The sequence below is a fragment of the Apodemus sylvaticus genome, chromosome 4 (assembly GCF_947179515.1).
Source record: "Apodemus sylvaticus chromosome 4, mApoSyl1.1, whole genome shotgun sequence".
Classification (NCBI taxonomy): Eukaryota; Metazoa; Chordata; class Mammalia; order Rodentia; family Muridae; genus Apodemus; species Apodemus sylvaticus.
Genome location: NC_067475.1, coordinates 65607333 through 65679016, shown reverse-complemented (window position 1 = coordinate 65679016; position 71684 = coordinate 65607333). Strand labels below are relative to the sequence as shown.

General features: G+C 45.1%; 2 protein-coding genes across 3 annotated transcripts in view; both read left to right on the top strand.

Annotated features, from left to right (window-relative positions):
• The window catches only part of Reg4 (regenerating family member 4), an 11022-nt gene extending 6749 nt beyond the window's left edge, over positions 1-4273 (top strand). Inside the window, exons 4-5 of the mRNA XM_052178573.1 lie at positions 643-748; positions 4055-4273. Coding sequence (XP_052034533.1) covers positions 643-748; positions 4055-4122 — 174 coding nt within the window. The 3' untranslated portion in view covers positions 4123-4273. The remainder of the gene's footprint in view (positions 1-642; positions 749-4054) is intronic.
• Positions 4274-43636: 39363 nt separating this feature from the next.
• On the top strand, positions 43637-71460 carry Hmgcs2 (3-hydroxy-3-methylglutaryl-CoA synthase 2). Of its 2 annotated transcripts, none has more exons than XM_052179655.1 (10): positions 43637-43805; positions 54311-54765; positions 59725-59850; positions 60596-60760; positions 61010-61175; positions 62636-62806; positions 65984-66090; positions 66969-67094; positions 67850-67961; positions 69623-71460. In XM_052179655.1, the coding sequence occupies exons 1-9, from the start codon at positions 43702-43704 to the stop codon at positions 67954-67956; spliced, it is 1527 nt and encodes a 508-aa protein (XP_052035615.1). In that variant the 5' UTR covers positions 43637-43701; the 3' UTR covers positions 67957-67961; positions 69623-71460. The 2 variants fall into 2 exon arrangements, with proteins under 2 accessions (XP_052035615.1, XP_052035616.1); XM_052179656.1 differs by having other exon boundaries at positions 67850-67965.
• The last annotated feature ends 224 nt before the right edge of the window (positions 71461-71684 follow it).

Below are 71684 nucleotides of genomic sequence, written 5' to 3'. Positions count from 1 at the left end.
AGACATGAAAACTAAAATAATGTAATTGGATTTAGGTTATCAACATTTTTATTTGTATAGTGAATAATATCTTGAAGTTATAGAGAAATTGTCTTTGTGCCAGTCAGTGAGGATGCAAGTTTGTACAAGTGGACAGTGTTTGGTATTACTTTGTCAGAGGGTATTGATAACCTCAGGACAGTGACATCCTTTGACCCATTCATTCTGCTTGGAATATATTATAAGGAAATCATTTTGAGAACACAGAGTGATTATCAATAAAATTAGTCCTAGCAGTGTTTTTCGTAGTAATTAGAAATGAGAAAGAATACTCTGTAGTCAACAGGAGATTGTTAAGGGAGGCTATGGTACATCCTTATGTTAAGGGAGGGCTTAGAAAACAACATGAAGACTATATATTTTAAAGAGTACAATATTTTTAGTACACTGATAACCATATTTCCATTAGAAATAAATGTGCTAGAACAACAATGCTGTTTTCCTCCATCTGAATGGAGACGTGGCTTCCCTGATGTCGGCTCTTCATGCATCTCTATACTTTGCCCCCATGACACCCCATTTCACTGGGCTGAGGGAGTGGCATGGCCGTGGGTACGGTGAGCTGGCTGAGCTGCACAGTCCCTCTGCTTCCTGTTGTTGCAGAAGCAGTTGTGGCGGTGGATTGATGGGTCTACAAACCTGTACAGACCCTGGAATCCCAGGACAAAGAGTGAAGACAGGCACTGCGCTGAGATGAACCCCAAGGATCGTAAGTTCGCTGCACACCTTCCTTCTCTGCAAGCTGCAGCTCCATCCCTTAACCTATTAGGAGCAAATGGGGTGTCCTTGTCCTGGTTCCCAACCCCCTTTCACCCAACAACACTGCCCTACAGGACAGTGGCCTTGACACAGTCAACCCTCTTTCCTCTGTACCCACTCCGAAGTCTTTGCTGAGTCAATATACCAGTGAAGGAACTTTTCAACAGCAATGGAAGGAGGCATGAGGGGACACACTATGACAAATGTCATCGGGGCAAAAAGCTGAAGAAAGAAATCTCTTAGGCCAGCAAATCCCACACTGCCTATATGAAAGGCAAGTTAGCCAGACAAGGCAAACCCACAGTTACTCAAACAAGGTTGCCCACCCAAGTTAAAGGGAAACTGTGAGTAGTTAGCACTATCCAAACACACAATGAACTACCTACCCTAGGAAGCCATGAGAAGTCTACCACCAGAGCCAAGCAAAGAAAATGTGGGCACTTGGTTTCCAATGTAATAGAAACGTGCTTAGAAGAATGATTCAAAGCCACAAAATCAACTGAAGAATATTCCAAAAGAACACATTCCAGGGACTCTCAGACCTATGATGTGAGACACTCCATACCCGCCTTTTAGCCCAACCAGCTTTGGGAAAGAGGTTGACCAGATGTTTCCCTAGGTCCCTCTTATCTTCATGGTTCAGGGTTTCACAGTGGACGAAGTGCTCCAGCCCTTTCCTGCCAGCAGAATGAAGCAGCACTGAAGGAGCCTGTAGCCAGTCTGTGAGAACTGGGGGCCTGCATCTTTTTAGTTCTTCCTTCCATCTTGTTTCATTTTGGCTCACAACAGTCAGAACACAGGTTTCAGACACAATGCAACCCAAAGACAGGGGAGAATGCACATGGTAACATGCTTGATATGCATGCATGAAGAACTGAGGTTGAATCCCAGAACCCACATAAAGCTGGACAAGGTGGTGTACGTTTGTAATCCCAGGACCTCGACAGGAAGACGGGAGGTGGAGATGCTGGAAAGTCAGCCACACACATGGACTTGGGGCAGGGGGAGATCATAAAATTAGGTAACTGAGTAAAAACCCCAGAGAAAGGAGCAAGGCTAGTGACAGCTAGTGGCAGGTAGGATTAAAGGGAAAACCTTCACAAGCCCACCAGTGCCATTTTGCAGCTGTAGATGGATCTTACCTGTGTATAGCCACGATGTACGCAGCCACTGCTCTCTGTTGCAGGCCCATTCCTGTTCCCTTTCTTTTTAGGAAGAACGTCCCAGTATTTTGCTCCTTGTGTCCTTTTGTTATGCTTTTGAACGCTCCACCATAATCTAGCTGTTTTGGGATCCACTATTTCACTTTGGGCTTTTAAATTCACATAGGTCTGTAACCACAGTGCTTAGAAGGGAGAGGCAGGAGGTGCATTAAGTTCAAGGCTAGCCTGGTTCAGAGTGAGTTCCAGGCTAGTCTAGGCAATGTAATGAGACCCTGTTTTTATAATAAAAGGTAAGACAAGAGCTGGGATTATAGCTCAGCAGTAGAGCATTTGGCTCGCACATGTGAGAGCCTCGGTCCAACCTTCAGTGCTGCAAGAAAATAAAAGGATGAAAGAAAGAAGAAAAGTTATAGTCAGGTTGGCTTGGATAGACTTCAGGAGTTCTGTCCTGAATGACCTTGTAGAAATACAGCATCTTCATTTTACTGAGCTTTCTGGCCTGGTGAAGACTTTTTCCGTCTTTGTGCCTCGGGGAGAGAGCAGAATCTCTGCCATCTTAATATTCTCCCAGTGCCTCCATGTGTAGGCTGTGCTCACTGCCCAGGTTTGGGGTACCCTCAGCCTCCATTCCCAGTGCATCCCCCTCTGGTGTCCCTAGAGGAAGGGGAGCAGTAAGAGATTAGGATGGATATCCACCCACGGGCCATCCACCCACAGGGAAGCCGCTCTTGGCCCCCTGAAGCTGTTCTTCCAGATCTTTTTTGGGTTCAGTGGATGCACCAAAGGACCCTACACGGCAACATGTCAAGTCAGATCAGCCTGAGTTCCAGACCAATCTTATGGAGACATTTTCTCAATTGAGGCCCCCTCCTCTCTGATGACTCTAGTACAGTGGTTCTCAACCTTCAAAAGCTGCAACCTTTCAGCTCATGTTCCTCATGTTGTGGTGACCCTCCGAGTATAACATTATCTTGTGGCCACTTTATAACTAATTTTGCTACTGTTATAAATCGTAATGTGAATATCTGTGTTTTCTGATGGTCTTAGATGACTCTTGTTAAAGGGTCATTCGAGTCTCACAGGTTGAAAAGTGCTGTCACTTGTCTAGTTGACATAAAACTAGTCCATACAGCAGCTACCCAGCACCCACATCAGGCAATTCACAACCTCCTGTAACTCCAGCTCCAGGCACTTGATGCCCTTTTCTGGCCTATATAGACACCCACACATGTGTGCACATAGACACACACACACACACTGAGGCACCAATACACACATGTGAACGTAGACAGAGACACACACATACACACACACACATTTATACACACACATTCATATACACACATAAACAAAAATAAATCCTTATAAACTAAACACCACACCTTTGCTGTTTCATCCTAAGGGGTAGCAGAGTACAGTTTCTACAGTCTGCAATTACATGAGAAAAGACTTGTTTGTGTTATTCAGGGATCCCCAAAGAACAAGAAATGGGGGATGGAGAGAGATGGGGGGGGGGGGTCACTGGTGATTACTGCAAGCGTTGATGTGGAAAGATTGAGTCCAAAGCAATCAGAGGCAGCGTTTTCTGGCTCAGGAGATCCCTTCTCTTAAGGTCTTGGGCATATTAGACAAGACCCACCCAATCTCTGACAGTGTAGAGTGAGCTCCTTTGCTCAATGTCTGTTGATTTGAATGTCAACAATATCTACAAAATAGCTGCAGAGCAGCATCTAGACAGGTAGGCAGCTAGCAATTACTAGACATCTGGACTAAACAATATCATATCCTACCCATGTTGACACATGAAATAGCCGCCATTGGCTCTTGTCCAGGACTCTAAAACACACACACGCACACACACACACACACACACACACACACAGAGAGAGAGAGAGAGAGAGAGAGAGAGAGAGAGAGAGAGAGGCGGGGAGGGAGGGAGGGAGAGAGAGAGAGAAAGAGAGAAAGAGAGATAGAGATAGAGATAGATAGAGAGAGAGAGAGAGAGAGAGAGAGAGAGAGAGAGAGAGAGAGAGAATTCTGGTAAACTCAGTACTGAACTGGCTTGTTTTAAATGTCTGTTTATTTTCTTACAGAATTTTTAACTTGGAACAAAAATGGATGTGCCAAGCGCCAACACTTCCTGTGCAAGTACAGGCCATAGAGCAAGAATCAAGCCTCTACCAGCCTTGCACAAACTCTTTCACTTCCCTCTTACCTGGTGACTGGTCTAATCATTATCCCAGAGAGTAAACACAGCAGCAAACATTGACGAGGCCCCCAGTTCACTGACTATCAAGCCCTGTTTAGCATGGTGGGACAGTGGCTTCTGGTCTCAGAGTTTAGCATGGTGAGACAGTGGCTTCTGGTCTCAGAGATTATCATGGTGAGGCAGTAGCTTCTGCTCTAAGAGATTAGCATGGTGGGACAGTAGCTTTCCATCTCAGAGTTCAGCATGGTGGGACAATGGATTCTGGTCTCAGAGCTTAGTATGGTAGGCCAGTAGCTTCTGATCTCAGAGTTTAGCATGGTGGAACAGTGACTTCCAGTCTCAGAGTGTAGTCTGGTGGGACAGTGGCTTCTAGTCTCAGAGTTCACCGGGGGGGGGGGGGGGGACAATAGCTTCTGGTCTCAGAGATTAGCATGGTGGGACAGTAGCTTCTGGTCTCAGAGATTAGCATGGTGGGACTGTAACTTTCTGTCTCACAGCTCACCATGGTGGGACAATGGCTTTTGGTCTCAGTGTTCACTCTAACAATCTGTTCTGGTACTCCTCTTCCCTCTCATTGTCTTAAACAATGCTAGAAATGTGCTTTCTTGACTACGGTGTCTCTGTCAAACCAGTAAAGTTTTGGAGCCAAGAAACAGCCACGAGTGAGCTTTTGTCCCCTTTAGCCTCCATGATCTCCCACCTCCCTCTGTTGTCCACACATGTCCCCTTAGTTCTTGGTGTTGCTCTGTTTGCCATGGAATGCTCATAGGTCAGCCCCTGCCTGTCTAAGATGCATCTCTGCCTCCTGTGTCCCTGGCAGCACTTGGTTTGAGCAGAAGAGAGAATGGTGTGTCCACTAGGCTCAGAGCAAGGTTGAGAGAGTGGATGACAATTAATTCTTCTGGACCTATGGCGGGAGCTGACAATCACAAATGGTACAGCAGACTGACCTGGAGATCCTGGGGCTTGCCTCTTCTCTGCCATTAACAAGATCTGTGGCCTCCTGGCTCAGTTCTCTGTGCTCAGAGTTTGGGATTCCTTATAGCATGCTTGCTCCAGTAATAAGGAGGTAATGAAACCATAAAACGTATGCATCCGCACCCCCAGGTCAGGAGTCTGTGTGGCAGTAGGAGAAGTAAATAGGACTTGCCGGCGTTAAGAAGGGTTACTTTGGTGTGGCCATGACGATGTCTATTGGAAGGGAAAGTGCTTAAGAAGAAAGTCTTTGTGGCCTGGCCACGCAGTCAGATTAGGTGAACGGTCACTTGCTTTCATTCTCATGACATGGCCGAGCAGTGAACACAGTTTGCTGCCCTGATCTGAGGATGCTCTTTTATACCCAGAGCCATCTGAGGACTGGCTGAAGGGAAGCTGAAGAAAAATCTTAGTGAGGAAAGGGCAATAGGGAACACCTTCTTTTTGTTCTTAGCAATAATGTATTGCTCTACTGAGGCCTGTCAACCACTACATAAAGTGTAATAGTGAGATTTCAGAGGAGGTGACAGGCAAATGCAGAAGGTCATTTTCACTGAAATGCCAACCACCCACGTGGAAAAGGGATCTGGCAGATCACTGTCCAGGAAGTAAAAGCTTGAGATTCCTAGGTAGAGATGACAGCTAAATTGAGAGCGCCAGCTGGTGGGAGTCACACAGAACCTAAGGAGAAGACTCTGCACAGTTGCAGGGAGAACTAGAATGTAAAGAAGTCACAGACTCTAAGAGAAGAAGGCCTTACTATTTTTGGAAAAGAACCTGGGCCCACTTTCCCTCCTCATTCATTTATTTCCCACACAGTAACTGGTAAAACTATATTCTATAAACATGTGAAAAGATCTTAACATGGGTTTGAATTAGTTCTTCAAAGGGAATCACCACTACTTTGGGACTGTGTTTACTGAATGACTGCAAAGCACCCTCCCTGGAATTGCTGCAATACTAGGAACCAGCATGCCCTTGTGTGCACATGATGGCTGGGCACTTTTCTGCTCTCAGTGGTTAGAAGGGAGGTTGGTCCACAGTTGACTCTAGAGGTGGGCTGACCTGCCCTTATGCATACAGAATTTCAATAATCCTTAGAAATTCACATAGGCATGCCATTCCACAAATCTCTAGGAATACCTGCTGGGACCAAGAAGCAATGCTCGTCTCCAAAACTAGCTGTCATCTTTTCTCAGGGATTTGAGGATTAAGTTTAGATATGTGAAAAGTGAGGAATAGGGTCTGGTCAATTCTATGGAAATCCCGCTGGGCAGTGGTGGCGCACGCCTGTAATCCCAGCACTCTGGGAGGCAGAGGCAGGTGGATTTCTGAGTTCAAGGCCAGCCTGGTCTACAGAGTGAGTTCCAGGACAGCCAGGACTACACAGAAAAACCCTGTCTTGAAAAAAAAATCCAAAAAAAACCCCAAAACAACAACAACAACAACAACAACAAAACAACAGCAAAAAATTCTATGGAAATCCCATGAGCTGTCATAACTGCTCAAATAGTGTGGTAAATTATAATCTAAATGCCCCTAAAGAGTGTGGGGAAACAGAGGCAGGAGAAATCTTGGTCTTCAGAGAGCTCTGTGCATGAGCCTACCTAAGAGATGGTCCAGACACAAGGTGATGAAGAAAATGCTGTGTGCTAACACTCTGTTGATGGGACAAAAAAATACCCAAGAAAACCAAGTTGAAATGCAGAAAGATTTGATTTGGTTCATGGCTTTGGTCTGTGATCACTCGGTCCAGTTGCTGTGGGCCTATTCCAAGGCAGAACATCATTATCAAGATCATGTGGCAAAGCAAAACTACTTAGCTCATGCTGGCTGGGAAGGGCTTGCTGTTCAAGGCAAGGCCTGAGACCCAGATGTTCTGTCCTATGGTTTTGACATGAAATATCTTATCAAAGGCTCATGTGTTAAATGAGCTGGTTTCTCGCTGGTAGACTTAATATCTAGGAGACAATTGGACCATAAAGGGTAAATCCCTTGATATTTGACAGCAATATGGGGAAGTGAGGCTTAGCTGGAAGTAAGTCCCTAGAGGAATGCCTTTGTAAGTCTTGTCCCCATCCTGTGCTTTCGGCCACCATGAAGTGAGCAATCTGCTTCTCTCTCTTTCCACCTTGATGGAGACCCACCACTTACCACAGCTCAGAATCAAAGACCCAGACAACCACACACCGAAACCTGTGTGACAGGGAAGTGACAGAAAGGGATCTTTTAAGACAATTTCTTTCCAATATTTGTCATAGTGATTTGAAAAATAACAACAAAACCCAACTGAATAACATACTGTGAATTCATAAATGGATTGATTAACTTATGAAGTCAGAGTCCTTATGATCCACAGCCCAAGGGCCCCATTTCAGAACACTAGGGCCCAAGGCTGCGACACACGGGTGTTTGTGGATATGGTTTAATCCTAACAGGTGCGTACTGGGCATTTGTTCGGAAGCATCAATATGTACTTAGTCATGGAGTTAACATGTACAAAGGAGTCTAAGAAAAGAGCGTGAGGGCTCTCCCAGAAGCCATGTGTAGCCAGGTGAAGTGTAGATGAGTATCAGGGTGGCCTCAGGTTAGATTTCTTATGATTCAGAAAGCACAATCCATCAAAGAGAAACACTGATTAAGTTGGTTTCTAATTTTGATATCCTTGTGTGTATGTGTGCTGGTATGTGTGTGTGCTCTTATGTAAGTAGGTTCACACACACACACACACACACACACACACATACACACTTAGATGCAGAGGCCAGAAGTCATCTCAGGATGCCATCCTTCAGGAGCTGTCCACCTTGACTGTTGCTATTGTTTTGTTTTGTTTTTTGTTGTGTTTTTTTGAGACAATGTCTCCTTGTGTAGCCTTGTCTGGCCTGGAACTCACTATGCAGAGCAGGCTGGGCTTAACCCTGCATTCGTCTCTCAAGGCCTCATTTTTTTCAAGACGGACTCACTGGGATCTGGTGCTCCCTGGTTAGGCTGACCCGCCACCATGTCCCAGGAATTCATCTGTCTCTGCCTTCTCGCAAGTCTGTACCATCCCCGCCTCAGCCCCCAACATGGATGCACGTGGATGCTGAGGACCAAGTGTACATTCCTACGTTTACATGGCAGGTCTTTTAACAACTGAGCTATTGCCACCAAATGTAATGTTTTTCTTTTAAAGCGTACAGTTGAGCATCTGAAAGCTATGCTGAAGAGTGGGAGCTGGGTGAATCTCAAAGCCATCATGCTTGTGGTCGGTCAGCAGTCCTTGGCTTTAGCGCTACCAGAATTATTTATTTCCCATTTCTACCTTGTCCATTTCCATCTATTTATTTTTTTAATAATTACAAATACTTTTAAAACCAAAACACTAAAGACACTTAACCCTTGCGGTTCTTCAAACCTCCTAAAACTAAAGTGAGAGATCAGCCAGCTAATCATTTTCCCTGTCCTCAACTCATTGTGGTGAACATACATTCCTTGAAAGAAGATCTTCAGATTTAGTTTTATTTAACTATTTACTGATTATCTGTTTCCCATCATGCACCCTTGTCCCACTCATCTCCCAGTCCCTTCATATCCACCCTCTGCCCTTGCAATCTCCCTGCAAAATGAAAACAAAGAACAAAAGTTAAAAACAACAACAAAACAAAACAAAGCATAGAAAACACCTCCTCACGGAAGCTGTGGTGTGTCACAGTGTGTCCCACATGTACCTTTTTATTCACACATCTTTACTTGCAAATGATCACTGTAATGAGACATTGGTCTGGTTCAAGGCCTCTGATTCTGCTTCACCATCAATACTGGATCCTTACTGGGATTTCTCTTGAATATCCTGCTGTTGCCCTGTGCCATGGAGATTCTACAGCTTTGGATCTGCAGGACCGGGCTCTTCACATGCTCCAGCAGTTCCTATATGAGGTAGATTTGGGGGGTAAACTAACTCAAAGGCGTGGATCTGGGCCTGAGTGGCAGCTGAGCCCGTTAGCCCACCAACTTTCCCACACCTGCACAACCAGGGTGCTTTGCAGCACTGTTCGGGTAGCTCACACTGTAGCTAGCAGTAAGCGGGATCAACTCTCCTGTTCTCATGCCTTTGGGGCAGCTCATCTGCACCCACACCAGTAGAGCCAGCTCTACTGTGCTGCCCAGCTGAGGTGCAGGGCCCACTCTCCTGACTGCTGCAGTTGGGGAGAGGCAGGGTCAGCTCCCAGGCTCTCATGACCCCAGGGCCAGCTCTCCCTGCTGCGAGTGGCAAGGGGCAAGGCAGGGGGAGAGCATCGCCCCTGAATCCACACCACCTCACCTCCGAGGAGTGGTAGGGCCAGCTCTCCCACACTCATGACCTTGGGTTGGCTCATCCCTTACCCCCAACACACGCAAACCAGGGCCGGCTCTACTGGGCTGCCCAGGCGAGGTGCAGGGCCTGCTCTCTAGAGTTTGGCAGCCAGGGAGGGGCGGGGCCAGCTCTACACAGCTCTTGGACATATATGTGGTTCCAGTTGGCTGCCTGGAAGTCTGCATGGTCTTCAGTGGTAATGCGAGCTACAGACATCAACGCAGACCTCTGCTGATGCATGGCCATGGACCCTAACATGATCTGCAACAGCAGCAGCAGCAGCAGCAGCACAGGCTGGGACCTTACCATGGTCTCAGGTGGCAGGGCAGGCAACTCACAACAGGCTGTTCCTCCCCACCCCTCAAAACTCCAGCTCCACCTCTCTTCACAGTGCTCAAACTGTTCTGTTTCTCTTTCTCTCCCATCTGTCCACCACACACTTGCACACTGTAGTGGCCTCCATTGAGGGTAGTCCATGGAGCTGGCAGGCCTCTAGGTGTCTTGTATTGGCCTGCACAGTGTGGCATGGCAACAGGCAGGCAGGCAGGCCCCTAGGTCTTTTTTTTTTTTTTTTTAATGATCTGTATATGTATGTGTCTGTGTACATGTAGTTGCAGATGTTTGCAAAATGCAGAAGAGGGTGTCCGATCCTCTGGAGCCAGAGTAAAAGGTAGTTGTAAGCAGCCTGACTTGGGTGTTGTCAAGGCATAGTTGAGCAGTATGCTCTCTCAACTACCAAGCCATCTCCCCAATACCTCCACAGAGCTCTCTCATTTGTTGTTGATGATTTCCGGTGAGGTGACTCCTTCCCCAGGAACCTTTCCTGTGCCACTGGCCTTTTGCTCTTAGCTTCTAGAGCACGTGGCCTCTGCCCAAGTCTCACTGACATTTTAACTATCTGTTAACTCAATGTATGCTTGTCTTCCAGACTTCAGTCTTTACTGATGAGACCCTTGAACTAATGCTTCGAGGTCTAGTTCAATGTGGGTGCATTAAGTGATTCGATGCAGGGCAAGTAGGACTTTAGCATTCGAATTCATTTCTTTCTACTAAGTATGAGACAAAGTAGGTCTGCTGACCTTTGTCCGTGGGGACCAGCTGATCACCCTAGAATGAAGAACTCACTCTTTTGTTCAACTTGTATTTGGATCACGTAGTTCCCTGAGTCACCCCTAATAGGTGTGTAAACAGGCCTCAAAAGTAGAGTTTATGACCAAGATCAATATCCTGTCCTGCAGCCTGAGGGCCCCATGAGGGCAGTTAGAAATGTAGATTTAGGGATAAAGTTCAGAGGAAAAGGCATCTGCATGTGGAAGGCTAAATTTGTGAGTAGATTAGGCTTAGAGCCTCTATAGGTTCTAGAATTATAGAATAGCAAATGTCCCGTTGACTGATTGCTCTGTGTAGGTATGTTTAAATGTTACATTGTATTTATTTGTTTTGTAAGTGTATCCATGTGTGTGCATGTGTAGAGGGCAGAGGTCAATGTCAGAGACCATCTTCAATCACCTTATTTTCCGATGCAGGGTCTCCACTGAGCCTAGAGCCTGCTGATTTGGCTAGAAAGGCTGCTCAATAACCTTTAGCAATTCTTCTGATTCTGCCTCCTCCATCCTGGGACTACTGCACATGGCCATGCCTGGGATCGCAACTCAGGTCCTAATATTTGAGTAGCAAGGACTCTATCAATGCAACTATCTCCCTGCCTGTTAGGTCCCAAACTCCAAACCTCTAGATACCACTGAAGCAGGAGAATTATGGTAGATACAAGTTTATACTCAGCATTCCTCAGGATCCTGTGGAACTGGTTTCTGTCTGCCAAGAAGAGCCACTTCCCTTATCTTCCCCTACCTCTGACAAATGGAGCATCTGGCTCCCTCTTAGCATATACTAAAAACCCCATGCTAGCTCCCAAGCTGTTTTGGCTTGCACATCTTCCTCCCTGTAGGTTCCTGCTCTCTTTATAACTGGCAGGGTTCTCCCCTGCCTTTTTGCTTTCCTCCTTGTCCCTGAGAGGCAGTCATGGCTGCTTTGGACTCCCCCAAATGCCTCTGGCAGAGAGATATGCCTGCAGAGGGTTCATATTTACAATAAACCTTGGAGTGGAGTGGTCTAGTTTGTTGGTTTCACTGTGTGGTCATACACCGTACCCTGAGTTTAGAATTAAACTGTGTCTAATTGGTCTAGAACTGGGTAATCCAGAAAGGTGTAATAGAGACATAGCCTAGATTTTCATTGAGGTATAACATTAGTAATTAAAATGGAATCCTCACACACTTATGAGTAGGTGTTACAACAGCACAAGGTATTAACATATATATGATAGCTGTGTGTAGTGGTGCAAGCTTTCGATCCCAGCACGAAGGAGGCAGAGGCAAGAGGATCTCTATGAATTTGATACCTGTCTGATCTACATCGCAGGTTCCAGGCTAGCCAGAGCAACAGTGTGAGACCCTGTCTCAAAAAGCAAAAGCAAAACAGACCAATGATTAAATAAATAAAAAGCAAGTAAACATCCCAAGAGGAATTTCTTAAGTGAACAAGGAGGGAAAATTAGAAAACTTATTCCTCACTCAGTGAAATGCATGCGGATGCATCCGCCCACTCTGTGCTTCACTACCCTAACAAAGAACGTAAAATTAACTTTTATTCTCCTGTTGTAATTGTTGTCTAGAGGTTCACTGCCTCATTCTGCTAACCTGGGCCTAGTCCTGGAAGCTTCTGGCCTCCGTACAATCTTATCTAGGCCTAGAATGTTTCCAGCCTATGAGACTTGCTGTTGAATAAGCTCACCCCTTCCTAGTTCTTTCTGATCTCTGGCTGGCTGATTCAGCTCAGCAGTTAGGGTTCAAACTCCTCCCCAAGCTGGCTGATTAAATCTGGATTCTCTTTAGCCCTCTCTTGAATTGCTCTGCTTGACTTCAAACTAACTCTGGCAATTTGTTCTAATTTTTTGGCTCCCACTCATTCTCTGGCTCAGTCTGTATTCACCTGTGTCTCTTCAACCTAGCTCTGTAAAACTCTCCCTATAAAACTGCCTCCTCCCTCCCTTCCTCCCTTTTTTCCTTCCTTCCTTCCTTCCTTCCTTCCTTCCTTCCTTCCTTCCTTCCTTCCTCCTTTCCTTTTTTCCTCCTCTCCTTCCTTGTCCCTGTCTCTGTCCCTCCTCTGTCTGTCCCCGACTCTCTGTCTCTGTCTCTCTCTGTCTCTGTCTCTCTGTCTCTCTGTCTCTGTCTCTCTGTCTCTGTCTCTCTGTCTCTCTCTGTCTCTCTGTTTCTCTGTCTCTGTCTCTCTGTCTCTCTCTCTCTCTTATAGCCTCTCTTTCCTCTCCCATGAGAGTTGGGTATATACTATTACATCAAATCTTTCTCTGATTTGTTGCTTTGTCTACCCCTCAATTAGACATTACTTTCAAACATGGGTGACTTCTTCTACAATCTAACTTTACTTTCATTTGTTTGGGACTGAAGTGTGTACTAAGGGCATGCCTGTATTCCAACCAGAGGGAGTAAAGGTGTATGCTAAGACTAAACCACACCTCAACTAGAAACAGCTTTTTATCAGTAAATAACACAATCTCGACGTTCACAGTGTGATCAAATATCCAGCCACAGAAGAAATATAAGGAGAATGAACAGAATTCTACAGAGAAAAAGAAAGTATTTTATTTTGGATCTTGAACGTCTGCTAAGGTCTATGTGTTGGAGGCTAGACCCTCAAAGTAGTACTATAAAGAGGAAGGCCTAGGAGAGGTTTTCTGTTCACTGCCAGAATTCTAAGATCTTTGGATTTTTTTTATTATTAAAAAATATTTGTTTTTTTTACTTTGTATGTTTTACCTGCATGTATGTATACGAATCACATCACATGTGTGCAGTAACTACAGAGGCCAGACAAAGACATTTGATCTCCCAGATTGTTGTGGACTGCCATATGGGCGCCGGGAATCATACCTGGGTCCTTTGCAAGAACAAGAGTACGACTCTTAACTGCTGAGCCATCAGACTTTAGTCTCTCTCTCTCTCTCTCTCTCTCTCTCTCTCTCTCTCTCTCTCTCCCTCTCCTTCTCCCTCTCCCTCTCCCCCTCTCTCTCTCCTCTCTCTCTTTCTCTCTCTCTCTTTCTCCTGAACCACAAAAAGAGGGGCTTTGTGCTCCACTCACTCACACCCACTCACACCCCAAAGTGCCAAGGCTCAAAGCAACCTCACAAAATAAGGCCTCAGACTGTGAATTGGAATACATCTCCTTTCCTTTATAAGTTTTTTCATTTTAGAAGTTTGTTATAGTGATAGAAAACTGATTAGCCAAGAATTTCGACCTGGGGCTGGGATGCATTTTAGTGGTAGAGTTTCCTTGAATGTGTGGGGGTTCTAGGGCTGAGCATACAATAAACAAAGTCGTACAAAGATCATAGCTAGAATGGAAGTGACTGAAGCAGGGCTGGAGAGACAGCTCAGCAACCGGATAGCTACTTCTTGCTGAGGATCTGGGCTCAAACTCTAGTTCTAAGGGGCCTGACATCCTCTTCTGACTTCCACAGGCACCACAGGTAGCCATGCAGACAAAAATTAAAAATAAATCTAAAGAAACAACAAAAACAGAGAGATAATTGAAGAAACTTATTTCTTCTTAAAATGATTTTATTTTTAACTCTGTCTGTATGTGTGCTTTTCTATGTGTATGTGTGTGTGTGTTTTTCTGTATGTGTGTACATGTGGGTGCAGGTACCTGTGGAGGCCAGATGGAGGTGCTGTGTCTCCTGGAGCTGAAGTTACAGGTGGCTGTGAATCACCACAGTCAGGTTTGCTGGAAGAGTAAAACGTACATGCTCCTAACTCGAGAGCCATCTCTCCCAGTCCTGAGAAAAATATTTCTAAGGGAACAGAAGATGGCCTTGTTTCCAAAGAGAGACAAAGAAGAAAGGAAATGGGGTGGTATGATGAGCTAGCTTGAGAAAACCACACAGAGAAAAGATGCTAACCTGCACACACACACACACACACACACACACACAGGTGTGGAATCTATGTTCCCGTAGAAGAGGATAGAAGAAATAGAAAAAGGAACGAGAGAAGTAAAGTGTAAGAGAATATGACCTCAGCTTGAATCTGCTCACTGAAAAGGCACAGGTGAGAATCCTGGCTTACACAGGCCGACATGAAATCACAGAGGAGTTAAATATCTAGATCCCATGAGCCATTCCTGAGAGAGAGAAGAAACAGTCCCCATGATGAAACCCAAGTGATTTAAGCAGGAGTTAAAGCAGAGAGCTCAGAGGAGACAGTATGACTAAAAACATTAAAATTAAAGCCCCCGTGGCCATTGGCTGCAAAGCCAGAGCAGTATTCCTGAGCATCAGGATAACAAAATGATATGAGACTCTTTCGAACCTCAACAGCATTAAAAATCCTAACGGTGTAAGAAGTGCAAAGGGAGAGGAAGTGGAACCAAACAGAGTGTGTTCCTCATGATGTAGTAAGGAAGTAATAGGACGTCACACGACTGAAACATGTCATCTGCATAGTACATGTGATTGGGGTTCTTTTTTGAAAGATTTATTACTTACTTATTTATGAGTGTCTGTGTGTCTGTCTGTGCATGTGCTCACAGGTGTCCTCAGAGGCCAGAAGAAGGTGTTAGATCCTCGGGAGCTGGAGTTACAGCTGACTGTAACCCAACAAGTGCAGGAGGAACTGAACTCTGGTCCTCTGGAAGAACAGGGACCACTGCACCATCTCGCTAGCTGCTGGCTATTGTTCTCAAGACTAGCTTTGTTTCTTTTTTTAAACTTTAAACTTAAGTTTATTTCTGTAGAAGTGTAATCTCACAACAAATGTGTGGAGGCCAGAGGACAAAGTGGAGTCAGTTTTCTGTTTGCATCATACGGAGTTCCAGAGATTAAATTTAGGTCTCAGAGAATGAGGCTTGGCTCCAAGCACCTCTACTTAATGAGTTGTCTTGCTGGCCCAAGATAGTTTGTAAATACTCTTTCAGATATGAGTACTTTTATTACAGAGGACACTTACTTAAAGATGGGATTCCTGTAGTTTTGCTACACAGGATTTATTTTTGCAGTGATAGGACTGATATAACTGTTCAAAAGTTACTTTCTTTATATATTAAAAAAAATATACTTTTAAATTTTATTTTATTTGAGACAGTGTATCACTCAGCACTCTCTTCTGTCCTTGAGCTCACTGTGTGATTCAAGATGGCCTTGAGCTCACTGTAATCCCCCAGCTTCAGTTCCTAAGCACAAGATTACTGATCTGTACCACCATACCTGGTTTATAAATAAATGTTTTAAAAATGTATTTCTTGCTTCTACAAAACAATGGAACTGACATTTTAGTTTTAAATTGTTACATTTAAACTGCTTTTTCAGATTTATGTATTTATTTTATATAACTGTAGCTGTCTTCAGACACACCAGGAGAGGGCATCAGTTCTCATTACAGATGGTTGTGAGCCACCAAGTGGATGCTGGGAATTGAACTCAGGGCCTCTGGAAGAGCAGTCAGTGCTCTTAACCCCTGAGCCATCTCTCCAGACCCTCAAACTGTTTTTTTAATCCGTGGGAAATTATTGTGGCCTCCCATTTGTGTAAGATATCATCTCATGTAAAAATGTATGGAAATCCTGAGAGGGCTGGGCTGACAGGTTTCAAATGGGCAGTTAAGGAGACTAGGCCTAAATCTCTGTCTCCAAGAACTGGGACATTCCAGGCAAGCCCAGGTCTCAGAAGCTGTCCTACCACCTGACCTGAGGCAGGGACAATGGGTCAACAGCAGTTTCAAGACTTCCTCAGCTACTGCCTCAGCCAACAGTTTCCAGACCTCCCCAGAAAGTTTCTGGCTCCTAATGGAATGTCTGAAAGAGATGGTCCCAACCGATTAACATGGAGGTCACCTACTCCAGAATTCCCTAATGTCCTTTAAATGAGACCTGCAAGCTCACCTGAGTATCTCTCTATTCTGGTAAAGGGAGGCCCTGACATGCTGGACTTCTGTAGAATAAAACACTCTTTGAGTTTACATACTATTTGAGTCCGAGGTATCATTCTTCAGCAAATCATGGACCCTTACAATACCAAATCAGGACTATATCCTTTATGTGTACACCAAGAAAAATGTTGTAATAAATAGAAATAAAGTCATTTCTAAAAAAACCATCAGACTCACATAATTTTGACTTAACAGGGATCGTGGGTTTGCTGAGGATAAAGCGAGCTGTAAAGGGGCTGGGATGTCCGGCAGGGTCCAGATTATTTGGAAGTTCAACAGGGACTCTGGCTCAAGTACCAGTTAACTACTGTGTCTTTGTTTTGGTTTGTTTTTTTTTTTGTTTTGTTTTGTTTTGTTTTTTGAGACAGGGTTTCTCTGTGTAGCCCTGGCTGTCCTGGAACTCACTTTGTAGACCAGGCTGGCCTCGAACTCAGAAATCCACCTTCCTCTGCCTCCCAAGCGCTGGGATTACAGGCGTGTGCCACCACCGCCCAGCCGACTACTTTGTCATACCCACCATGGGGCCTTCATCCTCTGAGAGCCTTGTAGCCACACTCGGCTCTATTTGGGACCCGGGCGTCTATGAATCCGGCCTACGCTGGCTCCTCTTCCTCATAATCGGTATATACCACTGAAGTAAACACACCACTGAGCTCTGTCACAAAGTCAGCCGAAGCTTGAAAAATCTCAAGGCATTACAGGGATGGATGGGTGTTTCTCAACTTGATTGGATAGTGATGTCCCGAAGGTTTAGTGGAGCACACCTCTGGATAAGTCCGAAGGTGAGTCCAGAGAGGTGTCAGGGGAAGACCTACCTTCACGGGCTGGGGACCCTAATGGAAATACAGAGGAAGAAGGAGGGAGCTGGTCAGCACAGGCCCTGTTGAACTAATTCCTGGCTGTTCTTCTCTGCCACACCCTTCCTGCCTTGACTGACAGAAATCTCTGAAAACAGGAGCAGAATCACCACCCTTTCTGCGTCCAGCTGTCCTGCTCAGGGCACTATCACAAAAGTCCAGCAGAGCAGGACTTTCCCTATCAAAGGTAGCTAGCCAGGCAAGGGCCAACATTGCATAAATCTCCCTCACCTGGTTAAGACTTTTGTTTACACAAAAGTCCAGATGCAGAACGTGAGAGTCTGGAGCCTGCCCCTTCCCCAAATCTTTCATTTCCTTTGCACCAATTCTTTTAAAACTAGTCAGTCTGCAAAGACCTTGAAGGCAGAGCCAGGGCAGAAGGACAAAGACTGTCACCACCTGCCTTAAAATCAGAACTAAGAGATCCCCCTGGCCAGTGTGTTTGCTAGCTTCCCTTGCGGCAACTTTTTTTGTAAAAAGAAATCGCCTTGGCCAGCTACTTTCTCTTTGCTAATAGTGGCGTGGGGTTGACAGCTTGCCCAATCTTTCTGAGGCTGTTTTCCTATTTGCAAAATACAAACAAACAAACAAACAAAAGATTGTCTTAAAAGATCATTGAATAAATTTAATGAAATTATGGACAGGTATTTAAACTGGGAGCACAGCAACATGTGTCCCTACATAACACTAGCCAGGCCTACTCAACGAAGAAAGGATTTCACTGGCTGCTGTAATTATATTGTCACTGGGTATTATCCCGGGTTTAACAGAAAGCTTTGTGGCTTGATTAAAATTCCTGAGGGTCTCAGTTACCAAAGCCCTCACAGAACACAGGCAGGTTAGTCATATCTGAAGCTACAGAGCAGTGACATTGGTTACCCACTAGAAAACATCAGGTGAGCAAAATACAAATAGACAAACATATAGGGAAAAATAGGACTGTGTTAAAACATCTTTGAATACATTTGATGAAATTGTGGGCAGGTATTAAATCAATTTGTGGAAAGCCCAAGGGAGCGTGCCAGCGGCCTGGCTGTGCTTCCGGGAAATTTTGGGAGTGGCCTGTGGGAGTGCGGAGGGTGGGGCAGCCTTGACCTGACATTCCTTGGAGCTGGACATAGGCATCTGAAGCAAGCCTGCCCACACTCTGAAGGCTGAACCACTCACTGTGAGCTGAGAGCCGCCGCGCAGGAGGCTCAGAGCAGCCCCTGAGCTGAGCAATAGCTGTGCTCAGCGACCGACGAAGCTGAAAAGGATTGTTCTGGAAGACCAGTCCTAAGACGGGCAGGGGGGTCTGCAAGATTATTCAGCGCAGGGCAATGGAACTTTATCAGGAGTTTTCAGACTTTCAATGTGCCAAAGGAGCAGGAAAGTATTGAGGGAGCAGGAAAGTATTGAGGGAGGACTTAGGAAGCAGCCCTAGCTAAGGAGCTGCAGGAGTTACGGCTGCTGGGAAAGGAGTTGGTTTTCTTCTGCTGCTAAGGTGTCTGCCCTGCAGACACCTCACAGCTGGGCTCACACAAGCAATCCTAACTAAACTCAGTGCGTCATGAAAGTAGGACTTGTGAGAGGTGGATAAAAGAGAGAAAGGGGTTACGTGTATGGGAAAATAATATATATTATATATGAAATTGTCAAAGAATTCGTTTATTTATTAAAACATATTTTATTAAAAAAAGTGTACATAAAAAAAATCAAACACTAAAATTAACTAGACCCAAAGTCTCAATTAACCTCTATACAGTTAAAAAGCCATTCTGAAACTGGAGCTTGACATTGGATTTTATATTTTCACTACCAAATATTTTTTTGTACTCATTCAACAGACAAATACACACACACACACACACACACACACACACAGCTTTCGCAGCCTTGAGCAGGCTGAACAGACCTTGACCGCTTGCCACTGTGGACCTTAGGATCTTATCGGCCTGGCTGGGCCATCTGCTTTGGCTGTAAGTGCTGGTTCCTATGGGAACTTGGAAGATAGGGCTGCCGTGCTGACCTTGCTTTGCAACATACTCCTGCTGAAACAAAGGATGGAGTCTGTGGGCTCTTCCTATATAAACACAGTGCTGAATGTTAAACTTGGAGCCTTGATCAGAACCTTGTTTTGGTTTCATTCTTCTCTCGCCCTTTTCATTTCCAGGCCCATCTTTCAGGTAAACACAGTTTGTCTGTGGCTGCTGGGTGGCTACACAGACACAGACACAGACACAGACACAGACAGACACAGACAGACACAGACACAGACACAGACACAGACATAGATACATACAGACACAGACACAGAAACAGACAGACACAGACACAGACACAGACACAGACATAGATACATACAGACACAGACACAGACACAGACATAGACACATACAGACAGACACAGACACACAGACAAACCCATAACAAAGCTAAAACTAGGGGAAAAAAACATCTTTGTATCTTTTTTTCAAGATTCCAATGTCCATCGCCTGCATTCAGTCCTTCCTCATCACCAAATATTAAATAATAAAGTCTATATCTTGTTTTTCTGTTTGTTTGTTTGTTTTTTGGCCAGGCCATGATGGTGTCTAACACTTTGTTCCTAGCACTTGGAAGGCAAAAGTAAGTGGATCTCACAGCTTTTGAGGCCAGCCTGGTCTGAATAGCGCATTCCAGGCAGGTCAAGGTTTACACACTGACACCTTGTCTCAAAGAAGAGGAAGAGGAGGGGGAAGAGGAAGGGGAGGAAGAAGAGGAAGAGGAGGAGGAGGAGGACAAGGAGGAGGAAGAAGAAGAGAAAGACAATACAGGGAGTTATTATGATCCCAACTTCATCTGAATCTCTTCAAAGACAAATCCTCATTGTGGGACCTGAGTACCAGCCTGGGTTGCTAAAGTGTGTTTGTGGATCACACTGGGAACAATGAAGAGTTGACAGCCGGGTATCAGCTAAGGTGCTACCAAAGAACTGTCGCCACCATTCCTCCAAGGAATCAACCCTTGAATTCTGACTGTCAAATGAAGGAAGTACCAGAACACCAGCTGGTGGGCTTCCCTTCCAGACTGTCTGCAGCTGCAGGAAGCCCAGGAAATAAGCCCAGAAAAGTGCTGAGTGCTGCAGCTGTATTCTCACAGTGCTGGGGGTGGGGGTGGGGATGGAGGTGGGGTGGGGGTGGGGTGGCTTCCACTCACAGCACCTGGAAGGACTGCCTGAATCCCTAAGTGATGTATTTGAGAAGAAGAAACGTTACATGCCAAGTTACAGCCCAACAGACTTTTGAAGTGAGCCCAGAACAACATGCTGAGGACCTTGACCTAGCTAGTCCTGACACTGGAGAAGCCAGGTTCTACCAGACCGAGCTTCCTAGAACCCTTTTGTAGAGAGAGCACGTCGATGGACACGCCTGTGCTCACCGGACACCTGGGAGCCTCTCCGAATTGTCCTCTTCTGACTCCCACAGGCACTGAGTGTGCATGGTGATACATTCAGGTGATAGACACACACGTATAAAATAATAAATCTAAAAAAAAAAATTAACTAACAAAACCAACCCCCCGAGCCAGCCCACAGAGGAGCTGTGTTAGTAAAGTGCCTGTCCAGGACTCGAAGCTGATTCTCAGAATCCATGTTTAAAAGCTGGGTGCAGTGGCCTGTTTGCAATTCCCAGCTTTGGGCAAATGGGGACAGGAAGTTCCCTGGGCCTTCTGAACCTCGAGTTTGGCCTGCCTCGGCATGGTTCTATGAGTGGGTGGTGGCTTGGTGTTTTAAAGGGGTGGCGAGGGAATCACCTGAAGAATGACACCTGAGATTGTCCTCTGGCCTCCATGCCATCACACGTGGGAACACACACACATGCACCCCACACAAAAAGGCTCCACAAAGGGTGGAGTTGTTTTCTGTTGCTACACACACACACACACACACACACACACACACACACACACACACAGAGCCCAAACCTGCTTGCTACAAGCAGCACAGGTTTATTATCTCAAAGTTTCTGTGTGTCAAGAGGCACACAGCTGAGCTGGGGGCCCAGAGGCTACAAATGCAGTGTCAGTAGGCCTGGGTTCTTAGCATCAAGTTGTTGCCAGAATTCATTTCCTTATGGTTGCAGGACTGAGGTCCCTGGCTGTTTCTAGAGACCTACCCTGGTTCCTAGAGGCCACCTGCTGTGTGACTTTCACAGGCACCTCAAGTGGGGCAATCTGCCTCTTCCCAAACAACAGGAGAAACTCCCTGTAGTCTGCAGGCACAAAGCAGGACCACAGGACTGACCACTCACTACTTCAGCTGCACCTCCCGGCTAGAACCAAGCCCCAAGTTCCATCCACACTGGGACTGACTGAAGGTCACTGTCAACAGGGAGGCAGAACACAGTCCGTGATAGGGGTCACAAGCCTGTGTTTCCTGGGTGTGGGACAGGTGCTGTGGTTACCAATCTCCTGTGCACCCAGCAATCACTGGGTACCGCTGGGAGTTGGGATTGTGGGGGCAGTCCACGAATTGGCACTTCCCCTCAGGGTCTTTGCATGCCAGGCAGGAAGCGGAAGACAGGCAGAATCTGGTTTGGTTTGGATTGCGATGGTAAGAAGGAGCTGGAAGAGATTTAGGTGCGGCTCTTAAGGACAAAGGCCGCGTCCCTTGGCTGTCTGCAGTACTTGGTGAAGGAGATGGTCCTTGCTTGGTCAAACTGCTTTGTCTGATGGCAGATGTAAATGTATACACCTTACTCAAGGTGAAACACCGACTAAAATACCTTTTACATGAAGCATGCTCAGGAAGGGAAGCTCATTGGCTAAACACTCAGGGCCTATCTAGAAACCTCAGTAGCATGGGGAACTCAGATTTTTATGCTACGTGACTGATTGTCTTGGCCCTTTCGCTGGGGTGTCGTGGTTACTTGTTCTAGAGCAGACAGTTTGGCAGGGAGCTGGCTCCATGCCTGCTGTTCTCAATTCTGATGTTCCCCGGAGTTTGGGCCTGCTCAGCCCTATCAGGCCTTCCGTCCAGTGACACGGCTACTTGTCCCACATGGCAACTAGGAGGAAGTTAGGAATGAACAGGAAGTTGGTGACCGAGTGGAAGGAGGAAGCCAAGGTGAGCATCATAGCTTGCATTGGGCTATTTTAACTGACCATAGGTAGGCGGGAGTATACCAGAGCAGCTGGCCCAGGGTGCGAACGCCTTGGCTTTGTGTCTGTTTCTGGTCATTCTTACTAGCGTGACTTCTTACAGAAACATTTTACAGGATTGCACCACAGTATTTTCTGTTGCTTATTTCAGTGAAACCTTCCTTGGCTTTCCTGGTCATCAGAGGTTGATTTGGTTTGAAGTAGCCATGCTGGTTTTGCAGAACACCTTCCTGTTTCCTCAGTGTTCAGAAACTGGCTGGCTGGCGTTCTCTGTAATTCCCTGGCTCTGTGCTGTTCCCCAAGAAAGGAAGATATTTTGGCCTTCTCTTCCCGTGGTCTGCTTTGTCCTTATTCAGCCCCGTTTAGGTTTTTCTCTCAGCACTTGGTACTCAGTGTTCAGCCAGGCCTGGAAAGGGGCCATTGCTCTTCCCGCCGCCAGCTCCCACATGTAAGAGTCATACACAGCTCTTCCCAGTTTTATGCTCATGTTGATACCTGCAGCTGCCTCTGATGAGGGTACTTATACCGTGAAACTAGTGAGTGCTACCAATCAGGTTGTTAAAGTATAAACAGTCCCTGGGCGATTGTGCTGTTCTGGCCCAGGGCGTGGAGCGACCCTAGCTAGCACTGGTGGTCAACACAGCTTTCAGGTTCAGCCATTTCTCCTCTGTCTCCTCAGCCAGCTCTCCCAAGGTTCTGGCAGATGGCTTAGGGGTTTTTCTATGCTCGGAGCCTCCTCCAAACCCTCCTGTCCTCCTCCAAACCCTCCTTACTCTCAGAGGCCAACACGAATGGTCTATCTGCGGCATGATCTTGCCCTCTCGCATTTGGGAGATCAAAAGCAAAAGTCACGACTTCATTTTATTGCTAGTACTCATGAGCTTTTGACGTTCCTTTATCCATTTTTATTTGGGGATCAGGGATTCAAAAGCTGTCACTACTGCTCCTCAAGAAGCTGCTGATTGGGGATGTGTAAGGTTCTACCTGGTTCCTCCTGCTGTGTGTGCAAACCATAGCAAACAGTTTTGTGGAGCAGCCAATAGAGCCAGAGATGTCTTTGGCCAGGGCTGAGGTCTGTCAGAGGAAGGTCTTCTGCTAACTTCTATGGAGAGTGTTTCACTTACCAGCTAGCTACTGGGCTCCCACAGGTTTCTCAGGCTTCTTCTTACAACCTATTGAACCTTTGCCTGCGTTCTGTAACTACAATGTTCCCCTACCTTTCTGGTCACTGTTTAACTTATTGGATAGGAAAGCAATAATAATAAAAACGTAAAAACCAGTGTAAAACCTTGACCTTAAAGGAGGGAAAAGGCTACTTTTCTATAGTTGCCTTTTGAAGTAAAGAAGGCTCCAGAACTCATGGCTTCAGAATACTTCTCAAATTTCATGTCAGTTCCTTGTTTTGCTAGCAAAACAATTTTTCACTGGACTGGATTAAACAAAAAGAGTAACAGTATCTTATTTTGGAGACTATCATTTTTGAAAAGGAATACAAACTACAATTATATTTTAAATAACTGTATTAGTCAGGGATTTCTAGAAAAACAAATAGTTGGACACGCATGTAGGCTTGTGTGTGCATGTATGTGATTTCTCATAAGGTATTAGTTTACATGACTAAAGACACTGATAAGCACCCAGGTCTGTGGACGGGAAGCTGAAGATTCAAGGGAGCCAGGGTAAAGCTCTAGTTCAAACTCCTGAGAACCAGGAGACTAGTGACGTGACTCCAGTCCAAAGGCTGGCAGGTTGCACACCTAGGAATTGCTGACTATTCAGTATGAGGCCAGAATGGAGGCTAGTTCCCCAGACAGAAGACATCCCATCTCTTTTACTTATGGAAGACTCATTGTTTCTGTTTATTTGGGCTTTTAACTGATTAGATGAGGTCCACCTTCTTTAGCATTATTTAGTCTATTGATTTAAGTGTAAAACTTAGCTGGAAATACGCTCTCAGAAATATCCAGAATGTCTTACCAAATATCTGGGTTTTTAGTAGCTCCACCAAGCTTATTCCTAAAATTAATCATTGTAACTATTAGCATTGATTGGATCCTTCTCAAGTATTTATTACTTTTAAATGATCTCATCTAAGTCAGTTGTGCTAGCAGCCATTGGTGTAGATGGTTCTACCTACAGTGATTACTTACAGAAGAGTCAAGGGAGAGATAAATGGGGGCAGGGGGGCTGATGAATTTTCTGAAAGTGTCCAGAATGGTGTCTCACACCCATTAATCTCAGCACTTGGAAAGATGAGACTGGTGGACTATGAGTTTGGGACCAGCAGAGACTACATGCTTTGTCCTCAAACAAGCAAACAGAAGTATATCTCATTTAACCTTCTAATTTTTTGGATTAGGGAGGTGAAGGAAATTGGCTGAGACGACATATAAAGAGTAAATAGGACAAATCCAAATCCTTCCCTCTGTCTATCTCTTCCTCTCTTCCTTTTTTTATTTCTTCTTTTCCATCCTCTGTCTGGTTTTTCTTTCTCCCATCTAGGGAGAAACTGGCGGGTGGTTTTGGCAGGAAGTAGCTCTTTGTGCCAACATCTGTACAACAGGCATTGGGATTGAATCTGTTGACCATGGGGGGTGTGGGAGGAGGTAGGAGTGTCTCTAACAAGCCTCACCCTAGCTCTACAGCAGGATGGGTGGTGGGTGGAGCTGGCACTGTTTGAAAAGCCACTGTATAAGTGTGGGAAAACATGGAAATGGACTAGGGGCCAGTGGGGAAGGTGATTCTGCCTTGAGTTGATCTGTTCTAGATATCCAGAAAGTGGGGGCTGGGATGAATATTCTGGAAGGGTGAGGAGAGCTGTGGGGCACGGTTGGCCTTGCATAGATAAGGGAAAGCACACACAGTGAGTAACTAACTTGGTGGTAAGCAAACAAGTGAGGAAAACACGGCTTTTAGATAGGATAGGAAAACCCCTCCCCAGGAGAAATGGATGCCGGAGAAGTCACTCATTTTCTACCTGCTCTAGGTGCCTTGAGCTTCAGGCTTTGCTGGTCTGTCCTTTTAGCACTGGAAGTCTATGAAGGAACTCCCTACTCAGTACACAGGAAGGTGATCAGGAAGGTGACTGCAGTAGTCCTGATGTCTTCTGTTTACTTATTTGCACTTTCTTGTTTAATTTGTATCCTTTTTGTCTGTCTCTCTCTCTTCCTCTTTCTCTCCCTCTCTTTCTCCCTCCCCCCACTCTCTCTCTTTCTGTGTGTGTTTGTGTGTTTGCATAAAAGCACATATTTAGTGGTCAGAGGACAACTTCTTCCACCAAGTGGGTCATGGCCTGGAACTCAGATTTCAAAGCTTGGTGGCGGGCACCTTTACTGACTAAGCCCTGTCTCATAGACCCTTTATTTCTATTTTTCTGAGATGAGTTTCACCCTTAAGAGATGAACAATTAAGGAAAACTTTCTTTGGGAACAAATTTACATTTGCTGGCCTGAGTCTTTATTAAGCCAGTTATTTACTAATAGGTTTCAGATACTAGAATTTTCACAGGAGTGGGAGTCCAAAGTCCTGGACCAGCTCTGACCAGAATGTGCATGTGAACAAGGCCTGCGTATTCTGTCCAAAGGCTTACATGTTGACTTTTCCTCTAGATCTGTGTCACTGTAACCAAACACAGCCTGATTTCAAAGAGAGGCAAAAAACTACATTCAGGTTTACAAATGTTTTCTACACAAGTCTTATGTTGTCTCGATTCAACTAACTGCCAGTTATTATTTTCTTGCTGTTATTTAAATTTTCTCGTGGGCTAATGCTTTTGTGGAGAGATGCTGTTGAGTTTTAGAAATTGAACTGTCTCTGGAAACTTCACTGAATCAACAAAACATTTTCTAAAGTATTTGATCACCTGTGTGTTTCCCGTGCCTCACACCGAGTACTCTTGGTTGCTTTTAGTTTCTTCCCAAATCTGTTTTCTTTACAGATCCTTGAGAACCTGAGTGTCCTTGTTGTTCACTGCTTGTGTTTGTGTGTTTGGGGAGTGTTCTGGAGCTGAGCTGGGGACCCTGTGTGTATTGAGCAAGCATTCAACCAAGGAGCTATTTTCTCAGCCTTGCCTCTTCTCTCTGAGAGGGGTTCTCAGTGAGTTGCCCAGGCTGGCCTTGAACTTTCACAGAAAGGCTTGGAACTTCCCACTCTCCTGCCTCAGCCTTATTCTTCAATGTTTGGTTGATCCCAATGTTGCCATGACATGATACAGTTTCCCTGAATTTTGTGCCTGATTTTTTCACAATAATGCATCACATTAAAGCTATTTTTAAAAAAAATTGTTTAGTTTGTTTAGTGGTGTGTGTGTGTGTGTGTGTGTGTGTGTGTGTGTGTGTGTGTGTGTACACTTGAAATCCATAGCTCTAAGGTGAAAGTCAGAGGACAACTTGAGGGAGAACGGTGTCCCTTTCCAGCAACTGAACTCACAGGCTTGTCCTTAACCCCTTTCACCCCCTGAGCCACTTGCCAACTCCTAGATGAATCATTTTTAGCAAACACTGTAGTTTTGGTTGCTCTGTATTTCCTATCCCAGCCCCCTGTTCCCCACCATTGTAAGAGTCTAGTGTTATTAAAGGGCTGATAACCTGAAATCTGTCTCCGTGTATCTCTCTACCAAACCTGGAAAGAACCTTTCTTATATAAAATACTTGGTGTAAACTTGGGGTGTAAACTGACTTGATTGTATCTTTTCTTTGGTGAAGTTACTTTTGTCTTAGTTACTGTTCTATTGCAGTGAAGAGACACCATGGCCAAGGCAGTTTATAGAAGAAAGCATTTCCTGGGGCTGGGGGGAGGGCTTGCTTATAGTTTCAGAGGGATGGCCCATGGTGGGGAGTGAGATCTCAGGCAGACAGGCATAGCACTGGAACAGGAGTTGAGGGTGTATGTCTTACTGGCAAGATGAAGGCAGAGAATTGGGCTTGACCTAGAGTGACCTTTTGAAACCTCAAAGCCCATCCCCACTGACACACCTCTTCCAATAAGTTTCATATTCTTCCTAAATTCAAATTACCAACTTAGAAACAAACATCCAAATATATGCACCCATGGGGGGGGTATTCTCATCTAGATCACCCCGGGGGCGCTATCTGGCCATTTTGTACACTCCACCTCCTGACTTGGCCTTTGTCCTACTGCCAGGTTCCCGGTGGTCCTTGGGCTGTGCTCTATTACTGGGTTTTGGTGATCCCTCAGGCTTGTCTTGGTGGGCTCTGGTTGCCCTGAAGAGTGTTGCCTTATTGTCTAGCTTCTGTAACTCCTCTCTTTCACTGGATTCTTCATACTGCTCCTGGAGTTTTGTCTCCTCCTTCCCAGGCTCCTACCCCATCAGCAGCTTGGAAAACCAAGGGTCTGGAAGCCAAAGAAGGGAAATCCAGGTGCTGTCTTTTGAACTAAAAGAGAGTTAAATGAGAGATACAGGTGTCACATCATTTACAGTTCCTGATTTTACCTGGATTTCCTTTACTTTTATCCTGGTCCATCCACCCATGACTCAGTTTATTTAAAAGTCCTAAACCCTAAACTCCTTCAACCTCTGTGGTAAGGACTCCACCTAGACCTCTTTATCACCTCCACTTCCACTAACTTATTGTGTCTCCATTCATTTTTCTAGGCTAAACACATCTATGGGACTGCAAGCAAACACCCACCCTTAAACCAGAGATTAGTTCAACTCTTGGTTCAATTTCAGAGGGCAGCTCTTGGTGCATTGCCCTTTAGCTGATTCTACTTACAGGTAGAAGCTCAAATTTCTATTTAAAGACAACCCTTTTCTAGTTGAACTGTAACTTGAACTTCTAGACTGGTCCAGCACATCACCGGACTAACATGAATAACATCCTCTGGTACATGAATACAGACAGATACCAGCCCCTGACTCAAGGATCACCAACTGACCAGTTGGCACAGGATAAAGAGGGAGAGGGGCTTCACATTAACCCCCAGGATGCAGCAGAGTGGAAGCTGATACCCATACAAGCCTTGGGCCCTAACCTCTCTAACCTATGTTCTGTGAAGTAACTCATAGAGGCTCCCCCAATAGAGGGGATAAGCCATACCCTATAGCTTATCTAGGTCCTTCAATAAACTGCTAATGCCCAAAGACCCCTAATCTCTAGTGTCTATAAATATAAGGGCTTTCCCAGTTTCTTTGGGTTGATATTGAATCCCTCTCCCAGCTTCCCTTGGAAGCTGGGTAGCTGGAATTATTATTAAAGGACTGATCTCAAAAATAAAACTTCATTAGTTCTTTCAGCATTCCTCTTATGGGGCTGCCCACTATTCAGATATTATTGACATTTATGCATTTATTTTTCTAGCATCTTGGAAATGTATTTTCGACATTATAGAAAAGTATAATCCCCTTTTTACCTATGCCTACTGGCGTTTGGGGCTGGGAAGGATGAGGTTACAGCAGGGTGTGGCCGATGCTGCCCTTGACTCGTGATCCTCTGTCTCCACCTCCCTTGTGCTGGGATTACAGGCTTGGGCCAACATACCCTATCAGCCTTTCTTTCAAAGTTCCCAAATCCAATATTCCTGATAATTATTTTGATTGTGTTCCTGTTGTAATAGTCCTCACATAGTGTATTTACATCAACGCTATGTCTGCGTGCTTAGAATTTCTTTTCAGTGAAAGCCCTTTTTGTCTTACGTGAACATCTTGTGACCATTCTAGATTCTTGCTTGCGCCGTCTGCCTCATACCTGCTGGCATGTTGCTATTTGATAGGTGAGCTGATTTCCCAGGGCTGCTGCCTGCTCTGTCTGCGGCTCTGTGTGGGAGGCCCTGATAACCAGTTGGTCAGTGCCTTTCAAGGCATGTTTAAGGCAAAGAGTCAAGGCTGAGCACCCTGTGGAGAGCCACAGACACTGTACAAGCCTATCTGCCATTCCTGCCTGCTGACTTTAGGAGTCACTTCTGACTGGGGACTCCCACAACACTCCTGGGAAACAGCACTAGGAGAGAATACTGTTAGGCCAGCCTTAAGGAGTAGAAATGGAAGTCTTTGAGAGGGACTGTCAGGCTACAGTTGGTCTATCTGGAATTCTCTCACCAGTCAAAATGTCTAGAATAAATTTAACCAAGGAATTTTAAAACTTGTACAATAAAAAACTTTAAGACAGTGGAGAAAGTAATTAAAGAAGATATCAGAAGAAAAAAAGTCTCACATGCTCATGGATTAGTATGATTAGTATTGTGAAATGGCCATTCTACCAAACCAAACTACAAATTTAAGCAATCCCATTAAAACTCTAATACAGTTCCTCTCAGAAATTGAACAATCTTAATTTCATAGGAAACTATAAAAGACACAAGATATATAAAAACAATTCTCAACTACAGTAAACAAACAAGTAAATAAATAAAGATTTAAAAAATAAGAAAAGAAAGAAAAATAAACACCCAAACTGCTGGAGATAAGACCATTAGTTTTGACAAGACTTCGCCTGTTGCTCCCTAAACTCCAGCCCCATCTCTACTAATGTGCCCAGCTCTCCCCGCACCCTTCAGACCCCTCGAGGATTTCCGTTGGATTTTTCAAATGCACACTGTTAAAATGTTCCCTTTTCTCCAGTGCTCTCCAGGTCGGTGTGAGAGGAAGCACCCAACAGCCTGTGGCAGGTTTCTGAACAGCCATGAGGAAAAGTTTTGACATGATCAAATACAGTGCAAATATAAGTTATCATAATAAACAGGACAAATATTGTGATCATTATCTGTCATTACAATTCCAAGAATGCAAAGAGAGAAGCAAGAACGCAATCAAGGCTAATCATCATGCAGATGAACGTGTTGTGACATTTTGTTAATAACATAAAGTGACTTTGAGAACAGATTTTTTTTTCTTGTCCTTTTCAACCCATTTAAAGGTTTGTAAAGATGGCGACTCCACAATAGATGCCTGAGAAAGGATGGCATAGAGCACCCGCTTTGTTTCATGAGAATCCTGGGCAACTGTGTCACTTCTATTCAGGTCTCTTCCACCACCCCCACCCCTCCCCCTCCACACACAAATATTGAGCCCTTCCCACGTGAGACTCCTCAGCACCTTGCTCCTTCTGTCCTCCAGAGGATGCAGACCACAGGTGAGGGGAGGCACCCAAAAGTGGAAACACACTTCAAAAACACCAAGAGCGGATTGTTTTTCTTCTGTGAGCTTTCTCAGACTCCCTGCCCTTTCCCCTACTTTCCTTGGGAACTCTGACTTACTAAGATAGGAATCTAAACACACTCCCCACAGCCTTCTCTCACTAAGCTCCAGAGGCTTGGGAATCAAAGGTCTGCCTTTCATTCCTGGCAACCACAAAAGACAAGGTCTGGCACACCAGAGATAGGAGGAAACAACAGAATCAGAAACTCTGCCCTCCTCCCACAGCAGGAGCCATGCCAGGGAAACAAAAGCCTCCACAGCCCTTGCCTGTGAGGCGCGGTTTTACCGACTCCCAGCTGCAGCCCTTGCCACACGCCCACAGGCTAGGCCACTTCATCTGTCAGTCTCAATGTCAGCATCTCCTGTGTGGGGCTAAGAATCCAAATCAGCCTCTGAACTGTTTGTAGGTTGGCTGGCATCTGAACTGACAGCGCATGAACATGCATGAGTATAAAGACCCTCCAGGGTCTACCTTCAACCCCTTTTCCTGGTTCCTGTAATTCTGAAAACCTTTGGCCTTTGGTCCTGTGGAAAGTACCACCTGCATGGGAGGACATTTCTTTGATTCACTGGTCCCGGCCTCGCTGAGTGTGTTTCACGGTCTGTGTTGGAAGGATTACGACTACCTCATGAAGAAGACATGCTGGACTTACATGAGCTAAAAGGGCTCATCTAGAAACCCAAGATTCTTATATAACCTTGCTCCTGAACCAACCCTGATGGCAGGATTGCCTAAAACACAAACACTGTTTGTGCAAGACTTCATCTTTGATAATCAATTTCTCTTTTAATGTTTACCTAACACATAATAGATTTCCTTCATGGGTCTTAAATCCTTGCACACTCTGTAGGATTGGAGGATCCAAATCCCATAGAAAAGTGAAAGTGTCTGGTCTTCTTTAAGAAGTAGTAAGAGTCTCTTTAAAAAGACATAAAAGTAGAAGAGAGAGTACAAAGGGAGTGGGGGAGAGGTTTGGGGGCGGGGAGAATAGAGGAGGGTTGAGATTATATGCTTCTGGGAATACCCAGGAAAACCTGGTGCTTCGAATAATTAACATCAGTTAATATTGTTATAAAAATAAGTATGAAATGTGGGCTTAGGACTGAGGAGTTGGCTCTGCAGTAAGAGCTCTTGTTATATAAGCATGAAGATCTGAGTTCAAATCTCCAGCACCCTTGTTAAAAAAAAAAAGTATACCTATAAAGCCATTGCAAAGAGAGCAAGATTGTCAGAGCCTGCTGGCTGCCAGATTCAGTAACAGAGCCTGTCTCCAGGGACTACAGAGGACACTGTTAGATTAGGAGACTGGACATCTTCCTCTGGCTTCCACATGCATGCTCACCGGCACACACACCTGCACACAAGTGCATTCATACCACATGCGTACCACACATGCACATTCCCATATGCTCACACACCAAAAATGTGGGTTCGTTTAAGTATTGGGAAAAAGAGTCCTTTTAGGACATGATTGTGATCTGGTCCCTTTAACAATTTGGGCAATTGGCAAACCAACCATTTACTCAATAGTACCTGAGTACAATTACTTGACTCAACAAGGTTCCTTTCAGTGAAGCAAATTACCACCTGATGGCGGGGTCTTGCTGTGATTCCCAACCCCCTCATTTTTACTTAATATACTTCTGTACATTTTAATAATTTCACAGGACCAATCTAATAGGTGGGATCATATGAAACTGATGGGTAAATCTCAAATAACTTGTTCTGAGGAAGTGTGGTCACCCCAGACAGGAAGGACACTATTGGTAAATGAAATTCCACTCAAGTCTAGCTTGGTGAACTAATAAGTTTATTGACATTGTTTATAGGCACAGGAGTAATTCAGAGGTGACTGTATCACCAAAGGGCCCACTCCAGCATGGGTGACAATAACCAAAGCTGCATCCTAAAGCTTTGGTCAAGAGAACAGACTCTCTGGGCTGGTTGGAGACGAAGCATTCCAGTAGGGTGGGTCAATCCTGGCCAAGGAACCACTTCTCAGGAAAGAGAGACCACCCCTAGGAAAGTGGGCCCACCTCAAACTTTGTCAAAGAAATTGGTAGAATAATTTCTCCTTTAATGAAATGATGCAGTTTTCCTTTCCAGAATTCTTAGCCTGTAGCTCAGTTGCTTACATAGTACAGCCTACGGTTTTATAACGTTACCTTCTTTTCTGAATTGCTCAGAAAAGTGAACCTTCTCCTCCTCATCCTCCTCCTCCCTCTTTTCTAAGCATGCTTTCCCTAATACCCCAGGCTTCACTTTTTCTTTAACACCCACTAGTCACATGTGGGTGACTTCCATGTGCCCTTCCCTCAAGTGCCTGCTCCTCCCCTTTCCTTTCCTCATTCTCCTTCTCTGGGCTGCTGAGATTTACAGCTTGCCTACCCTGGTGTGCTTTTCATTTAAACTCTAATTGACCTTGTGTTAGGATTTTGATTGCTGTGATAAAACAACAGGAGCAAAAGCAACTTGTAGAGGAGAGGGTTTATTTTTTGAAGCGGTTGGTCATTGAGGGAAGTCATGGCAGGAACTCAGGGAGGAGCCTGGAGGCATGAACTGGAGTTGAAACCATGAAGGAATACTGTGTATTCGCTTACCCCTGTGGCTTACTCGGCCTTCTTTCTTATAGCGACTGCCCAGTGGTGGTACTGGCTGCAGGGAGCTGGACCCTTCCAACATCAGTATACTGGGAGCCTTTTCTCAGTTGCGGCTCCCTCATCCAAAATGATTGTAGATCCGGTCAAGTTGACATAAAACTACCCAGCATAACCCACAAGTTTCCATTTGAGTCTGTTCTGGAAGTATTTTTATTGGTAAATCTAAGCAGTCCAAGAGGGTCCTGGATTTCCCTGTTGTATCCATGCACCTGCTCTTTTGGAGAGAAAAAGCATTTTCTCCTCACAGTAGGTTTCTCCACTATTAAAGCCTGGAGACCTTTATGGGTCTTGCAAATTTTTTTAACTTTCTGAGCCTTGTGAGTTTTATCAGCTTCCTGTGTCTTTAAACCTCCCAAACCTCCTTCCAGGAGGAAGTGTTTTGGTGATGAGGAAATAGTTAAATACATGTCTATTATGTAGAAAGCCAGATTCCTGCATTCAGAGCTCACCACAGGAACTATATCTGTACTACCTCCAAAACTTAAACATTATTTTTATTTGTCAGTGCAGAAAAAAACCGAAACAGTCACTTTCACCTTTATTCTAGAGTCAACTATGAGTGAGCAATTAGGGTCCAGAAATGAAGATTTAGGAGGCCTCAAAAACTGTGTTCCAATACACAGTTTATCCAACTGTGATAACAGTTTCTTTCAATTTTCTTTTCTTTTTATTTTGTGTAGAAGTTTTGTGCCTGAATGTATGTGTGTGCACCAGATGAGAGCCTTGTGCCCACAGAAGTCAGAAGAGGATGTCAGATCTGGAACTGGAATTATGGTTGCCTGTAAGTCACCGTGTGGGTGCTTGAAACTAAACTTGGGACCACTGAGCACCTAGAAATGAAGGAGGAAAGGAGGGAAGAAGGGGAGGAGAAGAAGAGGGGGGAGAAAGGGAGGAGAAGGGGAGGAGAAGGGGAGGAGGAGAGGAGAAGAGAGGAAAGAACAAAATTTTTCTATAGAAACAGAATAAATTAAATGAAATATTGAGGTGCTTTTAAAAATACATTGATAGGAACATTAGGCAAGCTGGTTACCACAGAGTGAGGGAGTCTGGTATAGGCCTCAGACGCCATTTGCTGATATTCCTTACTCTCTTTTCACTGTCTCTGTCTGACTCTCTCTGTGTCTGTGTTGTCTGTGTGCACACTTGCACATGCCACAGTGCCCGTGTGGAGGTCACAGAGAACCTCAGGTGCCAGTCGTCACCTTCCACCTTGTTTGAGACAGGGTCTGCCCTGATGCTGAGTGCTGCATACACCAGGCTTGCTTGCTGGCAAGCTTAGGGAGAAGCTCTTGTCTCTTCCTTCCCCCTCTCCCCTCCCCCATCCCCTCAGCGAGGATGTGCTGGGATTACAGACACTCCCACAACAGCATCAGCTTTTATGTAGGTTCTGGGATCTAGACTCAGATTGTCTTAACCCACTGAGTCATCTTCCTAGCCCCATCTTAGCTTTCAGAGTGATGAAAGCTAGTGTGTATGAGAATATATTTCAAAGGTTTTGATAGTCCTGTGGATATTAGACATCAGAACAGATATAAACCTGGGCAATAAATGATTTTCAAAGAAAGATAGCCTGAGATAATTTTTGTTTTGTTTTGTTTTTTGTTTTTTGGACAGAGTTTCTCTGTGCAGCCCTGGCTGTCTTGGAACTCACTCTGTAGACCGGGCTGGTCTTGAACTCAGAGATCAGCCTGGCTCTGCCTCCCAAGTGCTGGGATTAAAGGCTTGCGCCACTACTGCTCAGAAGCCTGAGATAATTTGACCTACATCATTTTAATTCTCTATAACATAACCACAAAGTTTAGTCGTTTGGACATGTGGACTCTTTTTACTTTGGTCTTTTATTTTTTGTTAGTATATTTTAATAATGAAAAGTGGGTCTCACATTTTACACAAACATGATGTATTTTGGTTGTATGTATCCCCTGACCCTGTCCTGTCCCTCTCCTATTACTAGCTAGCCAATCCCTGCCCCCACCACCCTCATGATCCAATGGGTTTCTTCTTTAGGGTTGCTTACTCTCCCACTAAAGAAAACTTATCTCTCGTCCCCACCAATCATTAACTGCATGGAGGGGTAGGGCCCACACACCTTCCCCCTTCCATATAAACTTTGTATAAATAATCACCCCTTGTGTGAGTTCAAGAGTGCAAAGGTCAAGTCATGTCTGGAATCAGGACTTTCTGTTTGTTTGCTTGCTTGTTTTTGTGTTTTTGATCTTACCTGTACCTGCACCTCCTTCGCCATGTTCTCCTAGTAGAGGGAGTAATAGAGATGTCCATGTGGTTGAGGGTCAGCAATCACTTATCCTTAGTCCTTAGGGTAGTTATGGGTCCCTGCAGTTCCTGTCCACTGCAAAAAGAAGCTTCTAGAACAGTCTTGTAAAAAAAAAAAAAAAGACCTTCAGAATCTTGAGTCTTGAGCACAGGTTCAGACAGACAGCTCCCCTCCTGACAGGAGTCAGGCTCCACTGTCCTCAGCCTTTCAGGCTCACTTTGAAAGCACCACCTCCTCTCTGCTGGGATCACCATCTTTCTACTGCTTATCACGCCTCAGCTCTCCCCGCCAGCGCAGATTGCTAGCCCCTGCGTGCCCATAAGCCTCTAACTCTGTATACACACTTCGCTGTTCGTTCACTCAGGCCTGCTGAACTTTTGACTGTAGCTGAACTCAACTTTCAATCCACTTTATTCTGTTTGGTTTCCAGACAGGATTTCCCTGTGTAGACCTCCCTGTCCTGGAACTAGCTTTATAGAGAGTCTAGCTGGCCTCGAACTCAGAGATCCACTTGCCTCTGTCGGCATGAGCCCCCACCACCCAGCTATCCACTTTTATTCTTGAAGCTGGGCCTGGATGTTTGGCTTTAGATTTACAGACATGCATCTCAGGTGTTGAAGGAAAGAGGCAGGGAGCTGGCAGATTACCTGCCACTCAGGCTGAGGTTTAGTAGGGGAGACAGTCACAGGACCAAGGGCATGGTTAAGAGAGATAGAACTTTATATCAGAGAACATGATGGGGCCTTAAGGTGAGTGAGACGCTTTCCTGTAAGAAAACTGGATTAATGTTTAAGCAGAGACGAGGTTGCTTAAAGTCAAAGGGACAGCAGGGTAAAGGAGCCTGAAGGAGAGAGGGATGGAGGGAAGCAGGAAAAGGGAAGAGAGAGGGAGGGGGAGGGGCAGAGCCACAACCCAAACTCAGTTCCAAGTAAGCATGGGAGTTGTTTGTTGGAGGAGCAAAAATAAGGAAGAACATTGGTTTATAAATCTCTGTTTTTGCAGGAGATAGAGCTGAACTGCATAGGCCTCTGTGGCCTGGTGTGTGTGTGTGTGTGTGTGTGTGAGAGAGAGAGAGAGAGAGAGAGAGAGAGAGAGACAGACAGAGAGAGAGAGAGAGAGAGAGAGAGAGAGAGAATCTAAGTTCTCAAATCCTCATTCTCAGCTGAACACTTGGACTCTTGTTTCCCAAGAATTCAATAACTACCCACAAAGGCTGCTCCCCCCTCCCGACTCTGCCTGTGCCCCACCCTCTTGTTACTAGAGAGGAATGGTGCCTGCTTTGGGCTCACAGCCAGGGTAGCTAGAGCAGTGATGGTGTCGCCTCTTTCTGCACAGGGCTGGTCTACAGCAAGGCCCTCTCCCTCATGCCCAGCTTCCCATTTCTACTGTGTTGTCTTAACTTTCTGTTCCTGTACAGCTAACGCCATCTTTGAGAACTCTCTTCACACACTTCTGTTTTACCGAGTTTGCCACCTGTTCTATGTCCTCCTCTGTAGCAAACCATTGCCTGTTACAGCCATTTTAGTCCTTTGTTCCCAGTGCTCCGCTGAAATCTCTGTCAAGGTCACCAGTGACGTCATTATCAACAAATCCAACAGCAGGTCCTGAGCCTTCAGTATGCTAGAGCTGCAGGACAAATAGCAAGACCATTCTCCCTCCTTGTCAAGGCACTACTAAACCAGACAGTTCTCTGTCTATCCTCCTGCTGCTTCTCAGTCTCTGGCCTCTACATTTGGACTAATTCTGGCAGTGCTCACATATGCTTGGTGTTTCTAAGATGGATGGAGCTGAATAAGGAACCTTGGGCTTTTGTACAAACACACAGGATTGCAAACATGTAATGTGTCAATTTGATAAAACTAGACACCATAAACATCCAGTCTAATAGATTGGATTTTTGTGATGTCAAAAGAAACAGCTCCCACATCAAAGGAATAACAGACATGTTTTATTCTGGACAAAATTTGAGTGACCATGACCTAAGAACATATGTTTAGGGCTCCTCAAATACGAGATCCAACATGGAAGCAGTTTCATGGAGTTTTTTGGTAACAGAACTAGGAAAGTTGAAAATGAAGGTATTTTTGAAATACATTGACAGAACATCAGAGAGACAAGCTACAGAAAGCTGGAGAATGCTCTTGGCCCTTTTATAGGTGGAGAACTAGGGTTTCTTGGTTTCTAGGGTTTTATTAAGTTAGTACACTCCAAAAGCTTTTTATCTGTCAGATTTTAGTTCTAACTAGTAGCAGGGTGTTAAGTCTGACACAGAGTGGGCAAGAACTGGCTTATTAGGGTGCTAGGGGCACCCTAGAATAAATTGTTATGAAGATCTACTGAGATCAACAAAAGCTAATTTAAGATGTACGCCTAATACCTCAGGTCTCTGCTAATTGCTCAACACCAAGCTGCTAGAAAATTTAGATAACTAACAATGTATGTTTGATAAATAAGGTATATTTATCTAGATTCTTTGTCTTTAATCAAGATTTTTAAATTCCTAAGGTCTATTCAGGTTCACATATTTGTCCTGAAGAACTGATACAATTAGTCACAGGAACGAGCTGTATTAAGCCCCCTCTATACATTTTCAAAGTAAGTAACTAGAAACAAGCTGTTTGTGTACTCTGGTATATTTTAGATAGTTGGGTGGTCCTCCAACACTTCAGAGATCTGTAGAATGTGACATTTAAAATGCTTTAATATTTTTTTGTGTGCGTGATAGACAGACACATCATCTCTGGAACGGCAACATTCAACTGCATGTTGAGACATGTTCGAACATCACTGAAATTTCAGTCATCCACCAGCCTATGCTCATAGACTGTATCCTGGAGTTCTCATTCCTCTGCATGTAATAAGTTAGGTGCTCTCATAAGTGTTCCTACAATAAAGACAGAATGTTGCCTACAGCACCCTAAAGAGTTCCTTTAATATCTTTTAGGAACCTATCTAGACTTGGCCAACCTTTGGCTTCAATGCAGGAAAGAATTTCAGGGCAAGTAAGTATGAAGTAGAATTGGGGTTTATTAAACGACAAGTGAGGAAGAGGATTGGGGAAACGACTGCGTTTGCAAAGCACAGATTGGAGTTCAGATCCCCTGGTACCCACACAGAAATCTGGGTGTGGTGTTGTGCCGGTCATCCCAGTGTTGGGGCCGAGGATGCAGGGGCATCCCTGAGGCTTGTAGCTAGCCTGCCGAGCTGAATCAGCAAGCCCCAACTCCAGTGAGAGACCTCAACTCAGATAAGATGGGGAGTGACTGGAGAGGGATAGGACCCCGCTCTGACCCCTTGCCTCTCCATCCAATCGCCTAACCACACATACACACACATGTACACAGAAAAGAAAGGCTCATTAAAAATATAGATATTTAGGCTCAAGAGTTATGGGAAAGAAAATGTTTGGGTAGAAAATAAGATGCAATAAAAATCATTTAAATCCCTACCCGGGGTTTCTATTCTGCTTTGGTTATTGAGTTATGAAAAACACAGTCACAGCCTTATAATTACAATTAGCCTTAAGCAGCACACGAACTGGGCAGCTGCCCACCCTCCATGCTTTTAAAAGCTATTTCCCTATCAATAACCCTGAGCTATTACTTATTGTCTCATCTGGGCTGCTCTTAGCATCAGTTGGGCAGACCCCAGAGCCACACTCTCTCCTCTCTTAACCCATGGCCGCTTCTCCTTTCTCCTCTCCTGCCTGTTCTTCCTCATGGGCCTCTCTCACCAAAGCCCTTGAAACCTCAACCCCACCTATTTCTCTTCTGCCCAGCTATTGGCTTTTGGCATCTTTATTTACCAATCACAATTAACTGGGGGCAGGGCTGTTTAGCTAGTGTCTAGTTGGCCTCTCTCATCTCTGGCTCAACCAATCCTAGGACCCCAAGTTAGCATTAGAATACAAGCAGGGTTAGGCCAATCCATTAATTTCTACTACAATAAGACATGGCAGAGACAATGGGTATGCATTTCTCTAACATCATTGCAGCTCATTGTCTTTAAAATATCCATATATTCCATTCCGGTGGAGTTGGTTAGGAAGTGAGGTGAGATCACAGGTCTGAGAGACAGCTGACTTGACTTCAGTTGAACAGGCAACTCTCCAGCACTAATGCCTTAGAAAAGAAATACGGCCCTTCTCTTGACATAAAATGCCTATACAGAGATGGGATAGTGTCCCCTTGTTGGCAGCCTTAAATGCCTCCATTTAGCCACCAAAAAGCCAATGGCGATGTGTTGGACTTTTGAGGCTCATATCTGGGGACAGGCTTTAACCAGACTCAAGGCTGAGGGACTCTTTTCCTTCCCATGTTCCCATGGTTCCCCATGTCTTTCTGTCCTGCCTCAATAAGCACTAAGAATTTCAGCAGGTTAATCTGTGTCATTGCTCTCTTTTTTATCCATATAACAAGCCAACTTTGTTTACCAGCTACTTGTGCTAAGCATTTGTGAGTGTTAATAAGTATCTAAGGTTACTACTGTTGTGTCCATGTTACAGTAGGTGTCTGAGCATCTGAGCAGGGTCTAGATTAGGACTGAGCTGGGAGGCCATGAGAAGGGCAAGAATTTGAACATGATAACCTGTACAGGAAGCCAGGCTGAAGGTTCATGTCTCCAAGAATGCTGATGGAACAGAAGACGGAGAAGAAACCTTGGTCTGTATGTTTAGATACATTTGAGGGGAAGTGGAGTAAGACTTCCACAGTGCTGAAAGAAATGAGAGGGTATTGAGTGACCTGGACTTTTCTCACATAGTCCCAGCTGGCCTCAAACTTACCCCAGGATAACCCCTTCTCCTCCTGCCTTCACCTCTGAGTGCTGGGGAGGCAGAAATGCAGCATCACATTTGACTTGACAACCCGAGGCTCTGAAAGGATGGAGGACGGAGGATGAAATAGTACCTCAGTGCTCAAGGTGTCAGTGAAGAACCGAGAGGACACGCCTTGCTCCAAGTGCTGACGAGCCTTGGGTATGGTTGGCCTGAGGAGTGGGCTGGGGAAGAAAAAGATGGAGACCACCCTTTGAAAGAACCGTAAGAATGCCAGCCAGGGGGAAAGACAGCAATCCAGAATCCTCTTGCTGACAGAACTCTGCAGAAGGTTCAGCGGGAGAGCAGGAGCAATGGGTGGAGACAGAGTTAGAAGAGAGGAGTGCCAATATGAATGTGGGGAGAGGGCTGGAGAAATGTTTGAGCCTGATGATGTGGAGGACGGAAGGAACAGGAGCACATCTAGCTGAGGTGCAGCGGTTATAGGCTGGGAGGCTGGGGGTGTGTCGACACGCACGTCCTTGAGTCCCCTGGTAAGCCGAGTTCTATAAACTTCTTTGTGGAACTGAGAAGAGCCCTTGTCATTCTCCTGGAATCTAGATCCTATGGGAGTCTATTAAGGTCTGGGAGAGGCACAGACAGCCTCTCCGTAGGGGCCTTGCCACAAAGGGGCTGTTGCAGGTAGACATGGCCTAAGCTGCAGTCTCAACAGTATGGATTCAGCAGTATGGAGACAAAGACATAGTGGTGATAGGGGCCCAGGGAGCCTCAGATTTGGGGGATATCTGGAGCTTCTGGCTTCTGGGAAATAAATAAATCAAGAGCTACCCTGGTTCTTGAGACTCTTTCACAGAGCTGCATTAGATGCCGGGGTCAACTGTTTCAACTGCTGGGTGAACACACGATTCCTTGTGAGGCATAGAAGCTGCTACATGAGGAGTGCGAGGCAGAGACTCACTCACCATGAATGTCGGATGGCAGGGACGTTTGTCTTAGGAAGTAGCAGGGGAGCTGGACAGGTGGCTCAGCGGGTAAAGTGAAAACGTGGCACCTGAATTTGGAACCCCACAGCCGTGTGAAAGCACGCACCTGTACCCCAGCTCTGGAGCTGCAGAGGCAGGCAGAGCCCAGTAGTCCTTCAGCCAGTCCAATAGGCAAGCTCTGGATTCAGAGGGAGAGACACACACCATCTCAAAATCTAAGGCTAAGAGTGATAGAGGATGGTATTGATGCCAGCCCCTGGCCGCCATAGGTGCATGCACGTGGGAGCATGGCTGCGTGAACACAGACACAGGTGTGAGCACGAGGGAGCATGGCTGCTTGCACACAGACATAGGTGTGAGCACGTGGGAGCATGGCTGCATGCACACAGACACAGGTGCGTACACATGGGAGCATAGCTGCATGCACACAGACACAGGTGCGTGCACATGGGAGCATGGCTGCATGAACACAGACACAGTTGCGAGCACATGGGAGCATGACTGCGTGCACACAGACACAGGTGTGAGCACGTGGGAGCATGGCTGCATGCACACAGACACAGGTGCGTACACATGGGAGCATATCTGCATGCACACAGACACAGGTGTGAGCACGTGGGAGCATGGCTGCATGCACACAGACACAGGTGTGTGCATGTGGGAACATGGCTGCGTGAACACAGACACAGTTGCGAGCACATGGGAGCATGGCTGCATGCACACAGACACAGGTGTGAGCACGTGGGAGCATGGCTGCGTGCACACAGACACAGGTTTGTGCATGTGGGAGCATGGCTGTATGCACACAGACACAGGTGCATGCAAGTGGGAGCATAGCTGTGTGCACACAGACACAGGTGTGTGCAGGTGGGAGCATGGCTGCATACACAGAGACACAGGTGTGAGCACATGGGAGCATGGCTGCGTGCACACAGACACAGGTGTGAGCACGTGGGAGCATGGCTGCGTGCACACAGACACAGGTATGAGCACATGGGAGCATGGCTGCGTGCACACAGATACAGGTGTGAGCACGTGGGAGCATGGCTGCATGCACACAGATACAGGTGTGAGCACGTGGGAGCATGGCTGCGTGCACACAGACACAGGTGTGAGCACGTGGGAGCATGGCTGCATGCACACAGACACAGGTGTGAGCATGTGGGAGCATGGCTGTCTGCACACAGACACAGGTGTGTGCAGGTAGGAGCATGGCTGCATGCACACAGACACAGGTGCGTGCACATGGGAGCATAGCTGCGTGCACACAGACACAGGTGTGAGCACGTGGGAGCATGGCTGCATACACAGAGACAAAGGTGTGAGCACATGGGAGCATGGCTGCGTGCACACAGACACAGGTGTGAGCACGTGGGAGCATGGCTGCGTGTACACAGACACAGGTGCGAGCATGTGGAAGCATGGCTGTGTGCCCACAGACACAGGTCTGAGCATGTGGGAGCATGGCTGCGTGCACACAGACACAGGTGTGAGCATGTGGGAGCACACTTGCATGCACAGTTGGGAGTCAAAGGATGCAGAGGGATCCCCTCTCTGCAACTCCAAGGGCACGGATCTTTGAGAACAGCTTACTCTGTCCTTCATGTCTCTAAGCTCCTGCTTGTAATAAACCTCTCCTTCCTAGGAGAGCCTGAATTTCAAGTGAGTCTCCTTTTAAGGGATCCTAAACCTCTTGAGCAGCATCTGCTGCGCCCCTCTTGGAAGCTGTGTGGAGCTGTGTAAGCACAATGACGGACCATAAAGATAAGAGGGAACCAGCCAGCCCCACAGATGTGCGTCAAAACCTACTCTCAACTGCTTGAAGGGCTGGTATTAAAAGATTATACCCGTAATCACAGTGCTCATGGAGGCCGAGGAAGACGGATTTCAGGTTCAAGGCCAGCCTGGGGTGCATAGGAAGAATAGAGGGGCGGGGAGTCACTCTTTGGTTTTGAAAGTTGCTTCTTATAAAAATGGTAAGAACAACATCTTGCAGCATAAAGTGGTTAGGGGCTAGGAACTGATGGTGAATCACTTGGCAGAGGGGAGTGAGGGGGCTGGGAAGACCTGTTGGGCGATTGTTGATTGTTGGATGTGTTAGAAGGAGCATGCGCGCTTCCATGGTTAGGCAAAAATAAGGCTGACAAGGAAGTCTCAGAGCCAGCCAGCTAGATACCAGCCAGGAACAGTGCAGCTATGTACATGTTAGACATGATGTTTCCCTTTGACTTGTTCTGAGACCTTTGGCCCAGTTTTTCTGAAGCAGGCAGAGGCCTCGATAAGCGGAGGCGGGGCTTCCGGAGGCTGGAAGCTTATAAAGCCCAACCCACAGTCGCCGGGCATCTCTCCCAAGGGCTGTGGACTGCTGGCTTTCGGTTGGTACCTTAGAGATGCAGCGGCTTTTGACTCCAGCTAGGCGGGTCCTGCAAGTGAAGAGAGCAATGCAGGAAGCCTCGCTCGCGCCTGCTCACCTGCTCTCAGCAGCGCAGCAGAGGTGAGTGGCCTGCTCAGAGGGTCTACATAAATCACTCGCAGACAAGCACCGTGGGACCAGTAAAAGGCAGGCAGCGGACCTGTTGGAGAACTCACTAGAACCTCAGTCAGAAGCTGGAGAGGCTTGTGCTCAGTTACAAACAAGTTAGCCTCATTTCTAGGCAGTGCCGGTCAACTGCTGAGCTGGAAGTGTCTAAGTCAGAGGTTCTCCACCGTCCTAATGCTGCAGTCCTTTAATACAGTTCCTCATGCTGTGGTGACCCCTAACTATAACATTATTTTCATTTCTGCTTCATAACTGATTTTGCTACCGTTATGAATCTTCATGTAAATATATGGTATGCAAGATGCATTTTCATTGTTATACATTGACCCAAAGGGGCAAGGATCCACAGGTTGAGGACCATTTCTCTAAGCCCAAGCCTTTGATGCACTTTGTTTAGGAAAAGCAGCATCCTTTCCTCTGCTGGCTAGAGCAGGCAGCAGACCTCAGGATCCTGTAGCTGCAGGGGTAGTTTAGCTGCTTGCTGTAGTTCACTGTAGCAAGATCTAGTGTGGAACAGAGAAGAAGCTGTGCTTCTCCCTGCTTCGGTTTTGTGAGATGAAATATGAAAATTGTGTGTATGTTTCTCTCTCTGCGTGTGTGGGTGGGTGGGTGGATACATGTACTTGTGAAAGAAAAACATGCGTGCCTTCTTTCTTTGTAAACGCCCTTCCGTCGTCTGGTCCAAGTGACCGTGGTTGCCCAGAGCCGATGGGACACATCTGGGCTTCCGGCTTCAGGCGCCCAGCTGTTCCGGTGCTCTTTTCTCTTTTTCTCTTCATCCACTGAGCTCAGAGTCCCGAGGCTTCCTTTCTACTTACACCCATGAAAACTGAGTTTTTAGGGAAACTCTTGCTATGGTGTCCTCCTATGAAAGCCCTTTAACCTCCTGATTTACTTTATAACCCCACCACCATCTCCACATTTCCGCCCCTTGCAAAACCAGAATTTCTTTAGAAGATTCCAGCTTAGACTCTAGCTTCCTTCGTTTCTGTTTGTGAGGAAGTCATGGACATGGTTTACTTATTTCAGGGCTGGACAGGGGTGACCATTTCCCAGTCTCTCCCTCTTTTTTTAAGACAAGGTCTCCTTGTGTAGTCTTGGCTGACCTAGAACTCACAATGTTGACCAGGTTGGCCTTGAACTCACAAAGATCCACCAGCCTCTGCCTCCAGAACACTGGGGATAATCCCAGTAGTGGCATGTACCACCTCGCCTGGCACAAACCTTTCCTACATGAAAGTAGGCCATTACCCAAGAGGCAAGCCTCCGTCCTCATCAACACTCTGACTTCTTTGGTTCATGCTCTGGAATTCTTACTCACATTTCCTGTCTGGTTCCCTCATGGTTAACCCCAGTGCTCGCTGCCTGAACTGCTAATGTTCCTTATAGATCACCTTTTCTCTTAAGCAGTGGTTCTCAACCCTCCTGATGCTGCGACCCTCCAATACAGTTCCTCACAGAGTGCTGGCCCCCAACCATAACTTCATTGCTACTTCATAACTGCAGTTTTTTTTACTGTTATGAACCATAATTTGAATATCTCATGCACAACCCTCAAAGACATCAGGACCTCCAGGTTGAGAACTGCTGCTATAGGGGTCTACCTCTGCAATGCAATCCACATCAGCTTTAAGTCTTTCCCAGAATAACCATCTGCTTCCCAGCCTGAAATTAAGAATCTGGAACTCAAGCCGGGCGGTGGTGGTGCACGCCTGTAATCCCAGCACTCTGGGAGTCAGAGGCAGGTGGATTTCTGAGTTGGAGGCCAGCCTGGTCTACAGAGTGAGTTCCAGGACAGCCAGGGCTACACAGAGAAACACTGTCTCAAAACAACAAATCCAAAAAAAAACAAAACAAAAACAAACAAAAAGAATCTGGGACTCAGTGTTTCTCACCTTAAATCTCCCTGCTCCCCACACACTCTCCTCTGGGAAGGTTCCCTAGCTTGCTCATGCATCCCTACTTTGTCTTCTGACTGCTGTGGCACATGTGCCTCTCAACCACACTTTAAAAAATGGAAACAAATAAAAAAGGCTGACCTCAATGTAGCCTCTTCCATAAGGCCTGTCTTCTCCGTCCACCACAGAGAATCCCTGCTTCCTCTGTACCGTGTGATTTGCCTGTATCTCTTTCATGGTCTTACCTCCCCTCCCCCACCAGTCTAAGGATGTTGAGAGCCTTGCCCTCTTTTCTGTGAAACTCCTTCACATAACCACACCCTTCTCTGCATGGTGCCCAGCATGGATGGTTCGCTGTGACCCCATGGGGAAGCAGGCAGGATGGTGTGAAGTGAGGAAGGGCGTGGTGTAGATTCTCAAGCGTCACAGCAAGAACAAGCTGACTGAAAGTAAATGCAGTGATCATCCCTTAGAGGGAGCCCAGGATGAAGAGGGCGCTCTCAACCAAGTGCCCACGCACCAAGCACGCCTGCTGCTTCTGGAAGCCTCTGTGCACTGCTTGTCTTTAAGACTCTGAAACCCACACCCAGAAAATCTCTACCACAACAATATGGAGAGTTACAGGCTCTCTGACCTTCTTCCTGAATCCTGTCTTTCTGTATGGGAACACAGAGAGGGAGTCTGTCCAGAGGAGGCAGAAAATGAACCTGCCACGTTGGCAGCACCAAACATGAGCTAACCAATTAGCTCCTGCTCTTGGGGACTCTCCCCCATAAATATTTGAAAGTTCAAACTCCACTTATTTGGAAGGCACCGAATAAATAAGTTCCTCTTCTCGTCAGAGGCTGAGGAGCCCAAATCGCTCTGCTTTGGTATGTTGTAATGATAGGATGCACTTTTGTCTCACAGGGATCCTAAAAAGTGACTTTCTTGGTGGGAGAATTGGGGACCCCTGGAGATACAAATCAGGAGAAGCTCAAATCAATATGAGTCTTAGCCTCTGTGGTACAGAAAGAGCTTGGAAAGCCGGGTGTCTAAGGCAACCTCTAGACAAGAGTATTTCTAAAACAAGAAATGCTGGGCTGGGGAATTTCTGAGCTGGCACTCCTGCTGTGTTTATTGTGAAGAAAGATTCAGACACCTGCCTCTAGGAGAGGGACTTGCAGCTACGAGGGGAAACTGCAGACTTTCACCAGTGGAGTTGGGAACTTGAAGTGAAAGGTGGAGACACTGGAAAGAAAAACTTCTCTCTTCTACTGACCCATTTTCTCCATTGAAAATAGTGCTTTCTGTCCTCTGTGCTCCCACAGGTTGGCCTGCCCCACTGCCCAAGGAGCTATAAATTGCTTGCTGCTTTGTGGGCACAAAGGGTGTGTGTCTTATTCTATGGTGAGTCAGCTCTGCATGAGGAGTATCCAATGAATATCGAGAGTCCCAAATCAGAGGAAAGCAGGCAGAATGGAAGATAGGGGAAAACTTCCTTCAAATGGAGAGAAATAACTTGGGCTGTTGGTGCACATTTGCAATCCCAGCACTCAGGAAGCTGAGGCAGGAAGATCGTGAGTTCAAGGCCAGCCCAGCTTGGGCTAACACAGTGGGACTTTGTCTGGAAACAAGACAAATATAGCAACAAGTGGGAAAAGGATTGGTTTGTTCTTGTGCAGTAAAAAGAAGAGAGAGGGGATAAAAAGAAGTCCACTGTAAAAGCGAGTCGAGGTTTCTAAATGATTCGGAGGGTTTATGTAGAAAGCAAGTATTCGGATAATAAAAAAGGGATGGAGCAGGGAACAGAGCTGAGCTGAGAGAGGGCTTGCACCATTCTGAAGGGAAAGTTCTGTTTTTAAAGGACGCACACAGTAACTGTTGTAGGGTGTGGTGTAACATGTAAATACACATATACGTCATGCAGTGATGCGATTGGCTCATTTATCCTTACAGACATTTACCATCTCTGGGTTGGGTGCATTCAAAATCTTCCCTACTTGCCACTTTAAAATACTCAATTAATTGTTGTCGATCATAATGACCCTGCTGTGTCATAAGGCATTGAAAGTGGATGTGGTTCAGTGTGATTGTCTCAATGTCCTGAGTTCGTGTCCTGCGTTCATCCCTAGCACGATGGAAAACTAAACCAGACCTTATTTCTCCCATGCAGTTGTATTCCTACACACATCTTCTCTCCATCTTTTTCCTGACTCCTTTTCTGGGCTCTTCTCTCACTACTCTGGTGTCTGTTTTAAGATCTTAGCTACCACCCCATGGTGTGAACAAGAACATGCAGTCTTTGTCTTTCTGGGCCCCAATATATGTCTTATTCATGTTGCTACAATGACAAAATTTAATCTTCATGGCTAAATAATGTTCCATCATGTACATATATCACAGTTTGTCCACACACTCATCTGTCAGTGAGCACAAAGGACTCTCTATCAGTTATTGTAATTAGTGCTGCAATAAGTGTGCAAGACGTCTAATCAGTTTAGTTCCTTTGGGCATGTTCCCAGTATTGGGATTAATGAATCATATGGTAGTCCTGCTCCGGATTTTGCTGGTACTGCTGTACTATTTCCATGTGGCTGTATCAATTCTCATCCCTGTCGTCTCTGTATGAAAGGTTCTCCTTTTTAAAACAAAATCATATGTGAATGTGAGCCTGTGTGTAGGTTTGTGCGCCATGGTGCACATGCCGAGGTCAGAGGACCATTCGCAGGAGTCTTTCCTTCTACCATGTGTGTTACTGAGACTCAACATGGGTCATCAGGGTTGGCAGCAAGAATGCAGGTCATCAAAAGCGCCTTTCTCCACAGAGCCTTCTATCTCTTCAGCCTCAAAGCTTCCTTTCTGTGCAGCCTCCCTGCATGTGGTATTTTTGTAGTGTAAACCCACCCTAACTGTGGCGAAGCTGCACCTCTGCTCTGCGCCTCCTCCCTGATGTGTGACTTTTAGTGTTCTCAATTTGTACATCTTCTCTTGAAAAAAAAAAAAAAGGTTGATTCAGGCATTAGCCTGTTTTAAAACAGAAATATTTGAACTTTCGTTGAAGTTGTTTCAGTCCTTGATATATTCTGAGAGTTGTGCCCTTCAAGTGAACAGACTGGGACCATTTTCTCCCACTGGAGGTTGTCTCTTGATTCTCATATCATTCAAATACCCTAAAAAGTATTTGAAGGGCTAGTGAGATGGGTCAGTGGGTAAAGGTGCTTGCCACTAAGTCTGATGGCCCGAGTTCAATTCCCAGCATTCATATTGTGGAAAGAGAGGGCAGACAGCCACAGTTACCCTATGATGTCCATAGCATGCTGTTGTGCTCACACCATACGTATATAAGTGAATATGTAAACAAATAAATAAATGGAAGTAAATATAAAAGAAGGGAAGCTGATGTGGAGGGTCATGAACTCCAGGTTGACCACAGCTCCACAGCGAATTCCAGTCTAGGCTACATAGTGAAATCATGTCTCAATCAAATCAAATGAAATTAAGATGAATCTCTGCCAAGATGAACATGCCTCCTGTATGCTAATCTTCTAGGAGACTCATGATCATAAGTTCTGCCTTTGGGTTTCACTATTGTGCCTTAATTTTCATAGAGTGCAAGACAGGGTCCAATTTCTACTGTATGTGGATACCTAGTTCTCAGCACCACACTTTGCAAAGGTTCATTTCTTCAATGTGTATTCTTGATACCTTTGCAATTTATAAGTAAATCGGCTTTATAAGGATTTAAAGTAAATTGACTGGATATGGCAGTGTGAGTTTATTTCTAAGTTCTGTATTCTGCTGTGCTGCTCTATGTGTAAGGTTTTTCTTCAGAGCTGTGCTGTTTGAGTTATTATAACTTTGTAGTGTGCTCTTGTTTTCTTTGAGGAGGCTTCTGCTGTGTAGAATAGGTTGACCTGGAACTTGCTAGGTAGCAGAGGCTGGTTTCCTCCGCACAACCGTCCTCTCAGTCTCCCAAGGACTTGGGTGGCAGGTATGCACCTCTGTGCCCAGGTTTGTTCCCTCTGAAATCAAGTATCCTAACACAGCTGGCATCTTTGTTCATTTTTATAAAATTATCATTGGCTGTTAATCATCACAGATTCCAAGGCTGCTTTTTTCCTCCTTTTGTGAAGAATGTCGTTGAAGTTATGATACATATCCTGCAGAACCTGTAGTAGGTCATATTGGGGACCAGAGGCATTCTTTGTTTTCTCAAAAGTTGTGAGTGTGTGAGTTTAAGTGCTCACATGTGTATGCATGTGTGCATGCATGTGTGTGCACGTGGGTGCGCGTGTGCAAACACCAAGTGCCATCCTTAATCTCTCCCGACACTATATGTTGAGACAGAAGTTTTCACCGAACATTGAGCTTTCTGATTGGCTAGGCTAATGGGTGGCGAGCCCCAGTGCTGCTCTTGTACCCAACATACCAGGAAGTTTCTTGATTAATTAAGCTAAAGGGCTATCAATTTGCCTTTTCATTTCAAATTTTACTTCTGTTTCATTGTTCCTTTTGTCGTTGTAGTCTCTGCTTTGTTTATTTCTGCTCTGCTGTTTGTTCTTTCTTTCCCTCCGGTACCTTTGACTTGGCTCTTTTCTAGGTCCTTGAGTTGCATCATTAAGTTGTTTACTCATGATCTGTCGGATGTAGGCACGTTGCTGGAAGCTCCCTTCTAGGTGTGGTTTTTGCTTTATCTCATAGGTTTTGTTTGTAACTATTTCATTGACATTAAGACTGTTGTCCAGAAACAGTAGCTGTCAGGTGGAATATGCTGTTAACCTCTGTTTAATTCACTTGGTCTGTAGTGCAGATGAGCTGTATTGTTTACTTGTTGACTTTCTGTCTTAATGATCTGTCTATTGAGGAAGCAATGATGGTGAAGTCCTCAGCTATTATTGTATTAGAATGCTTTCCCAGTATGTCTGTAGTCTTTCTTTACATGGTTCATATTCTTACATTGAGTGTGTGTGTGTGTGTGTGTGTGTGTGTGTGTATTTCCTCTTGTTGAACTGATCCATTTAGCATTAGACAACAACTTTCTGCATCTTTCTACAGGCATTATTTACAATAGTGTAACTACTCCTGCTTGCTTTGGGGTTCTACTTCTGTATCTTTATCCATTCTATCGCTGTTGGTTTATGTGTGCGTGTCTTCAGTGAGGAAATGAGTTTATTGTAGAGAGTGTATCACCAGGACTTGGTTTTAGTGCATCCAGCCAGTTTGTAGCTTTTAATTGAAAGATTGAATATGACCATCTTTCTATTACATTTTGCCTGTCATTTATATGACCTGTGTTCCTTCCTTTTTTTTGTTCATTGCTGCAATTTGATGGTTTTCTTTTGTGAGAGGTTTCCATCTCTCCTCTTCTGTGCATCTGCTGGAGCACTATTAAGTTCTATATTCCCAGATGTCTTTATAATGTAGTCATCTTCTGTCACCTCACTGTAGAATTACTACACACATTCTTCCAGATGTAATTTGTTGATGATGGATGCCTTGCTTTCTCTTATCCTGGAAAGACGTTATTGGTTTGTCATCTCTAAAGTTAGCTTTGCTGGTTATAATATTTTTGGTTGGCAATTCTTTTCTTTCAGAAAGTAGACTATATCATCCTGTCCTGTATGGTTTCTGCTGGGAACTCTGCCATTGGTTCACTGAAGATTTCCTTATCTATAACTTGATATATTTCTTTTGTTATTTTTTGGAATTTCTCGCTTGAACTTTATTTATTTATTTATTTATTTATTTATTTATTTATTTATTGTGTGCATATATGTGTGTTTGTATACGTATGTGTCTGTGCCACAGTGTGTGGGCAGAGGTCAGAGAACAGTGTGTAGGAGTTATTTTTCTTTCCACTATATAGATCTTAGAGATTGAAGTCAGGTCATTGGGTTGACAGCATGTACTCCTACTTGCTGAGCCAACTCACCAGGCCTGTCTTGTAATTTAATAGGCTGTAGTGTGTCAAGAGACTCTTTCTAGGTTGGATATGTTAGAATTTGTTGAGCTTCTTGCATGTAGATATCTATATCTTTCCCAAAAATTTTGAAGTTTTTTGGCAGCTATGTTGTCAACTGTGTTTTCTATGCTTTTCTCTTCTTCTGAAACACACATCATGTGAAACCTTAACTCAATGGCACTCTGGGTAAGTCTCAGACTTTCTTCATGCATTTTAATTTTTGTTTAAATTTTTTTACATTGGGTTGTTTCGAAAAGCATATCTTCTTTATTACCAATAGCTCTATTTTTGCCTACTCATTAGTATTTTTATGACATGTATTATGTCATTTAGCGTCAAGAATTTTGCTTATTTCCTTTAGGATCTCTTCACTGTTCAATTTCTCATTCACATCATACACTATTTCCTCATTTAATTGAGCTGTCAGCACTGCATTCTTGTATAACTTCAAACACTTCTTTAAAATAATTATTTTTAATTATTTTTCAGGTAATTCACTGATTTCCTTTCCTTTGGGGTGTATGTGTGTGTGGCTGTCTGTTGCTAGAGTGTTTCTTTAGAGATGTCATGTTACCTTGGTTTTTCATGTATTTAATGACCATACATTGACATGAGTCGTTTTGGAGGGCTCAGTTTTCCTCTCCCAGTTTAGTAGACTGTTTTTTTCTTTCTTTTTTTTTTTTTTTGTTTTGTTCTGTTATTTTGTTTTTTGTTTTTGTTTTGTTTTTTACAATAAAAAGCTTTCTCCACATGATGTGTCACCCAGTATTAATTGGATAGACTGCATTGGGTTGGTGTTCTTTTCTAGTCCTACTGTAGATTCTCCAGCTCTCGTCAATGTTGAATAATGTCTTAGTGGCACAGAATATAAGAGTTGCAGGATTTTCATGCATCTCTCTTAGGAAAGGCAAAATTGCTAGCATTCTGGGTACAGTTGTTTGAAGATAAAAGTGCTTATCAGTTTCTATTGTTAATATGGGAACAGGGTCACCCATGGGCAAAGGTAGGCATGGCACACCATGCTTGTCAGTAGAGAGGATGCTATCAGTATCTGAAGTTTGCATTGGGGCTGAGGTATAAACAAGCATAGATGTGGTACCTACAAGAGATGGAAGGTCATGTATGATACCGTAAGCTCAAGAACAAGCTGTTACTCTGCCTCTCAGAGACTTGGTTGGGTGACTTTCTGAGGTAAGCATATCAACTAATTATTGAGGCTGGAGAAGGATGTCCAGGGCCACTTAGAATCTCAGAGATTACTTCTATGAACTAAGCTACTCACATAGAAGCTTTAGTGGGCAAGCTATACAGGTATGACTGTTTATCATTTGCTTTTCATGTGTTTCCTTGGAAGTAGAAATGGGTTCTTCAGACCAAATTGTTCAATTTAGGCTACCCAGATGCTTTCTAGGGGTGTATACATCTAAACATGTCACAGAAGTGGATTGACTAAGCTGCTAGAAGCAGTTATCTGGTTGCTTCATGGACCCTAAGATGGGCAGAGTCCCAAAATGGTCCTATGACGCAGGGGTAGATTAGAAAGGACCCAGCATGGCCCAGGCTTCTCTTTAGGGCAATTTGGTGGTGTATTAAGTAGGTAGTTACCCAAACCTGACTCGGGAGCTGCGAAGGCTGTAGAGACTTCATCAGCAAGCAGCATAGTATAAGAGGGGCTACTGGTTACTTCCCCCACCACCATCCTTCTCAATTAGTGGCACTCCCTAGGAACCAAACATTCAAATATTTGAGTCTATGGGGGCCATTCTTATTCAAGCCAACACTCCTGCAATCCCAATATTCAGGAGTAAAGTCGGGAGAATTTAGAATTTTACCCGGGGTAAAATAAGAGATCCTAACTCACAAAACCAAAGAGCCAAAACAATAATAAAAGACACACAGGTAAACAAAATAAGACAAAACAGAAAACTCTTAGAAGTTAAAATAATAAGCAGAGGAAAAGGTATAAAGTCTTTCCATTTGCTATGACAAGATACCATAACAGAAGCAATTTAAGGCAAGAAGCATTTATTTAGTTCACAGTTCTAGAGTTCAGTTTACTGTGGTGGGGAAGCCATAGTGACAGGAGCTTGAGACAGTCAGGAGTCAGAGGACAAGGAATAGTCATGCTCAGCTAGCTTCTTACTCTTTATACAATGCAGGATCAAGCCCCAGGAAAAGTACACCATTCCTAGAGAATGGTCCTAGCTATCTCAATTAGAACTATCAAGATAAACCCTCCTAGGCACGCATGCCCAGAATCTAACCTAATCTCAAAGATCCCTCACAGATGTGCCCAGAGGCTTGTCTTCCAGATGGTTCCAGATCCTAGCAAATTGGCATTCAACACTAATATCACACTTGAAAGTCTAGACAGACTACCATACAAAGAGTGTCCCATACAATACGTCTGTAGCTATGTTATTAGGAAAAGTATACTCTATGATGAGTGAAGATAAAAAGTGTAATTCAACAGATATAACTACTAAATTTTTCCTCACTTGATAACACACCTCCGAAACATAAACAATAATTGTCACGTTATTGTTGTTCTTGTTGCTGTTTTTGAAGTAATTGTCAAAAGACCATTAGTAGATTTACAACTGTTATTTTAACTACAGGTTTTCTACAATCCCTCCTACTCCCCTGGCCAAAACAAATACATGGCCCAAAGATGTGGGCATCCTTGCCCTGGAGGTCTACTTTCCAGCCCAATATGTGGACCAAACTGACCTGGAGAAGTTCAACAATGTGGAAGCGGGGAAGTATACAGTAGGCTTGGGCCAGACCCGTATGGGCTTCTGTTCGGTGCAGGAGGACATCAACTCCCTGTGCCTGACAGTGGTGCAGAGGCTGATGGAACGCACAAAGCTGCCGTGGGATGCTGTGGGACGCCTGGAAGTGGGCACCGAGACCATCATCGACAAGTCCAAGGCTGTCAAAACAGTGCTCATGGAACTCTTCCAGGATTCAGGCAACACTGACATTGAGGGCATAGATACCACCAACGCCTGCTATGGTGGCACCGCCTCCCTTTTCAATGCTGCCAACTGGATGGAGTCCAGCTACTGGGATGGTACGTGTTTCCAGGACATTACAGAAGTATGATTCTTAGTGTAGAGGCTGAAGCCTGCTTTGCTTCTCCGTTCTTTATACAGGGAAGGGAAAGCAATTTATTCATGTAGCTGCTACTATAACCCAACAAAACAGTGACAGTAGCCATGGAGAGAGGTGCAGCTTTAGGCAGGCTCTCAGGTAGCATGTTCATGTAGCCATTCATTTACTCTGCACAATGTCCTGTGGTGTGAGTTCTGTGCCTTGTAGATGAGAAGGTGAAGTAGCCAGCGTCTTGCATCTGTGACAAAACCCCTGGCACAAGCAACTTAAGGAAAAAGGGTTCATGTTGGATCACAGTTTGAGGGCACACAGTTCTTCATGGAGGAAACCATGGCTGCAGGAGTTAGAGACAGCTGGTCACAGGGCAGGAAGTAGTCCAGAGTGCTCCTTCTACTTCAGTTAGCCTAAACAAGAAACTCCTCCATAACACACCCAGAGATTTGTTTCTATCATGATAATACATCTCATCAAGGTGACAATTATGAGTAAATACCACACTGGTGTAGTGAGTATAGAGGTAAAACTCCAAACCAAATCCAACATGTCTCTCAGTGCTTAGTTCCTTTAGTTACCTTCCTGGGTCTCTGAGACAGAGAGGTATGTACACAAGTTTCTGTGGTCAAAATGGGCTGAGAGAAGCACAGGGTAGACCATGAACTGGTTATCTTCTTCTACAGTACCTGCTACTGAAATGCTGACTGTTGTTTAGCACATTAACACAGCTTTTGTATCTTCCTTACATCCTTCCTTACATCCGCCATGCTTCCTGCCGTGATGACACTGGACTAAACCTCTGCAGCTCTGTGTCATCCCCAATTGAATGTTTTCCCGTTATAAGAGCTGCTGTGATCATGGTGTCTCTTCACAGCAACGGAACACTGGCTAAGACAGTTGCATTACTGAGTGTGATTAGGTATTTAACTCTCGCACTTTTTCTCTTGGAATTTTCCTTGCCCTCTGGACAGGAGGTATCCCATCAATGCAGCCAAATGCAGCTTTGAAATCTCAAACCCCAGGCCCAGTGACACACTTCCTCCAACAAGGCCACACCTCCTAATCCTTTCAAATAGTGCCTCTCCCCAGTGACGAAGCATTCAAATTTATGAACCTCTCAACCTATGGGGGGATAGTCTCATTAAACTACCACATTAATCTCCTGGAGCCTCTGAGTTCTTGATTACCTTTGGGCCTTGGCTGTCTCTCTATTTACTGAGCTTGAAACTAGGCCAAAACACCTTAAAAATCACAGTGGTTATCAATTACAAAATAATTGTAAGGTTCTAATGTTAGCCATGGATGCTAGGTAATATATAGTCCAACATTCTTTGCTTTAAGTAAGTTGGCCAGGGCTGGAGAGATGGCTCAATGGTTAAAGTACTTGCAGAGCAAACTTGAGGACTGGAGCTTGGATCCCAGCTTCTACGCCAACACTGGGTGGGCATGGAGATCCACCTGTAATCCCAATGCTGGGAGAGTGGAGACCGGGATCCTTGGGGAAAGTTAATTAGCTAACCTAACCAAGGGGGCAAGCTTCGGGTCAGTGAGAGACCTGGCCTTACTGTGTAAGGTAGACAGTAATCTAGGAGGATCCCAGCATCCATCACAAGCCTCTCAGGTAGCAAGCAGCATGTGCACACCAGTACACATTCATGCACCTCCACACATTCAAGCACGCACACACACACACACACACACACACACATCAGTGTGTACACATGTGCACACACACAGGCACACTAGCACAAAAACAAAAGAAAAGAGACTAAACAATATTAAAAAAAAATGAAGGGGCTGGCTGGCCAACTCATTAGGTAAAGGTGCTTACTGCCAAGCCAGAGTTAGGACCCCAGAACTTCGGGGGTGGAAGGAGAGAACTGACTCTAATAAGCTCTCCTCTTCTTTTTTATAAGATATTTATAAATGAAGAAAAATATATTTTTGAAAAAAATTATCTTAAAAAAGCTGGAAATGGACATACGATGAAACTAACCAGACCCAAAGGCTAATCAACTCGGTGAACTTCTCTTCCATTAGAATCGCCTCTTGGGAGGATCCTGTGGATCTTCACTGTCCAATGTACTTTGATGCACTTATCCAGCATCCAAGCCAGAAACTCCATGACAGACTTAGAACTAAAAAAAAAAAAAAAAAAAAAAAAAAAAAGAATTAGATTTATACCTCATGGCCACTCTCCCTAACACTTTGCCTTTTTTTGGTCTCTTTTCTGCATGTTATTGTTTCCCACATGCACTTGGCATGCACATGTACAAACATTAGAGGCTAAATTCTTTTTGAAATTATGTGACCTTGCTTAATATTAGACATTTTACGTCCATCTGTTTTTCTGCAAATGTTATGATTTCATTTTTCTTTAGAGCTGAATGGTGTTCTGTTTTATGTACTCAAAGATTTCATTATCTGCTCAGCTGTTGAGTGCAATTAGGATGATTCCAATTCTTCACTATACTGAATAAAGCAGCAATAAGCACGGGGTGCAAATATCTCAGTGGTGGGGTATGGGGGCTTCTGGGTGTGTGCCCAGGATGGAATAGCTGACTCATATGTTAGTTCTGTTTTTAATTCTTGAGAAATCTTCAAACTTATTTCCACAGTATTTTTCTGTATTGTTTTCAGTATTATTTCTGTATTAATTTGAGTTAATTAATTCACCAACACTGAATAAGGGTTCCTCTTTCTCCACATCCTCTCCAGCATTTGTTGATAGCCTGATTGATGATAGCCATTATGACTGGGGTGGCCTCAAAGTTGTTTTAACTCACATTTGACTGATGGCTAAGAAAATAGAATGCTTTTAAAATAATTATTGGCCACCTGTGTTTCTTTTTTATCTTGTTGAAAGTGTCTCTTCAGTTCATTTGTTGATTGAAGGTTTTGTTCCTCTGGTGTTTAATTTCTGCAATGGTTGGAAAAAATATGGATACTGGTCTACTGTCTGAAGTGTAACTTATAAAGATTTTCTCCCAGGCTGTGTGAATATTTTCAGCCAACTTAAAAAAATTACACAGCTGTTTTAAAAATGAGACTCTTATAAATGAAGGAAAATAGCTTTTGGTTGGTTATAAGTATTGTAATCACTTCTCAGTTTGTCTTTTGATTTTTGTCTCTGACAGAAGGTTTGGATTTTACAGTTAAATTTAAAGTGATTTTCCTAAATGACATCTAAGTGCTGAAATTTTCACATTGAGAGTGAAAAGTAGATATCTAATAATACAAAAGAATCATTTATTCTTCAATCATGTGCATGTACAACATTGTCAGGAAAACGCTAATATTTTTTCTTGAGGTTGTTACAATTGCTGAAAGGAGGCCCTTGAACATCAATGGCTGTGATTTGGAATCCTGGCTTTCAAAACTTTATCTTACATTTAATAGCTGTGTAAAATATTTGTGACAAATATTTTAAGTTTTGGGGCTTCGGTTCCTTCCGTCTGTTGGGAGGGGATCACTGGGCATGTAGCTCAGTGGGAGAGTGCTAGCATAGCTTGCTCAAGGACTTGGTTCAATCAGCATGGCCAAAACACAAGGGAGAGGGGCTTACTGACATTTACTATAGGGTCCTATGGTTAGGATCTGGTCAGAACAGGGTTTGAATTTCAATGTCCATATCCACTAGGCCAGTGGTTCTCAACCTTCCTAATGCTGCAACACTTTAATATAGTTCCCCATGTTGTGGTGACCCCAACCATAACATTATTTTTTTGTTGCTACTTCATAAGTATAATTTTGCTACTGTTAGGAGTGTAATGTAAATATATGATATATTGGATATCTGATTTTCAACCCCCAATTGTTTGATCCTCAGAGGTGTTGCAACCCACGGTTGAGAACCACTGCACTAGGTGAGTTCCTCTGGAGGCAGCATCTTCAGCCATGAACGTTGGTGCAGTTACCTACATCTCTGGCGTGTTTAAGGATTATTTGGGGATCATGGGTATTCAGTTTGTGTTTAAATGTTAATTTCTTTCCTGATGCATTGTCCTTCTATTGTTTAGAAGACATTTGAAAATGTAGGTGCTGTTAGTTGGTTAGTACAAACTAAATTATTTCCACAAGTGCCAGTTAACAAAGTTTTAAGCAATTTTAGAAATGGAATTCAGGTCAGGCAAGGCAGTACAAACCTGCTATCATGTCACTTGCTGGGGAAGGAGGAGTTTGAGTTGGAAGCCAACCTGGGCTACGTAATGAGACTCTGTCTCAAAAACACTAAGAACAGGCCTGAAGAATGCTTCAGCAGTTACGAGCACTTGTTCTTGCAGAGGATCTGGGTTCAGTTCCCAGCACCCACATGGTGGCTCTCAACCACCTGTAACTCCAGTTCCAGAGAACTGAACCCCTTCTTTGTGAGGACCAGACATATACATGGTGTAGATACATGCATGCAGTCAAAACACTTATACATACAGACTAAAAGAAATCGAAAAGGTAAAATTTAAACCCTGAAAATAGAAACAAAGTAAGATTATTTGACAAAATAACTAATCGCAGGGATCAGCAATATGGCTTAGTGGGGAAAGGGGCTTGCCGCCAAGCCTGATGACCTCAGCCCCGTGTCCAGAACCATGTGGTAGAGACCTGACTCCCACAAGTTGTTCTCTGACTTCCACATGTGCTAAAAAAAAAAAAAAAAAACCACACATAAAAATCAACATAATTTATACATATGATTCTGAGTTAGTGAACATTCCAAAGCTAGGCTGTGGGAACCCTGAGCATTGAATTTATATTTCAACTACAAATGGATCATGGATTTCACTTGAGTTTATGTGTAATTTTTTACTTTATTTTTGATCTGGTTCCATCGAGTTCCAGTCTATAAAACTGTGCTTGGCACACAACAGGCCCTCACTCTACTCTGGATTTGGCAGTGATGTCATGATTGTCCTTTCTGTCTTGGCAGGTCGCTATGCCCTGGTGGTCTGTGGTGATATTGCAGTCTACCCGAGTGGTAATGCCCGCCCCACAGGTGGTGCTGGGGCTGTGGCAATGCTGATCGGGCCCAAGGCCCCTCTAGTCCTGGAACAAGGTTCGTAATAAGCATTCCCAAGAGGCTGTGTGCCCTGCAGTCATGTCATTGATTCTCCTCCCAAATTGTAATGCTCACTACTCAGGGCTGGGGATGGTGGTGCTTACCTCTGAAAGTCTGGCCTTGGGGAGTCACTGCTCAGGGGGAAGAGAGAAGCCAGAGTTGGAGATTTCATTACACACTGGGATAGCACTGGGGTTGGTTCGTGGAATGGGTGTGGCAAATGCAGGTGAGAGACCCTAGGGAGTCTCAGTGGAGCTAACTGTGAAAGAAGAAACCGGGACATAAAGTGAGACTTGGAGAATTCTGCCTTCTTGTCTAGATTATGAGAATCCCATAACGTGTGAAGAGAGAAATACAAATCTCACTTCTGTAAAACCAATAATCTGGGGCCTGGTGGTGGTGGGTGGTACATGGGAGGCAGAGGTAGGTGGATCTCTGTGAGTTTGAGGCCAGCCTGGTCTACAGGGTGAGTTCCAGGAAAGCCAGGGCTGTTATACAGAGAAACACTGTCTCTGTGTAACAAAAACAAAAAACAAAACAACAGCAATAATAGTAATAATATTAATACTACTAATAAAATAAGTAACTACTGTTCTTTGACTCTTTGGCTATGGGAGGGTACTAAAAAGGCTCTGACGTGGGTATAGGTGACAGAGCAGAGGAATCTCCCCTCTGTTCTGCTCAAGGAAGCTTGTGTAACATAGAGACTGCACTCTATGGAGCATTCTGTGTGTCTCTCCAGGGCTGAGGGGAACCCATATGGAGAACGCGTATGACTTCTACAAACCAAACTTGGCCTCAGAGTATCCACTGGTGGATGGGAAGCTGTCTATCCAGTGCTACCTGCGGGCCTTGGATCGATGCTATGCAGCCTACCGCAAGAAGATCCAGAACCAGTGGAAGCAAGGTCTGAGGCTGGGGGGCGGGGAAGAAAGTGGGGCTCTGTTCCCACGGCCGGGAGTCTTCTTTCCCCTTTCCCTGTAGAGAGTACTTACTAATGCCTGAGGAACGATCGAGAGCGTGTGTAATGGGATGAATGAGGGAGCCTCCAGTGTGTGTGCTGGAGGTAGGAACCATCTCTGGGACGCCGAGCCCCTTGGCATCTTTAAATCTGGGCACGTGGGACCTCAGTGGCTCATTGCCTTTTCTTGTCTAGCTGGAAACAACCAGCCTTTCACCCTGGATGATGTGCAGTATATGATCTTCCACACACCCTTTTGCAAGATGGTCCAGAAATCCCTCGCTCGGCTGATGTTCAATGACTTCCTGTCATCCAGCAGTGACAAACAGAACAACTTATACAAGGACCTAGAGGCCTTCAGGTGGGTCTTCATTAAGAGGAGGGAAGCTTAGGTTTGTGGAGGGCAGGGAAGGAGAGGGCTCCCTCACACCTTGGATGTAGACTTTCCTTCTAGGAGAAGCAGATGGCAGCCCTCCAACACAGCAGAAAGGATGCTAAACCATTCCTTCAACAGAGGGATGGGGTAGGATGGCAGGGCCAGACCTGCATGGGGCTCTTGTGTACTAGTGGAGGAAAGGAAGGTAAAAAGAAAGAATGAAAGGTAAGCAGGGTGTGTGATACAGTTTTTGTGTGGTACAATTTTGCTGGAGTCCTGCTCTGGAAGGTCCAAGGGACATAGATGTGGCATCAGCATAAATGAAAGAAATGATCACCAGCGTGCAGTGGTCCACCTCAGACCTTGCTTCCTGAATAGCTTGAGCCTCTCTGTATCTATTTCATTTCAAAGTCATAAAGCATACAAGTTCTGTTTGCTTTATGAACCTGTTCCAAGAAGGTAGACAATAATCCCCTGAATGTTTTTTTCCATAAGGTTCTTTCTCATACACTTTATTTTCCCTAGGCAGGTATTTAATCTTATGACCTCACAATTGAGCACATCTCTGTGACCATTGTGATTAGCAAGCTGTACCTCAAACACCTAGCTTATAGCCCTCACACCAAGTTTTACAAGGTTTTATCTGAATCTATTTTGCCAGTGTTCATGTTTCTGTTACAGCTAAGCTAAGATGAGGAGATTGAATTTGTTGGCACAAGATCTGCTTGACTCTTGGCTGGCCTGTTCTCTTCTCTGAAGTGCTGGAACCTATATAGTTGTTTCTCAACGAAGGCCTTCATGTTCATGTGCATTGCTTAACATCCCTAATCTATTCTTGCAAGGGCTGCTTTCTGAGTCAAAGCGAACTATGTGCTTTTCTGAGAATAATTATGTATAATTTCTATTTTGTTCTTCTTAAAACATTTTTGGGGTTTTTTAATTGCTTCAAGTATCATCTCAATTCCATCATATGTTTTCAGTAAATCCACCTTGGGATCATACAGAGATTTCTATTACACCATTGCCATATCCTAGAGGAAAGGGATCACCTCAGGGCCAGGCCCAGGAAAAACAGCCACAGCAACAGATTCTGTCACATTGGTTCTTACCAGTTGTACAGGGGCTTCTGCTGGGGGGGGGGCTTCCCATGAGGAGAGCCATTTGCAAAGCACTTAGACCCCATTCCCTGGAGCAGAGCCGTGGTTTCCACCATGACTTGATTTTCAGGTTTCTGATGGACTGTGAAATATGGCTAGATGCCACAACAAGAGTGTGTGTGAATGATTTCTTAGAATGACAGGACTGTCGCTTTGAGCTCTTCAAACGTCTGAGTGTTGTGATTTTTAAAAATGCACCCCAGAATTTTCTCTCCAGAAGTGCTCTCCTGCCATATCCCTGGCCGTCCCTTGTCAACTCTCATGGGGACATCTTCCTCTGCCTCACAGGGGTCTAAAGCTGGAAGAAACCTACACCAACAAGGATGTAGACAAGGCTCTTTTGAAGGCCTCCCTGGACATGTTCAACAAGAAAACCAAGGCCTCCCTTTACCTCTCCACAAACAACGGGAACATGTACACCTCATCCCTCTACGGGTGCCTGGCCTCACTTCTCTCCCAGTGAGTACTGCCCCGGCCTGCCTGCTGGTTCTCATCCATGAGCTGACAGCCCAACCATGCTTGGCTTCTCTTTTCATTTAAACGTTTGGTTTGTTGAGAGGTAGACTTTTACAATAAAGGCAGAGAGAAAGGATGGATAGGAATATTACAACTTGTTTCAGAGGTGGTTGGGGACAGATTTGCTGGCTGGGTTGAACTTCTCCTGTGTGAGTGTATATGTTGGGAAAAGTGCAGGATCCACCCAGGCAGTGAGAAAATGGAACTTGGGCCAATGTTTATCTTGTCTATTTAACATCTCATTTAATGTAGCGTGGTAGATTTTAGGGGCTATCTTTAGATCCTATAATGAGGTTCAAACCTATTTACCATGTATCTTGAAAAATAGCTCCCCAAATCTGAATGATCCTTACTTTCTTCGTCTTTAAAGTATTTATATAACAATGGGTAACCTATCTTTTACTAATTTTTGGGTCCTTCTTTCTTCCTTCCATCACCATACTTTTTCTATCCTTTCAGTCTTCTAACACTAGATAAGAAAGGAAAAGAGATAGAAAAGAAAGTGGGTGATGTCATCAGTGGACTGCTTCCTGCTGATTAGAAGCACCGAGTTCCTTAGGGCAAGTTTGATCTCTGCTGTCAAGATATCTAACTTCTTGTTTTCTTCTTTGTGCATGACTACTTAACAAACTATGACCAAAAGCAACTAACCAACAGCCAACAACCCAGCCTGCCTCTTAGGGCCGTAGCATTTATATACCCTCTGAAAAGTCCCCAGAATTGCAAATGTTACACAGTCACAGAAACTATCTGCCACTGGCAAAATCAAACCCTTGCTAGAGCACAAGGCAAATCATAGTCAGCTGCTGTAGACAACCTGAAGCAGCCCCATGTTCCATACTTGGGATTAAAATGAAAAACATGTTCTTATAATATTTCTGTGATTTTTAAAGAAACCACAATGTCAATATATATATATATATACATAATTTGGTAATTCCACTGCAGCTTTTCTTGGACCATCATTTAGCTACCTCCTTCTCCTCTTCTTTTTTTTTTTTTTAATAACCCGTGAGTCCAATTAGTACATTTTTTTTAAAGATTTATGTATTTCATGCATGTGGGTATATTATCGCTGTCTTCAGATCCACCAGAAGGTGGCATCGGATGCCCATTACAGATGGTTGTGAGCCACCATGTAGTTGCTGGGAATTGAACTCAGGACCGCTGGGAGAGCAGTCACGTGCTTTTAACCATTGAGCCATCTCTCCAGCCCCAATTGGTACTTCTTATGTCACATATCCATTGGAGCAGTGCATCCTACCATGGGCCACACCCCTGAAGAAAACTGACTCCCCTCCCTCTGCAGCCATATCTACAAACAGCTTCCCACCTACTTAAGAGTGAGGTGTCAGAAGCCTTTTCTCTACCCGTGGAGGAATGTTGATTGGCTTGACTTTATGCAGGGAACCACGCTGCTGGGAGTTCGTGAGTGTGCAAAGGCCCTGCCACGCCCAGGAGACACTATTTTGCACCTGATTTCTGAATTTTATCATCTTTCTTCCCCCTCATCTGTGATGCTCCCTGCGCCTTGGGTGTGTGATACCGATGTAGTCTCTAACAGTGACACAAGTGTTATCAGAGTGACCACATCTTTCTAATTGGATTTAAGGCCATCTCTATAGAAGGGAACTAATGCCTGGTATTGTAAACCCACCCAGGGACACATGGCTGGATAGGTCATAGGTCCTAGAGGAGAAACTACTATTACCTTGCTAAATAAACACAGTATCAAATTGCTTTCTAAATATCTATCCTTATATTGATAGGTTAGTGAGGCTCACCCCTGATCAGGGAAGGTTTTCCCCCAGTGGATAGTGATCAATATAGAGATTAACCGCTGGTCAGAGCAAGAGAATAATTAACTATGGAATGTTTTCATGAATATTGCCTTAAAAATTATAGCGCTCAGAAAAATGCTCAACTGCTAGTTATTTCTTCTTTATTATTATTAGATATTTCCTTTATTTACATTTCAAATGTTATCCCCTTTCCTTGTTACCCCTCCGAATACCCCCTATCCTATCCCCCTCCCCTTGCTTACCAACCCCCCTCCCACTTTCCTGACCTGGCATTCCCCTACACTGGGGCATTGGTCCTTCACAGGACCAATGGCCTCTCCTCTCACTGATGTCTGAAAAGACCATCTTCTGCTACATATGTAGCTGGAGCCATGGGTCCCTCCATGTGTACTCTTTGGTTGGTGGTTTAGTCCCTGGGAGCTCTGGGCGTACTGGTTGGTTTATGTTATTGTTCTTCCTATGTTGCTGGAAACCTCTTCAGCTCCTTGGGTCCTTTCTCTAGCTCCTCCATTGGGGACCCTATGCTCAGTCTATTGGTTAACTGTGAGCCATAGATATTTTGATCCCCCTTCTAAGAAGGACCAAAGTATCCACACTTTGGTCTTCCTTCTTCTTGAGCTTCTTGTGTTCTGTGAATTGTATGTTAGCTATTTCTTTTACTGATTTTCCCATTTTTGTGGTGTTTATAAGGGCATATTATATAGAAAAGACACCTATGGGTGAATTTGGTCAAATAACTGATGGGGAGATACTCAGAAATCTGAGTCAGGGATATGGGTGTCAGGCAAATGCCTGTAATCCTAGAACTTTGGTGACTGAGGTAGAGGGACTGCAGAATTCAAGGCCAGCCTGGGCTACATAGGTACATCACATATACATGCACGCTCACGTGCACACACACACACACATGCATACACACACACTACACACACACACACACACACACACACACACGATAACTTGCTCACTTGAACACATATACACCCACAAAAGCTGAACCATTGTGGTTAACTTGGAAGCCCTGAGGGTGAGTCCACCAATTTAACCCCCTGACCACACCTGAAAGCATCTTCCCTTACAGTTCTGTCTTCCTGTTTGGGGCTTTTGTCCTTTTGGCAGAACTTCTGGTCCCATATCTGGATTCCACCTGCCTTTGAATTCTACCAAAGGTCCCTCTGGTTAAGAGTGCATGGGGCACATTTCTAGCTGCATACGGTGGGAAGGGTGAGATTAGACTAACACTTGGGAGCTTTATCAGAAATGCAGAATGCAATGCTGACATGGCCTTTCTCCCCCCACCCCCACCCCCCGCCCCCAGCCACTCTGCCCAAGAATTGGCTGGCTCTAGGATCGGAGCCTTCTCCTACGGCTCAGGCTTAGCAGCAAGTTTCTTTTCATTTCGAGTGTCCAAGGATGCGTCCCCAGGTGAGTCTCATCTCATATCAAGTACTCCTGAACAAGGGCCATTTTCTGCTAGAAGCCGCCTTGTGCTTCATCTTGGCTGAGGTAGCTGTCTTGACAGAATTAAATTGTGATTAAGAGCAAAGAAAACTCCTGCATTGTGGGGCCAGGGTACTGTGGAACAAGAAGTCAGTCCCAAGAAGGAATGGGGTTGAGTCGTGTCCAATCCCAGAAATCTTGTTTCAAGAGCAGTAGGAGTGAGGAACACTCCTTCCCTGCCCCAGGTCTGCATGTACCGGAGCACAGAGTCCTGAGCCCACACCTTTGCCCCACCAGAGGAGGTCACTTAGTTGCATCTGGGTTAAACTTCCCTTCTCCTTCTCCGTATAAGGTCATGTCTAGCAAGCACTTGGAATTCCTCTTCATGCAAATAAGGCATTCCTAACACCTTAGCCCTGGCCACTGTACCCCAAAACCTCTCATCACTCCCCAAAGGTTTAAAAAAAATGGACCTGCCTCTTAAAACACTCACCTGTCACCTGAGATCTCCATTACCCACTGCCTTCCTGCCTCCCACGTCCTCCTCAGGATCTGGTGGCCATAGGGAAGGGTCAGGGAAAATAGAACCCAAAGGGCACTGCAGAAGGTCATATATGTGAGCACTTCCTCAGCTGTAGCAAAGGTAGATACAAGGAAATCAGACAAGGCAAGAGGTAATAGCTACCTAAAGAGAAGGTGATGGATCTGAGATATCAGAAAGTGTCTGTTGATTGTTGTAATGACTGCTGTGATCAAGATCAGGCAGCTAAGTACCATGTGGGGGCCCTCCAGGCCCTGACTGCCTATTAGCACCAGAGATACTGACTGAGGGAAGGCTTAACAATCTCCCTTTTGCTTCTCAGGTTCCCCTCTGGAGAGGCTGGTGTCTAGTGTGTCAGATCTGCCCAAACGTCTAGACTCCCGGAGACGCATGTCCCCTGAGGAATTCACAGAAATAATGAATCAGAGAGAGCAATTTTACCACAAGGGTAAGAAAAGGGACAGGAAGAGAGAAGAAAGCAATTTACCCAGGATTCCATGCCTGTACCTTGGAGCCAGGGGTTTATCAGACAACCAGAATGAGCCAAGGTCACAATTTTTATGAGATGTGATTGAGAGTATTTAAAAATTTTTATTTCTATTTTTTAATTTATTTACATTTTAGGTGTTATCCCCTTACGGTTTTCCTGTCCCCCCCCCATCCCAGAACCCCCCCCATCCCCCTTCTCCCTGCTTCTATGAGGGTGTTCCTCTACCCATCCACCCACTCCTGCCTCTCCACCCTCGATTCCCCTACACTGGGGCATCTTAGAGCCTTCAAAGGACCAAGAGTCTCTCCTCCCATTGATGCCTGACAAGGCCGTCCTCTGCTACATATTCAGCTAGAGCCATGTGTACTCCTTGGTTGACAGCTTAGTCCCTGGGAGCTCTTGGGGGAGGTAATGTCTGGTTGTTATGAGACAAGAGCTTGACCCACTGAGCCATCTCCACAGTATGTCATACAGTACAAGTTCTAACAGCCAGGCAGGACTCAAGTACCAGACCGAAGACGACAGCGTCTCTGGTCCTTCTGTATGGTCTTATAAAGTATATTTCAGGTGGTTCCCAGACCGAGGCAGTGCACTTCAGAGCTGCACAAGTACAGTGCAGACCTTACATCAGTCTGTAGGCATTCTTATTACTGTGTTCTTCCATGCATGCCCATGCCACTCTTAGTAAGTACTCCTTTTTCTTTGTCCCACAGTGAACTTCTCTCCACCTGGAGACACAAGCAACCTCTTCCCAGGTACCTGGTACCTTGAACGAGTGGATGAGATGCATCGCAGGAAGTATGCCCGGTGTCCTGTTTAATGGAGGCGAGTGAGTTTGTAGGGTTGGGTTAGGGTACCAAGGCCTGGGGTCTTCCTCTGAGTAGCAGATGCAGCTCTGAGTCTATAATCATGTCGGGTGAGGCCATAGCTTAGAAAATGCTCATGGGGAGGAGTCACAAATCATGATCTCCAGAGCAGGATGTGGATGTGAGGGGTCTCTGCCCTAGAGTTCTGGACTGTGACGTCAGACTTCTTTGTGTATGTTAGTCCCCTAGAAGCTTGAGGGAAGCTAAATCTGAACCAACGAGAGAAAGCAGACAGCAGCAGAAACTGTGACATATGGCTCCAAAACAATGACCTTGGTGACAAAGACCAACAGCGCCACCAGTGCTGTGCACTTGGGAGCTGGGAGATTCCTAAGGGCGCTGGGCGGTTTGAGTGCCTTGGCTGGAGGGAGCTTTAGGGTGGGTGTGGCCATGTGACAATTCACATGTCACAGAATTCCTCTTGGGGAGAGGCAGTGAAGCTTGGGAAATTCCTCAGGATGAGGATAGGGAGGAAAGAAGAGGACTTGGGGATAGGAGACAGGGAAGGATTCCTTTTGGCATGTCTTTAAGGAAAGTCGAGGGTTCAGAGGTGCCAGCTTGTAAGTCATAAGCGTGGATGTCTGTTGTGGCACATCTGTCCAACAGATGAACACAATGCAAGTGCAGGAAGCAATTTCTTTTATAGTCCCCAAATCTCTGTAGCGTCCCCATGCTAAATGAATGAGGAAGGACAAAAAAGGTATAGCAGAGGCAGGGCACACGGAACGGAAGGAAAGATGTCCACAAAGAAAGGAGAGGCACAGGCAGAGTACAGGACAGGGCACTAACCACTGTCCCCCACCAATGGGACAGTTTCAGCTACCTGGCCCTCTTAGTGAGGCTGCTCAAGTGCTGGAGCCAGGATGTCAGGGATGAGGCAAAGCCGTGAGAGTTGACCAGCCAAGGATTCAGGATGCGGGTGAGACGGTCTGGTCAGTGGTCCTCTGAGGAGACTTGCTTGAAATATGGTTCTTAGGGGTAAGTTAGAGGCAAAGAAGGGGCCTTTAAATCCATCGAGCTAGGTCAGTCGTGGGATGCAGAGAGATAACAGGCTGGGTGATAGCTCACATATTTGAGGCCAGCCTGGGTTACATAGTGAGTTCTAGACTAGCCAGGGGTACAGAGGGAGACCTTGCCTTAACAAAACAAACAAACATACATACAGACAAAAGCAAAACAAACACAAAAAAACAGACAAAAAAAAAAAACAGAAAGAAAATAGGTTTTTGAAAGTTGATTTCCAGTTCCAGACCTTTCTTTCCTAAGAGCCAGATAGCATCATGCTACAAAGAGGGAACAGGACTCTCGAGTGCCAAGGCTGAAGGTGACGTGGAGTGCTTAGGTTGATGATACTGAAGTCTATGGAGCCACTGTTCAGGCAGCCCGCCCTGCTCTCTCAGCAGCAGCAGAGCATGTGACATGGTCCTGCCTGTGTCCCTCCCAGTCTTGGCTCCTGTAACACTGGATGATAGGTTCCCCAGGTGTGGAGACTCGGAGCTGGGAAGTCAGTGAGGGTACCAAGATCTCATAGAGCAGGGGGCTTATATGCATAGCACTGCTTCCAGCAAGGAGCAAGAGCCCAGGGGAAGTGATGATTGACTCTGTTTCTCCTCTCTACAGATCCACGCAACAATTCTTCCGGGAAGGAATGTGAGCAGAGCTGCTACCCCAACGGTATCTGCTTAAGATTCCACCCACAGCAGTAAATAGACACAGTTGCCCTATAAGATCTGCTCTGCGGTGAAGGGCCTCCCTCTGTGAATCCTGGGTGACTCTCCGTGACACAATCAGCCAGTGCCACAGGCTCATGCTGCTGTGGACCAGAGCTCCCTGTGAAGAGGAAAATGAAAGAAAGGGGAGACGCCGGCCTGCAGGGATACAGATCTTTCTCCATAGCCAGGCAGAGCAGCCATTTGTTATGGACTGAGCTATTATAGTTTAGGCTTGTTTCTTAACGTTTCCTGAGAATTTCTAAATTTTGTATCTTGTTCAGAAATAACATATGACAATTAAAATGAGAGAAGAAATGACTTGTATTTTCTAGAAGGCAAGACCTACTCAGAGGGCTGGACTCTCACCTCCCCACCCCAATAAGTCTCCACAATTCTGGGCAGTTCTTCCAAGGACTGTGGCAGATACAAGGCAAATGACTGGCACGGAGCACCCTACTTCTTACTTCTCTTTCCCAGACACCAAAGCCAGACGGGGCCAGCAGGGCTCAGTAGATCAACCCCCCTTGACATAGGTGGCCAATGTTACCTAGACAAAATTTAAAGCAAAATCCATAAGGTTGGCCAGGCATGATCATGCACAACAGAAATCTCAGCACTTGGGAAGCTGAGGCAGGGCTGAGTTCAAGGCCAGCCTGGATTATGCTAGGAGATGTTACCAAAACAAAAGGTGGTGGTAGGGGTGCACACCTTTAATCCCAGCACTTGGAAGGCAGAGCCAGGCTGATACCTGTGAACTTGAGGCCAGCCTGGTCTACAGGGCAAGTCCCAGGACAACCAAGGCTACACAGAGAAACTGTTACAACAACAACAACAACAACAGAAACAACGACCCCAAAAGGATGAGGCAGAAGTAGAATACTTTCTACTTTAGGTAAAGAGAACACAACGTTTCCAGGGTCCTCATAGAACAGCAATGGCTTAGGATCGTGAGCATTGAGCACAAGCGAAGGAGGAAAGAGGGCAGGGGACGGATAGGAAGGACAAGGGGTTCTAGTCCTTCATTGTCTTTTAGAAAAAGCTCTGGAAAGAGGTTCTGTTGAACCTTCAGGGAAGCCAGCTGGCTAAGGAGCCTCTCTCTCTCTCTCTCTCTCTCTCTCTCTCTCTCTCTCTCTCTCTCACACACACACACACACACACACATGAAATGAGGTGACAGTCTTGTCACACCACCACCAGTAAACCCGGCAAGGCCCAGGTTGAGCAGCTAATCTAGCACCAGCCCCTCCTTAGTGTGTGCACATGCACGTGAGGCCTTTGATCTTCCCGTGATTTGTTGCAGAACCATGCTCCCTTCTTAGGTCACTGCAGTGGTGTCTGTCTACATGAAAGAAAAGCCAATGTTGCCCTGGTTCAAGACAGGGACACAGAACCCATGAAGTGCTCTCTGCAGGGTCTTGACAGGACCTCCCTTCTTTGTGTCCCGTTGTTGGGCTCTGGTCTTCCTCTACCAGGAGTCATATGGATTCAACTAGGGATGATCTCAAAATAACACTGTGGGGCTGGGAAGATGGCCCAGTGAGTTAAAGCACCTGCTACTAATCTTGACAACCTGAGTTCCATCCCTGGGACCCACACAGTAAGAGAGAACCGGTTCCTGCAAGGGTTCTCTTGGGGTCACTGTTTATAGTATAAAAAAATCAAGTCCAGCCGCCTGTCCCCAAGAGGCCACCTGTGCACTTTGGCATGCAAGTGTTCTATAGCTCAATAAAATGCATTTTTAAATTGTGTCAAGGTGCTGGTCAAGTGAATGATTGCTGTCACTACACAGCAGCTGAAGGACCAAGCTCAACTCACAAGCAGAACACACTGGCTGTCACTATCCAACCACCCCACCCCATCATACACACACACACACACACACACACACACACACTCACACTCACACCACACTCACACTCACCACACACACACTCACCACACACACGCTCACCACACACACACTCACTCAG

Coding starts and splice junctions, on each gene's coding strand:
- Hmgcs2 (XM_052179655.1), top strand. CDS start 43,702: ATGCAGCGGCTTTTGACTCCAGCTAGGCGGGTCCTGCAAGTGAAGAGA. Junction 54,766..59,724: donor GGAGTCCAGCTACTGGGATG/GTACGTGTTTCC, acceptor CTGTCTTGGCAG/GTCGCTATGCCCTGGTGGTC. Junction 67,095..67,849: donor AGAGCAATTTTACCACAAGG/GTAAGAAAAGGG, acceptor TTTGTCCCACAG/TGAACTTCTCTCCACCTGGA.